Source organism: Dendrobates tinctorius, unplaced genomic scaffold (genome assembly GCF_039654945.1).
Source record: "Dendrobates tinctorius isolate UK_male_01 unplaced genomic scaffold, ASM3965494v1 ptg000370l, whole genome shotgun sequence".
Taxonomy (NCBI): domain Eukaryota; kingdom Metazoa; phylum Chordata; class Amphibia; order Anura; family Dendrobatidae; genus Dendrobates; species Dendrobates tinctorius.
This window is the reverse complement of record NW_027362036.1, coordinates 4,485,006-4,557,094: the sequence shown is the minus strand read 5'-3', so window position 1 is coordinate 4,557,094 and position 72,089 is coordinate 4,485,006.

The window sequence follows — 72,089 nt, the reverse complement described above, 5'->3', positions numbered from 1 at the left end:
GGTCACTGCCACTGTGACATCTTCCATTGAAATAAACGGGCCCGGCACCGAGTACCCTATTGCCTACGGGGCGGGTCACTTGCACAGTAACAGGGGTGGCAACCAATGGTGGTGAAGCCTGCTGCCCCAGGATCCAGCTGATTGGAGAGATAAAAGGTGCAGGAAGAATGGGTTTATAAATAGCTCTGTCAGACAGGTCAGCTGATTGTCTGACAGGAATCAAAGAAGAAACGCCCGCCCACCCTGAATTTTTATTACAGGTTGTTTTCATTGTTTTGCCACGGCCATTTTATTCCAAAGAGGTATCAATGTGTGTTTATCTCAGGTTAATTAAAGTTCAGTAGTTCATGTAGGTTTTGCGCTACCATCACTTTTTCTATAAAAGTTTTTTATTGTGTAAAAAACGCCAAAACATAAAAAAACCTATATAAATGAGGTATCGCTGTAATCATAGTGACCTGAAGAATAAGGCTGCCTTACTAAGTTTACCACATGTGGAACGGACAAAAAAATAAAACAATTCCTGAATTGCTGGTTTTTGTTCATTCTGCCTCCACAAAAATCAGAATAGAAAGCGATCAAAAAATGTCATGTGCCTGAAAATGGTACCAATAAAACGTCAGCTCATCCCGCAACAAACACGACCTCACATGACTGTCAGCTGAAATATGGAAAAATTATAGCTCTCAAAATACGGCGATGCAAAAATTTCTTACAAAAAATTCTGACAAAAAAAGCGTCTTTTAGTGTGTGACAGAAGCTATACAAGAAAAAAAGATACAAATCTGGTATCACTGTAATAGTACCGACCTGAGGAATAAAGTTGCCATATCACTAATACCGCACGAGGAACAGCGTAAAAAATAAAACCAATTGTTCACCTTTTTTGGATTTGTTCATTCTGCCTCCCAAAGATCGCAGTAAGGTGATCACAGTGGTTCCTCCCCACAAATGGGATATCAGCATACTCAGGACAAATTGAACAACAACTTTGGGGGTATAATTTCACCTGTTATCCTTGTGAAAATAAAAAATTTCGGGACAAAAAGATCATTTTTGCGGAAAAAAATGATTTTTTAATTTTCACAGCTCTATGTTATTAACCTCTGTGAAGCACTTGGGGGTTCAAAGTGCTCACCACACATCTAGATAAGCTCCCTGGGGGGTCTAACTTCCAAAATGGGGTCACTTTTGGGGGTGTTTCTACTGTTTAGACACATCAGGGGCTCTGCGAACGCAACATGAAGCCCGCAGACCATTCCATCAAAATCTGCATTCCAAAACGGTGCTCCTTCCTTTCCAAGCTCTGCCATGCACCAAAACAGTGGTTCCACCCCACATATGGGCTTATAAGCATACTTAGGACAAATTGCACAATAACTTTTGTGGTCCTGTTACCCTTGGGAAAATAAAAATTGGGGATGAAAAGAATTTTTGTGGAAAAAATGATTTTTTAATTTTACTGCTCTGTTATAAACTTCTGTGATGCCGTTGAGGGTTCAGAGCTCTCACCACACATCTACATAAGTTCCTTGGGGGGTCTAGTTTCCAAAATGGGGTCACTTGTGGGAGGTTTCCACTGTTTAGACACATCAGGGGCTCTCCAAACACAACATAGCGTTGGATCTCAATTCCAGTTAAAAAAGTCAAATGGCGCTCCTTCCCTTCTGAGCTCTGCCATGCGCCCAAACAGTGGTTTACTCCCACATATGGGGTATCAGCATACTCAGGACAAACTGCACAATAACTTTTGTGGTCCTGTTACCCTTGGGAAAATAAAAATTGGGGGCGAAAAGATCATTTTTGTGGAAAAATTATGATTTTTTAAATTTTACGACTCTACATTATAACCTTCTGTGAAGCCCTTGGGGGCTGAAAGTGTTCACAACACATTTGGATAAGTTCCTTAGGGGGTCTAGTTTCCAAAATGGGGTCACTTATGGGTGTTTCCAAACACAACATGGCCTCCTCTCTCGATTCCAGCCAATTTGACATTCAAAATCTCAAATGATGCTCCTTCCCTTCTGAGCACTACCATGCTCCTACAGATTGGTCTTCCTCCACACATGGGGCATCAGTGTACTCAGGAGAAATTGCACTATATATATTGTGGTTCATTTTCTCCTGATACCCTTGACAAAAAAAAAATTGTGTCTGAAGAAAAATTTTTGGGAAAAAAAGATAAATGTTCATTTTTTTCCTTCCATATTGCTTCAATTCTTGTGAAGTACTTAAAGGGTTAATAAACTTCTTGAATGTGGTTTTGAACACCTTGAGGGGTGCAGTTTTTAGAATGGTGTTACTTTTGGGTATTTTCTGTTATATTGACCCCCCCCAAACTCACTTCAAATGTGAGGTGGTCCCTAAAAAAATGGTTTTGTAAATTTTGTTGTAAAAAGGAGAAATCGCTGGTCAACTTTTAACCCTTATAACTTCCTAACAAAAAAAATGATATTTCAAAAACTCTGCTGATGTAAAGTTGAAATGTTATTTATTAACTATTTTGTGTGAAATCTCTCTGATTTAAGGGTACAAAAAATATAAGTTTGGAAATTACAAAATTTTCAACATTTTTGAAAAATTTCCGTTATTTTCATAAATAAACGCAAGTCCTAACGAAGAAATTTTACCACTAACATGAAGTACAAAATGTCATGAAAAAACAGTCTCCAAATCAGCGGGATCCGTTGAAGCATTCCAGAGTTATAACCACATAAAGTGACAGTGGTCCGATTTAAAAATTTAGGCCTGGTCGTTCACCTACAAAGTGGTTTGGTCCTTAAGGGGTTAAACTGTGTGAAGAGAGGTCATCTTGAAGTTGTCTGGTGAGATAACTGTTTGGAAGTTTATTTAAGTGTTTTCCTTTACCTTATCTTTGGTCTGTCTCATTTTTTCCTTCCCCTTTCTGTAGTCTGGGAGCATGTTGAGTGATTACTGGTTTTGTTATCCCTTTGCATCTTTACGTTAGAGCATGACTAGAATTCCTTCTGTCCTATGCACTAGTCAGGGTCATTCTCAGGGTAAGACAAGGATAAGAACATGATTGCCGCACAGGTGAAAGAACTTGTCTAGGAACGCTAGGGAGCTTAAGGCCAGTTTCACACGTCCAGATAATTCCGGTACCGGAAAAAACGTTATTGGAGCTATCCATGTCCATGTGGACACGTGGTACCTCTGTGTGGCACAGGCGTGCCCCATCAGGACCACACAGTCAACGCCGGGAAGAAGCGCTACTGTAAGCGCTGTTCCCGGCATCTGGTTCTGACCGCGGCTGTGATTCTCCTCTCCTGCTCTGCTGGCAGGAGAGAAGAATGAATGAAAACCCGACGTGGGGTCCCCCTCATTTTCTGAACCAACCAGACAAAATTTACAGCTTGGAGCTGCAACCCTCAGCTATCAGTTTCATCAAGGTTGGTTGTGAAGAATAGAGGGGTCCCCACGCTATTTTTTTAATTATTTAAATAAATTTAAAAAATCTGCATGGGTCCCCCCTATTTTTGACAACCAACCTGACTAAAGCTGACAGCTGAGGGCTGTCTGAAAACAGCAGCCCCCAGCTGCCCAGAAAAGGCGCATCTATTAGATGCCCAGTTCTTCCCACTTGCCCTGTAGCGGTGGCAAGTGCGGTAATAAGGGGTTAATGCCACCTTTCTATTCTAAGGTGACATTAAGCCCGGATTAGTAATGGAGAGGTGTCAATAAGACACTTATCCATTACTAATCCTACAGTAAATGAAGGGTTAAACACACACACAATAAGAATAAATTATTTTAATGAAAGAATACAACACACACATTTTTATAATCTTTATTACAAGGAATCGTAATTCCTTGGCGAAGCCCTCGATTTTCTGTAAAAAAGGTGAAAATAATAAAGCAACTATATACGTTACCTGTCCGGTGCTCAGTCACGCCCCATGGCATAAATCCATCTTGGGGGTTAATACGTTTACAGCCGGAGCACTGCTAATACAGCCGCTCCCGACTGTAAATGACTGGTGAATGGGGCTGCACATTATGGAGCGGGGTGAATGGAGCTGCACATGAAGGAGGAGGGTGTGGTGGCTGTTCATGATGGAGGGGGGTGAATGGGGCTGCACATGATGGTGTGGGGTGTGGGGGCTGCACATGGAGGGGGGGTGCGGGGGCTGCACATGATGAAGGGGTGAATGGGGCTGTACATGATGGAGGGGGTGAGGGGGGCTGTACATGATGGAGGGGGGTGAATGGGGCAGTGCATGATGGAGGGGGGTGCGGGGGCTGCACATGATGAAGGGGGTGAATGGGGCTGTACATGATGGAGAGGGGTGAGTGGGGCTGTACATAATGGAGGGAGGTGCGGGGGCTGAACATGATGGAGGGGGTGAATGGGGCTGCACATGATGGAGTGGGGGGAGTGAGGCTATACATGATGAAGTGGGGGGAGTGGGGCTGCACATGATGTAGTGGGGCTGTACATGATGGAGTGGGGCTACAAATGATGAAGTGGGGTGAGTGCGGCTGCACATGATGGAAGAGGGTGCGGGGGCTGTACATGATGGAGGGGGTGAATGGAGCTGCACATGATGGAGGGGGTGCGGGGGCTGCACATGATGAAGGGGGTGAATGGGGCTGTACATGAAGGAGGGGGGTGTGGGGGCTGTACATGATGGAGAGGGGTGTGGAGGCTGTACATGATGGGGAGGGTAAATGGGGCTGTACATGATGAATGGGGTGAATGGGGCTGTAAATGATGGAGGGGTGAGTGGGGCTGCACATGATGGAGTGGGGGGAGTGGGGCTGCGCATGATGGAGTGGGGCTGTACTTGGAGTGAGGGGAGTGGGGCTGTACATGATGGAGTGGGGCTACGCATGATGAAGTGGGGTGAGTGGGGCTGTACATGATGGAGAGGGGTGCGGGGGCTGTGCATGATGGAGGGGTGAATGGAGCTGCACATGATGGAGGGGGTGCGGGGGCTACACACGATGAAGGGGTGAATGGGGCTGTACATGATGGAGGGGGGTGAGTGGGGCTGTACATGATGGAGGGGGGTGAGTGGAGCGGCTGTACATGATGGAGGGGGGTGCAGGGTCTGTACATGATGGAGGGAGGTGCAGGGGCTACACATGATGGAGGGTGGTGAATGGGGCTGCACATGATGGAGGGGGTGAGTAAGGCTGCACATGATGGAGTGGGGGTGTGAGGCTGTACATGGAGTGGGGGGAATGGGGCTGCACATGATTGAGTTGGGCTATAATTTATGGAGTGGGGCTGTACATGCTGGAGTGGGGCTGCACATGATGGAGGGGGGTGAGGGGGTGAGTGGGGCTGCACATGATGGAGTGGGGCTGTACATGATGGAGTAGGGGGAGTGGGGCTGTACATGATGGAGTGGGGTTACACATGATGAAGTGGGGTGAGTGGGGCTGTACATGATGGAGGGGGGTGTGGGGGCTGTACATGATGGAGGGGGGTGAATGGAGCTGTACATGATGGAGGGAGGTGAATGGAGCTGCACATGATGGAGGGGGTGCGGGGGCTGCACATGATGAAGGGGTGAATGGGGCTGTACATGATGGAGGGGGGTGAGTGGGGCTGTACATGATGGAGGGGGGTGAGTGGAGCGGCTGTACATGATGGAGGGAGGTGCGGGGTCTGTACATGATGGAGGGGGGTGCAGGGGTTACACATGATGGAGGGTGGTGAATGGGACTGCACATGATGGAAGGGGTGAGTAAGGCTGCACATGATGGAGTGGGGGTGTGAGGCTGTACATGGAGTGGGGGGAATGGGGCTGCACATGATTGAGTTGGGCTGTAATTTATGGAGTGGGGCTGTACATGCTGGAGTGGTGCTGCACATGATGGAGGGGGGTGAGGGGGTGAGTGGGGCTGCACATGATGGAGTGGGGCTGCACATGATGGAGTGGGGGAGTGGGGCTGTACATGATGGAGTGGGGTTACACATGATGAAGTGGGGTGAGTGGGGCTGTACATGATGGAGGGGGGTGTGGGGGCTGTAAATGATGGAGGGGGGTGAATGGAGCTGTACATGATGGAGGGGGGTGAATGGAGCTGCACATGATGGAGGGGGTGCAGGGGCAGCACATGATGAAGGGGGTGAGTGGGGCTGTACATGATGGAGGGGGTGCGGGAGTTGTACATGATGGAGGGGGGTGAATGGGGTTGTACTTGATGGAGGGGGGTGAGTGGGGCTTTACATGATGGAGGGGAGTGCGGGATCTGTACATGATGGAGGGGGGTGTAGGGGCTGCACATGATGGAGGGGGGTGAGTGAGGCTACACATGATGGAGTGGAGGGTGTGAGGCTGTACATGCTGGAGTGGGGGAATGGGGCTGCACATGATGGAGTGGGGCTGTACATGATGGAGTGGGGGGAGTGGGGCTGTACATGATAGAGTGGGGCTACACATGATGAAGTAGGGTGAGTGGGACTGTACATGATGGAGTGCGGCTGCACTTGATGATGGAGGGGTAAGGGGGATTGCACATGATGAAGTGGGTGGTAAGGGGGACTGCACATGATGAATTGAGGGGTAAAGGGGACTGCACATGATGTGGGGATAAGAGTGACTGCACATGATGATGGGGGAGTGGGGCTGCACATGATGACGTAGGGGATAAGGGAGACTGCACATGATGAAGTGTAGGGTAAGGGTGACTGCACATGATGTAGTGTAGGGTAAGGGAGACTGAACATGATGAAGGGGAGGGTAAGGGTGACTGCACATGATGAAGTGGGGGGTAAGGGGGACTGCACATGATGAATTCAGTGTAAGTGATGGGGCACAGCAATTTAATTGAAGGGGGTGAGGAGAGCAAATGATGAATTGAAGGTGGGGGCTGGGGAGAGCAAATGATCTATCTGGAGAACAAATAAAAAATTTGAGTGTGGGGGAGTAAGTGATGTATTGAATGTGTGGTAGAGCAGTTGATAATGAATAGAGGGTGGGAGAGAAAGACATGACAATGAATTGAGGCGGGAGGGGCATGTAAATATAATGAATCGGGGTTAGGGTTAGATCGGGAGGTACATAGTTGGGGGCGTTGAGGTTGAAGTGCCTGGTAATGAATTGAGGGAAAGAGTACAGGTGCTAATTAATTTATATATTAAATGGGGAAAGTGACATTTATAATTAGTGGGTGCACAGTGGTGGATTATAATTTATATTTGGAATGGTGGGTTGCATAATAACCAATTATGTATTAATGGTGGGTGCATATCTATATTCAGATGTGTAGTGAAGAAGAAAGGGAGAAAGTGGGGAATGTGCTCAGGAAGTGGTGCTCTAGGTAACTGTGTTATTTTATGCAGAGACAAGTCCTGGCTGGAAGAAGTGATGGCAGTCTGTGCTGGATGAAAAAGAAAATCAAAGAGGAAGGACTTCAGCTAGAGACGTCACTGGTGAGTCAGTGTGTTACCTGTACACTGACAGTAAATACAGAGTTCCTGTATACAATTGCACTTAGTATTGTATTTTTTTTAATTAATGATCAATATTGTAGTATTCAGTCACAATCTGGTGGTAATATGTGGTCTGGTTATGGTGTGGCGCTATTTTTTCCTTGTATGTGGTATTATTCAGTGACTATGTGGTGGTCTGGTCATGGTGTGACAATATTTGTTCCTTGTATGTGGTTTAAATGGTTCTTTAAAAAAATGTAAATTTATGTGACTCTTTCCCTTAAAGAAAACTACATAAATATATTTATTTTTAATAGTTTAGAGTAGAGTAGGGCCCGGCCGAAAGAGTTTACCGTGTCGTGGTATCAGCTTAAAAATTATTTTGGCCAGAACAAAAGCTGCTGGTTATATGTGTGATCTGGTGTTTGATGGGAACTGTTAGTATCAGAATGTAGTGCACAGCCTGGCCAGCTGGTCAGTCAAGTGAGACAGCTGCATAGAAATATATGCTGCTGTCACACTCGGGTCAAGAGAGCCGCTGGCCAGAATGTGCACTGTTTTGATCTCATTTCAATTTATTTTTTTTCAACTGTTTGACTGCGCCCCTACTTGTATATGTTTGAGGAAAAGGTGTGTAAATGGGTGTGGCTTAAAACATGGGTGTGGTTTTCCTACACACAAGCACAGAACCTGTTGTTAAATATTTGAATCCCACCCCTGCTATTGCTAGGTTCTAGTTGGGTGAAAATTCTCTCCTTCTCCTACTTTGATTTTCCCCCATCCTTCACTCCCCCGGGTGAATTCATGAGCTCTGTAAGGTACGTGGCCCTGAAGTCTTCACCACTAGACATAATTCGGGGAACAGAGATAGCTTTGGCACCCCTAGTATTAGGGACAGGGAAACGAGCCCGTGGCCCGAGAAACCCTGCAACAGAGTCGTGACAGCTTCACAGAGTCTCCCTTTCTGAAGCACCTTAATGTCAGTCTAGGATAAGGACAGCTCTTTGGTTTCAAGGACACTGTGTAGTGCTTCATTTATCCTGTGGAGGCACTGTAGGATAATTCAGCACTGTTAAGTCTTTTGAGCATCTTTTAACCACTTCAGATTTCTAAAGACACCAAGCTGTTGAAATAAGAGAATTGATTATTCTTGAGGCATTTTCAGCTAGGAAGACATTCTATTCTTTATAATGTAAGTCAATAGTAAGTTTCAAAAGGTGTCAGGAAAGTACCAGAATATAATTTTTAGTGTTTTTCAAAAAACACAAGAAAGGTTTTTCATTATTGAATGGAGTTATGATGGGAAAATGCTCGAAAAAATACTGGCTGCCAAAATTGTCAAAGGAGTGCCCAGGAAAGGAGCAAAAAAATTAAAAAAATTATGCTTCGGAAAAAAAAATGCTGGTGCACTTACACTTAAGATTGCTTATTTCTATCTGTGGAAATATAAGCCATATTGTCAGAGCAAAAAAATTTTGAAGGCAACTGAGGCAAGGGATAAAAATATAAAATAAAGGGAGAGAGGGAACAGTAGAAGACAAGTACTAAATGCTTGACAGATGGATGTGCATTAATCAAATGCTTGGGTAAACAGATGAATGTTAAGTCTGCTTTTTTTTTTTTTTTTTTATAAAGTATTTCCAGTGAGGACTTTCGGACTGTAGAGAAGAGGTAAATCAGGTGTTCAGTTGTTAGAGAGAGAGGCTCTGGCACATGTGAAAACAACTCATCTTAATTGCAGGAGTCGCTATTATAAGTTAAACATATCATTTCAGAGTTATAAAGGTTGTCCAGTTTCTAAGCAAAATTTACCAGTAGCAGTGGTGTTTTCGAAATGATAAAATCAGGTGTTCTCACTGCTCTAACCTACTGTACATGGAGACAACCCAGGGTGTTCCGGTGGTCTCCATCTGGACACTATTTGAACGTCCCATTCGAGTTGCTATATGGACAGCACCCTTGGGGACTTCTATACATTGCAAAGGAGACCTGGCAAGAGAAGGTAACACTGAAGCATCATTGAACATGTGGCCCAGATGCAGGACAGAATCGTGAGAGTGAAGCCGATTGTGAGGGAGAGCCTACTTCAAGCACAACAGGCCCAAGCAAGGGTCTGCAAATTGGTTAGCGCGACTGAGACAGTTTAGCCATGGAGAACTGGTGTTGCTGTTAATCCCCACTGTGGAAAGTAAGTTCTTGGCCATGTGGCAAGGGCCATAAGAGGTGGTTGAAGTTGATTGACGTCAGCTACAAGGTCCACCAAACAAGGATAAGAAAGCCGTACCAGGTGTACCACATTAACCTGCTCAAACCATGGCGAGACAGGAAATCAGTGTTAGCTATGTGCCTTGAGGCCAGGGATGAGGATGTCACAATATCAGAGACACTGTCCCCGGCCAAGAAGCAACAGTGCCAAGAGCTGCTTCAATGGAAATGGGACCTGATTTCAGAGTTGCCCGGTTGTACGCAGGTTGTGGAGCCATGAAATCCTGATGAAATCGTATGGGAGGGTGAACCTAAAGTCGCATCAGATTCCTGAAGCCCTTGAGATCATGAGGTGATCTCCAAAGAGGTGAGGAGAATGTTGTGCCTGGGTGTCATAGAGAAATCAAAGAGCGGCTGGTCCAGCCCTATTGTCCTTGTGCTGAAGCCAGATGGAGTGACATTTCTGTAATTGTAGAGGGCCAGTTAGAGAGTGAGCTGTAGTGTACAGAAGCCACTCACAGTTCAGTATTACTTAACCCCTTCCCGACCTTTGACGCCAAATAGGCGTCATGAAAAGTCATGCCAATACGACCCATGATACCTATGTGGCGTCATGAATTGATTGCCCTCCTGCGGGTCGGGTGACCGGGGTCCCTGAAAGGTCACCCGACCCCCACACAGAGGACACTTTAGAGTTAACCCCAGGGGGCGTGGCTTAGCTCCCACGTGCCTACAATCGCTCTGATTGGCTGTTAAAAGTGAAACAGCCAATCAGAGTGATTTGTAATATTTCACCAATGAAATTTGGTGAAATATTACAATCCAGCCATGGCCGATGCTGCAATAGCATCGGACATGGCTCGACACCGAGACCCGACCCCCCACATTGACTGGCGGGGGCGATCGGCCCCCGCCACCGACGGACGGCGGCGATCGGTCGCTGCCGTATTCATCTGCTCCCCCTTCCCTCCGCTCCCCCCCACCTTCCGATCCCCCCTCACCCCCGGTACCTCTGATGTCCTGCTGTGGCTCCCGGTGTCCCGCCGTCCCGGATCATGAGCGCCGCCATCTTTGAAAATGGCGGGCGCCTGCCATTTTCCAAGATGGTGGCGCCCATGAATTTGTCGGCTGCCCATTCATTTTTCATTTTGATCACTGTGATAAACTCTCAGTGATCAAAATGAAAAAAAAAATAAATACACCCCCCCGTTTATCACCCTCATAGGTAAGAACAAATAATAAAATAAAAAAACATTTTTTTCTTCCATTAGGGTTAGAATTAGGGTTAGGGTGGGAATTATGGTTAGGGTTGGAGTTAGGATTAGAAATAGGGTTAGAATTAGGGTTGGAATTAGGGTTAGGTTGGAATAAGGGTTAGGGTTGGAATTAGGGTTAGAATTAGGGTTAGGGTTGGAATTAGGGTTAGCGGTGAAATTAGGGTTAGGGTTGGAATTAGGGTTAAGATTAGGGTTAGGGGTGGGTTGGGTGTTATGAATGGGTCACCGAGGAGGATAGCAGGCCCAGGCTAAGCCACAGAAAACCAGAGTGGTTGGTATCTAAGTGGATTGCAGGCCCCTGATCCTATTGACACAACTAGCAGTAGCCATGGAGCGTACCTACGATGATCCTAGATGCCTCGGCACAGCCGGAGACCTAACTAAGCCTAAAGCAAGAAAGGGGAAATCTAAACTGCTCCAGAGCAGACCCTAAAGGAATAGATAGCCCCCAAACATATATTGCCAGTGAGACAAGATGAAAACACAAATGCAGGTAGGAAAATAGACAGAGCAAATTATGGGGCCCACACTGACTAGACAGGACAGGAAAGGAAAGACACAGTCTGCAATCATGCAAAAAACCCTGCAAAAACTCCAACATGTCTGATGCACATAAACGCTGAAGTCGCACGACTTCGCCCCCACTATATCAGCACTCTGGTATATTCTGAAAGCAAAGCAAAAACAGACCAATACAACAGGGGACAAAACAATCTGGCACAAGCAGTAACATATGGGCGGTGATTCAGCACAGCCCCAGCCGGAACTAGCTGACCCGCACAAAGCAGAGATAGACAAAACCAGATCAAATGCAAACAGAAAAGCAAATGAACCACTTAGCTGAATCATGCAGGAACAGAGCAGGAGACATCAGAGCTCTGAAGGCACAGGAAGAAAATCACCAGCAGGGATAGAGGGAGTCAGCTGTCTTAAATCCCAATCTGAAACCCCAGATCTCCAATCGTCATCCTCATTATTAGGTGGCAAGCCTCTGTCAATCTGACCAGCTCCACTACCTTCAGTAATAACCAGAGGGAGGCCAGAAAGAGAATTCACAACAGTTGGGGTTAGGATTAGGGTTAGGCTTGTGGTTAGGGTTAGAGATGGGATTAGGGTTAGGGGTGTGTTGGGGTTAGGGTTATGATTAGGGTTGGGTTAGGGGTGTGTTGGGGTTAAAGTTGGAGATAGAGTTGAGGGGTTTCGATTGTTTAGGCACATCAAGGGGTCTCCGAACGCGACATGGCACCATGATTTATTCCAGCCAATTTTGCTTTCAAAAAGTCAAACAGCGCTCCCTCCGTTCTGAACCCCGACGTGTGCCCAAACAGTGGTTTACCTCCAAATATGCGGTGTCAGCGTACTCAGGAGAAATTAAACCCCCAAAGTTGTTGTGCAATTTTTCCTGTTACCCTTGGGAAAATAAAAAATTGGGGGCTAAAAAAATGATTTTTGTTGAGAAAAAATTGATTTTTTATTTTTACGGCTCTGCGTTATAAATTTTTGTGAAGCACTTGGGGGTTCAAAGTGCTCACAACACATCTATATAAGTTTCTTGGGTGGTCTAGTTTCCAAAATGGGGACACTTGTGGTGGGTTTCCACTGTTTAGGCACATCAAAGGCTCTGCAAACGTAACATGACGCCCGCAGACCATTCCATCAAGTCAGTATTTCAAAACTTCACTACTTCCCTTCCGAGACCCGACGTGTGCCCAAACAGTGGTTCTCCCCCACATATGGGGTACCAGCGTACTCAGGACAAACTGGTCAACAACCTTTGGGGTCCAATTTCTCCTGTTACCATTGTGAAAATAAAGAATAGTGGGCTAAAAAATTATTTTCTGAGGGAAAAAAAATGATTTTTTATTTTCACTGCTATGCGTTATAAACTTCTGTGAAGCACTTGGGGGTTCAAAGTGCTCACTATGCATCTAGATAAGTTCCTTAGGGGGGTCTAGTTTCCAAAATGAGGTCACTTGTGGGGGAGCCCCAATGTTTAGGTACACAGGGGCTCTCCAAATGTGACATGGTGTCCGCTAACGATTGGAGCTAATTTTCCATTCAAAAAGTCAAATGGTGCTCCTTCCCTTCCGGGCCCTGGTGTGCGCCCAAACAGTGGTTTATGACCACATATGAGGTATCTGTGTACTCAGGAGAAATTGCCCAATACATTTTAGGATCCATTTTATCCTGTTGCCCATGTGAAAATGAAAAAACTGAGGCTAAAAGAAAATTTTTGTGAAAGAAAAGTCCTTTTTTTTACGGATTAATTTGTGAAGCACCTGGGGGTTCAAAGTGCTCACTATGCATCTAGATAAGTTCCTTGAAGGGTCTAGTTTCCAAAATGGGTCATTTGTGGGGAAGCTCCAATGTTAAGGCACACAGGGACTCTCCAAATACGACATGGCAACCGCTAAATATTCCAGCATATTTTCCATTCCAAAAGTCAAATGGCTCTCCTTCCCTTCTGAGCCCTGACGTGCGCCCAAACAGTGGTTTATAACCACATATGAGGTATCGGTGTACTCAGGAGAAATTGCCCAACAAATTTAAGGATCCATTTTATCATGGATGAAAAAATTGATGCTAAAAGAAAATTTTTGCTGGAAAAATTAAAATGTCCATTTTTTCCTTCCACGTTGCTTTAGTTCCTTTGAAGCACCTGAAGGGTTAATAATCTTCTTGAATGTAGTTTTGAGTAGCTTGAGAGGTGCAGTTTTTAGAATGGTATCACTTTTGGGTATTTTCTACCATATAGACCCCTCAAAGTGAGGTGGTCCCTAAAAAAAAAAAAAAATGGTTTTGTAAATTTTGTTGTAAAAATGATAAATCGCTAGTCAACTTTTAACCCTTATAACTTCCTAACAAAAAAAATTTGTTTCCAAAATTGTGCTGATGTAAAGTAGATATGTGAGAAATGTTATTTATTAACTATTTTGTGTCACATAACTCTCTGGTTTAACAGAATAAAAATTCAAAATGCGAAAATTGCGAAATTTTCAACATTTTGCCAAGTTTCCATTTTTTTCACAAATAAACACAAAAATTATCTACCTAAGTTTACCACTAACATGAAGCCCAATATGTCACGAAAAAAACACTCTCAGAATCGCTAGGATGCGTTGAAGCGTTCCTGAGTAATTACCTCATAAAGTGACACTGGTCAGAATTGCAAAAAATGGCCAGGTCTTTAAGGTCAAAATAGGCTGGGTCATGAAGGGGTTAAAGGGACGGACACACTCTTGACTGGGTCACTACATACTTCCTCTCTGAAGATAAGCCGTCCTCAGTGACTGCATCAGTGGAGGACTACTAAGGAAGGAAATATACAGGTAATGTAAAGCAACACCAAGACAAGCATACTCAGATACATGGGAGAACAATATGCAATAAACAACTGCAAAACATGAAGGTGGTAGTGCAAGTGTGGAAGAGTCTCTTTCCGCAATATACTATCGTCCATATGAAAGGCTCTGGAAAGGCAATTTAGTGGCAACAAACAGTCCATAATAAGTCCATGGCAGTATATGAAAATAATATGCTTAAGTGCATGGTATTACCCAGGTGCAGAGGCGTAAATATTACTAAACTGACTAGCTAACTAAATATACACATGAAAAATTATGTATTTTTTTTAGTCTCTGTAGCGAGCTGGAAGTGTTCCCTTTTGTGCCTCGCTCTGAACGCCTCAACCTTTGATCTTTCTCTTGAGCAGGAATGAAACAGTGTTCTTGTTCAGGTAAGATTGGCAAAGGAGAAACAACTGGAGCAGGAATTGAGACGGGGACATATTGATAGCACGAGAGGATAAATTGATAGTTGAAAGAAGACTCTTCCACCGTGGGTTGTCTGAATGGTGGCTCCAAGGTAGGAATTGGTGTGTAGACCGGCATGACTTGTGGAGGAGGTGAGGTCATCACCAGCAGATCCTCTTTGGTACATAACTTCATGAGGTTTCTGTGCACCATCTGTGGGGCCATTCCGGGTTTCTTCAATTCATATACATCGTACTCCAGATATTTGATAGCTGTAATTGTGTAGGGCTCGCTTTCCCAGAGTGAATCGAGTTTCCCTGTATGGTGGCACTTCTTTAGCCATACTTGATCTCCAAGGTGGTGGGGAAGCATTAGCTCTTTGAAGCTTTCTTCCTGTCGACGGTGAGCTTCCCCCATGCGGTGATCGATTTGCTGGGCTTCATGTATTCTTTGCTGATGCCCTGAGACCCAGTCAGTTTTAGGCAGGGGATTGATCACATTGGGAACCTGTATTCCCAAATCACGATCTTTTGGGAGTTGACCTTGTCTTCTAAATATCAAGTAATATGGCGAGTAGCCGGTAGAACAGTAGACAGTATTGTTGTAGGTTTCCACTAACTCATCAAGCAGTTGAGGCCATTCAGTTTATTTAGTAACAGATGCTGTTTGCAGCATATTGATGAAGGTCTGGTTGACTTTTTCACAAAGGCCATTCCCTTGTGGATGATAGGCAGTGGTTCTTAGCTTCTTGCACCCATGGAATTGGCAGAGTTCTTGAAATAGTTGGGACTCAAAGGCAGGTCCACGGTCTATGAGGACTGCTTCAGGGCAACCGTATTGTCTCACATATTCATTGTAGAAGGTGATAGCTGTAGTCCGAGCTGTAACGTCTTCACCGGTATAACGGCAACCCACATAGTATAGTGGCCTACCATGGTTAGGGCATATGTGTTGCCCGAACGAGTTGGAGCTAGCTTCACATGATCAAGAGCAACTAGTTTGTTCGGTTTCTGAGAATGGATTAGAAGAAGAGGAGCTCTGGCATCTTTCTTACCAGCTTTAGTGAGATTGCAAGCTGAATATGCGCTACACCAATTCTCTAAATCTGAATGTAACCCAGTCCAATAGAAGCGTTGGTATATGGTGGTTTCAGTTTTGTGTACGCCAAAGTGCCCAGACTGGTTGTGGTAGGCATCGAGAACAATTCTGGCATCTTGCCGGGGAATTAGAATCTGATGGAATCTTTCACCTGAAACAGGGTCCAGGGAATTACGCAAGATCAAGCCCTTTTGAATGAAGAGTCTTTTGCGCTGTCTCCATAGACGATTAAGCTCAACATCAGGACATCGTCTGCGTCGTTGGGCAGGTATTCTCCTCAGATATTCATAGATCTCTCCTAGGACACGAGACTCATTTTGAAGGGTTTGCCATCTCAATGGATCTTGGGACAAATCCGGTTTCGGTTGAGAGACTTCATCAGTTTGTGTAGCAATCCGCATAAACCCTACCAAAAATGTCCCAACACGTCTGATAGGAAAAACGGCCCTGAAGTCACTAGACTTCAAAATCCCTATATCAGCACTCCGATATATTCTGAAGACAGAGCAAAAGAGATTTAACTGGTCAGGGACAAAAATGGAAATTCAGCAGAGCCCCAGCCGGGGCTGGCAGAACACAAAACTAAGCAAATCAGACAAAATCTCATGGAACAATAACAGAGCAAAACTTAGCTTTAGAAGACAGGAACTGAACTGGAGGCCAGAGCTCAGAGCAGAGAAATCACCAGCGACCCTACAGGGCGTCGGCTGCCTTATATCCACTCAGATTCCGGATGTCCAATCACACTCCACCTGTTCAGGTGACAGGTTTCTCCCATTCAAATCAGTTTCACCACCTCCTTTCACCAGCAGAGGGAGTTCATCGGACATCATAGGTGAACGAGAAAATGAGCTCACAACAGTACCTCCCCCTTTAGGAGGGGTCACCGAACCCTCATCCACACCACCAGGCCGATCAGGATGGGCCCGATGAAAAGCACGAACCAATCTTTCGGCATGAATATCAGATGCAGAGACCCAAGAATTATCCTCCTAGCCATAACCCTTCCACTTAACCAAATACTGGAGTCTCCGTCTAGCCAGGCAAGAATCCAGTATCTTCTCAACCTCATATTCCACATTACCTTCAACTAATACAGGGTCAGGAGGTGCCACCACAGGAACTACTGGCTCAACAAACCTCTTCAACAGAGACTTATGAAACACGTTATGGATCTTAAATGTAACAGGATGAGCCAATTGAAAAGAGACCGGATTAAGAATCTCCAAAATCTTGTAAGGTGCAATAAATCTAGGTTAAAACTTTGGAGAAGCCACCTTCATAGAGATATTCTTTGATGACAACCAAACCATATCACCCACCTTAAACCAGGGATCAATGGTCCTATGCCGGTTGGAAAACCGCTGGGCCTTTTCCTGGGAGAGAGACAACTTATCCACCACTTGGTCCCAAATCTGGTGCATTCTCTTCACCACAGTGGCAACACCTGGGCAGGCAGAAGACTCCACTTGCCCTGAAGAGAATCGAGGATGAAACCCAAAGTTACAAAAAAAAGGTGACATCAAAGTAGCAGAACTAGCTCTATTATTTAAAGCAAATTCGGCCATGGGCAAAAATGAGACCCAATCATCCTGATCAGCAGAGATAAAACATCTCATATACGACTCCAAGGTCTGGTTTGTTCTCTCCATCTGCCCATTGGTCTGAGGGTGAAACGCAGAAGAGAAGGACAACTGAATTCCCACCCTGGAACAAAAAGTCCTCCAAAATCTAGAGACAAACTGAACTCTGTCAGATACAATGTTCTCAGGAATCCCATGCAAGCGAACCACCTGTTGCAAAAACAAGGGTACCAACTCTGAGGAAGATGGCAACTTAGAGAGTGGTACAAGATGGACCATCTTAGAGAATCTATCACAAATCACCCAGATAACAGTCATTCTCTGAGAGACAGGCAGATCAGAAATAAAATCCATTGAAATATGGGTCCATGGCCTCCTGGGCACCGGCTAAGGCATCAACAACCCACTAGAGCAAGAACAAGGTTTAGACCGAGAGCAAGTCCCACAGGACTGCACAAAATTCCTGACATCACGATATAAGGCAGGCCACCAAAAAGACCAACTCACTAAATCTCTAGTACCAAAAATACCTGGATGACCAGCCAATGCGGAGCATTGAACTTCAGACATTACTCTCTTCCTCCACTGGTCAGGAACATACAATTTTCCAATGGGACAACGCTCAGGTTTGTCCTCCTGAATCTCTTCCATAGCACGTCTCAAATCGGGCGAGATGGCAGAAAGAACTACCCCCTCACCTAAGATGGTAGCAGGCTTGGTCACAATAGGAGAATCAGGAAAGAAACTCCTAGAGAGTGCATCTGCCTTGACATTCTTAGTGCCCGGAAGAAAAGAGACCACAAAATCAAAATGTGTGAAAAACAAGGGCCACCTAGCCTTTCTAGGATACAAGCGTTTGGCCGACTCAAGGTAAATCAAATTCTTGTGGTCAGTGAGGACCACGACTTGATGTCTAGCTCCCGCCAACCAATGTCTCCACTCCTCTATTGCCCATTTCATGGCTAACAGTTCCCGATTCCCCACATCATAGTTGCGTTCAGATGGGGAGAACTTTCGGGAAAAGAAAGCACAGGGATTCATTTTAGATGTTACCGGATCTTTTTGGGACAAAACAGCTCCTGCACCAATCTCAGAAGCGTCCACCTCTACCTGAAACAGGAGTGAGACATCAGGTGGCCGCAAAACCGGAGCAGAAGTGAACCTCCGCTTCAGCTCCTGAAAGGAAGAAACAGCCTATGGAGACCAATTCAGCACATCAGCATCCTTCTTAGTCAAATCAGTCAATGGTTTGGCAATACCAGAAAAATTAGCTATAAATTTACGATAAAAATTAGCAAAACCCAAAAACTTCTGGAGGGCCTTCAAAGAAGAGGGCTGAACCCAATCATAAATAGCCTGTACCTTGGCCGGGTCCATTTCAATAGTTGACGGAGACAAAATAAATCCCCAAAATGAAATCCTCTCTACACCAAAAAGGCATTTCGACCCCTTAACATACAGGGAATTTTCCCTCAAAATCCGGAACACAGTCCGAACATGTTCCACATGAGTCCCAATCCCTGGAAAAGATCAAAATATCATCCAGATAGATGATCAAAAATGTATCCACAAAGTCCCAGAAAATATCATTCATGAAGCACTGGAAGACAGAAGGGGCATTAGTGAGCCCAAAAGACATCACCAGGTACTCAAAATGTCCCTCCGGAGTATTAAATGCCATCTTCCATTCATCCCCATGCTTAATGCGAATAAGATTATACGCCCCCCTGAGGTCAAGCTTGGTAAACCAGCAAGCACCTTTAACTCTGGAGAATAGATCAGAAATCAGGGGTAACGGATACTGATATTTAACAGTAATTTTGTTGAGGGAACGATAGTCAATACAAGGCCTTAGTGAACCATCTTTCTTGGCCACGAAAAAAATACCACCACCCAAGGGTGAAGAGGATGGTCTAATATGACCCTTCTCCAACGACTCCTTAATATAAGATCGCATAGCCTCATGCTCGGGTACAGATAAATTGAAAAGTCGACCCTTGGGAAATTTACACCCAGGGCTCAACTCAATTGCATAGTCATAACTCCTATGAGGAGGCAAAGACGCAGACTTATTCTCACTAAATACATCATAAAAATCAGCCAAATAGTCAGGAACATCATGCAACTGGGGAGAGGTGGAGAAAACAGGAGCATCACCAAGAGCACACCGACAACCCCAACTCACCACAGACACAGATTTCCAATCCAAAACTGGATTATGGATTTGCAACCAGGGAAATCCCAGAACAATGGTATCATGCAAATTATGCAACACCAAAAATCTGCAATTTTCTTCATGGTCTGGGGCGACCCGCATTACCACCTGGGTCCAAAACTGAGGTTTATTCTTCGCCAAAGGAGTAGCATCAATATCCCTCAAAGGGATAGGCGTCCACAGAGGTGTCAGAGGAAACCCACCACATTTAGCAAAATCCAAGTCCATCAGGTTCAGAGCTGCTCCTGAATCCACAAAAGCCTTAGCGGAAAATGTGGACAGGGAGCAGATCAGAGTAATTGCCAGAAGAAACTTAGGTTGAACACCACCCACAGCAAATGTGTGTGCAAAACGTTTCTCTCGTTTAGGGCAGACAGAAATCATATGAGAGGCATCTCCACTGAAAAAACACAGCTTATTACGCCTTCTGAACTCCTGACGTTGCGCCCTAGACAAAACTCTATCACATTGCATAGGTTCAGACATTTGTTCAACAGGTGGCAACATTTCTCGTGTACTTTTACGTTCACATAAGCGCCGATCAACCTGAATGGCTAATGACATAGAATCGTCAAGACCAGAGGGAACAGGAAATCCCACCATAGTATCTTTTATGGTTTCTGACAAACCCTTCCGAAAGAGAGCTGCCAAGGCACCATCATTCCAGGTAATAAGGACCGCCCACTTTCGGAATTTTTGACAGTATAACTCTGCAGAATCCTGACCCTGGCTTAATGCCAACAGGGCTTTCTCAGCTTGATCAATAGCATTAGGTTCATCATACAACAACCCCAAGGCTTAAAAAAATGCATCCACATTAGTTAGAATAGGATCATCGGGGGTCAAAGAAAACGCCCAATCCTGGGGATCGCCGCGCAGCAAAGAGATGACAATTTCAACCTGCTGCATAGAGCTCCCCAATGAGATAGACCGATCCCCAAAAAACACATCAGGAGTAGGAATCTTTGGTTCAGCAGCATGTGAATGAGCAAGATAGGTGAAATTCCCTGCACTTCAGCAGCCAGCTGCTCTACACAATCAGACAATTGCTTAATCTCCATTAAGAAAATTCCTCCTACGGCCCCAGAGAAAAAGAGGAAAAATATACATAAAAAAAAAAAATTCTGACACTTTTTTTTTTTTAACAATTCTTTCCTGCTATTGAGTACCCTAGAATCTGCGGTATGGCTGGTGATTCTGTTATGAATGAGTCACCGGAGGAGGAAAAAACAAAAATACAAGCTAAGTCCAGAAAACCGGTGAGGTTGGTAGCTAGCGGATTGCAGACCCCTGATCCTATTCACAACAACTAACAGTAGCTGTGGGGTGTTCCTATGGTGGTCCTAGACACCTCAATCACAGCCGGAGAACTAAATAAACCTAAAAGGGGAAATCTAAATTGCCCCAGAGCAGACCCCAAAGCAATAGACAGCCCCCAACATGTATTGACGGTGAAAACAGATGAAAACACAAACACAGACAGAAAGACAGGCTGAGCAAACGATGGGGCCCTCACTAACTAGATAGGACAGGAAAGAAAAGCAACTGTCTGCAATCACGCAAAAACCCTGCCAAAAATAATGTCCAACATGTCTGATAGAAAAGGCCCTGAAGTCACTAGTCTTCAAAATCACTATATCAGCACTCAGGTATATTCTGAAAACAGAGCAAAGAGATCAACTGATCAGAGACAAAAATGAAGTTCAGCCAGTCCCAACCAGGGCAGGCTGAACACAAACACTAAGTAAACCAGACAAAATCTCATGGAACAATAGCAGAGCAAAAACTTAGCTTTAGTAGACAGGACTAAACTGGAGGCCAGAGCTCAGAGCAGAGAGGATCACCAGCAACCCAGCAGGGCGTTGGCGGCCTTATATCCACTCAGAGATTCCGGATGTCCAGTCACACTCCACCTGTTCAGATGACAGGTTTTTCCCATCCAAATCAATTTCACTACCTCCTTTCACCAGCAGAGGGAGTTCATCGGACATCAAAGGTGAAGGAGAAAATGAGCTCATAACACCCATCGTTTGCTCAGTCTATTTTCCTACCTGCGTTTGTGTTTTCATCTTGTCTCACTGACAATATATGTTTGGTGGCTATCTATTCCTTTGGGGTCTGCTCTGGGGCAGTTTAGATTTCCCCTTTCTTGCTTTAGGCTTATTTAGTTCTCCAGCTGTGTCGAGGCGTCTAGGATCATCGTAGGTACGCTCCACGGCTACTGCTAGTTTTGTGGATTGGATCAGGGATCTGCAATCCGCTTAGTTACTAACCTCTCTGGTTTTCTGTGGCTTAGCTTGGTCTTGCTTTCCTCCTCTGTGACCCAATCATAACAATACACCTTTGTGCTCTTTTCAGGCTGACCCTTGGGATATACGATCACCAGACATATCTTCGCACATGACTTGTCCCAGGAGCCTTCTCCGCAAATTTCTGCGCATGAAGATGATACCTTGGTAGGACTCGCTTGTTCTGTTCCCTCCCCGCCATAGCTTGTGGGGGGTACAGAATGTGTGAGCTTTGCAGAGGTAGGTTGGGATGGATGGAATGCTTGCATGTGGTCCTCACCGTCACACTCCAAACACTTAAAAGGAATTTTACAGTCCTTAGAAAAGTGTTCAGTAGAAGTACAACATCTGTAACATACCCCAAACGTTCCTTGCGCTCCTAGAGGAGTTTCTTTTTGAAGCCAATGCACTTCTTTAGGGGATGTGGCTTCTTATGAATGGGACACATGCGATTAGGATTTTCAACCTTTTCACCTGTGCTGCTCTTGTCTGGAGCTGATGTAGGTGTGGGAAGAATGTCGGTCTTTTTCACTGACACTGGACCTCTTCGGCTTTTCAGGATAGAACGTGGGCTCTCATACTTAGGAAGGGTTGGACCGGGTCCACTGGGTTCTTCATAGGAATAGCGTGGGTCGGTCTTACACTCTGCAATATCCTTGATAAACTCACAGAAGTAGGAAAATGGAGGAAAAGAGACTTGATTGGCTGGTTTGCATTTTGACCCAATAGTGGTACACTTCTCTTGTATATTGTATGGCAGTTTAGAAACTACTGGGTTTACGCCCTAAGCGGTATGCAGGTAGCTGAGGCCAGGTAGGTGCGTGTCTGCCTTGGCTAACTGGAGCTCTAAGAGCAGGTCGCTGAGCTCTAGGAATTTTGAACTGTGATTGCTGGATATTTTAGGGAAATCCTGTAGTCACTTGAACAATGCATTCTCTATGGTTTCAGGACTGCCAAAGCTAAGTTCTAGTCATTCCAATGCTGCCATGAGACCAGCTGCTGGATTACTGATGTGGGCAGATCTGAGCCTCTTGACCTGCTCTGTGGATTGAGGTCCGAGCCACCTGATCAGCAGATCCATCTCTTCACAGCAGTGATGCCACTAATTGCGGCTTTAAAGGCACATTTCCAAGCTCTATAGTTCTCTTGTTGATCATCGAACCTTGTGAGACCGGCCTTAGTAAGTTCACGACGAACCATGTACCTTGCAAATTCAAACATGTCAGTTTTCTCTGACAATTGCTGGCTGAGAAGTGCTGTTCATATGGTTTGTAGCGTCTTGACTTAGAAAAGTAGGATAGTATGGTGCCGCATAAGCATTTAGTGCTGTAACCGGTTTACTGAGAATAGTTTCTGCCATAGATGTGACTGGTGTTAGGCGTCAGGTTTCTGCGTCTGCTCCAGACCCTTACATTCTGCGGTCTCTTGCTGTTTATCTACCGCAGAGGAGATTGCCTTACAGCAAATCTCTCCAGGGACTAAGTCCCTCTGTCCTCCTACTGAGCATGCTCATGAGACGATTTCCCATTGGAGATCGACAGTCATGTGCTCAGGTCCTGCTCCAGATCTCATTGGTCCATCTCGGAGATCTGGAAGCTTCCAGAAGGTCCCGGCTGCTATAAAAAGCACGCATGGCTTTTCCGCCATGCGCTAGTATAGTCTCTAGTTGCTACTGTGTGAATGATGATGGATGTATGATTCTGGTGAATGACTCATTTGAAACCCCTTCCCTCTGATATTACGTATGTGGACAGGGACTAAGTTTAGAGTCAGCGCCACCGCGCGACTACTACATCATCCACAGTTGCCAGAGTCCGACATTGCGCTTGCGTACTAGCTTTGTCGTCTAGCGGCAGTGTCCTACGCCGCGCTGCAGTTGCAGCCCTCCTTGGCGTTCGCAGTTGCGACATCGCATGCACGGTAGGTCTAGACGGACGCAGTTCCGCTGTCTTTTGCTCTGCTCCTGTGACCAGATACTGTGTGTGCATTTACTCTGAGTACTGTGACTCCAACAGGCTCAGCCTTATTGTATTTGTCTTTGTTGGCATCTCTGTGACTTAACAGAGATTGCTCTGCGCACATGGGTGACGTTTAACCCACATGCGTGTTTCCGCCATATTGCTTGCCTGCCACCACTTAGCAGCAGTCATATCATCTACTGCACGGTGGACCCCGAGCGGCGAACGCGCTTTATTATTAGTTTTATTTAGTGCGTTACGCCGATCCTAACAACTGGAGCTGTATCTCCATCATATTTTTAATTTCTTGAATAGCCTTTTGCTGTTTGCGACTTAAATTGCCTCTCTGTTTTTGTGATTTAATTGTTGCATCCAATTTTCTAAGTTTCCGCTCCATGACACTTTGAAATCTTACCATGCATTCAGCTCTAGACTGGGGATAACAATTAAAAAGCAGATAAGGGTGGTTTAATTGTAATCATGGATACTGTTCAATATAGAGAGTATATGAATATTTTGCTGAGTGACAGATCTACATAAAGAAAATTGCCCTGTGATCCTACTAAAGATTTTCAAAAGAAAGTCTTTAAACTTATAGAAGAAAGAGCGGCAATAGGTGTTGTAACCAGGGCACAGGTAAATTTTTTTGAAAGTTGATTCTCCTATTATTCCCACAATATATGGGTTACCCAAGATACATAAAGGTCTATTACCACCGCCAATGCGCCCCATTGTATCGGGCATTGGGTCCCTTATAGAAGATCTTAGTCAGCGGGTTGACTCTATATTACAGCCACTGGTCACACGTGTACCAGGATTCTTGAGAGATTCTAAAGATGTCTTATTTCAATTTTCAGATGTGATTTTGGATTGCGGATTTCATTGGATTAGCTGTGATGTCACTACTCTTTACACTTCTATTCCTCAAAATGTCGCAATTAGGGCGCTGGAATTTCATTTGCATAGATATAGTAATTATACTAATGAATTATGTGAATATATCATGCAGGTTATTCATTTTTTGATGCACCACAACTATTTCATCGTGCTATGTAGGGCAATTCTTCTTGCAATGCAGAGGAGTATCAATGCGCAGTAAGCACTCGCCCTCAATGGCTAATATTGTTACAGTATGTCCCATTTGGGAGGAGTTAATTATTTATTCTGACAGCAATCCATTTTTGTCCAGTATTTTTTGGTATGGCAGATACATCGATGATACATCGCCACTCCAAATAAGGAGTGTATCTGCCATACCAAAATTTGTTGATTATTTCAACTCTATCGATTTCAGTCTAAAATTTACATTTGTGACTGATCCGCATATGATTTCATTTTTGGACTTAACATTAAAAGGTGTTGATGGTGCTGTTATTAGCACATCTACATTTTGCAAACCACTTTCTGGTAACAGTATATTAAATGCTTCCAGCAGGCACCCTGGTCACACTGTTAAATCTGTACCTGTGGGTGAGCTTACTAGAATCACCAGAAATTGCAATGATGATAATGTTCTGAAAGGGGAAATTGATTTGTGTTGTGACAAACTGAGGAAGAGAGGTTATGCTAATTGGTGTCTGGAAAGAGCTAAAAAAATTGTGCATAAAAAGAAGCGGCATGATATGTTAGCACCTAGAACACACAATAATGATAATAAAAATCATGATCAAATTGTTTGCTACATTCAATATAGTCCTCAGTTTGTCACCATCAAATCTCTTATTTTAAAACATTTACCAATTTTATTTGAGGACGATATTTTATCTAATATTCTGTCCAATGGTTGTCAGGTGCTAGCAAAAAAAGCTAACACCCTGTCTGATATGCTGTTTCCGAGTTTTTTTGGCTCCAAAGCTGGAGTGCATACCTGGCTACACTACTGAGGTTTTCACCATTGTGGTACACATAAATGTAGAACGTGTGCACATTCAAACAACACACATTTCTTTTGTGATAGTGCTAATCTAAAGGAACACAAAATAAAACAATACGTTAACTGTAACAGTAAAAATGTAATTTATTTAATCACATGTTTGAAATGTAATTTAAAATATATGGGCTGCACGTCTCGCATGCTCAAAATCCGCATATCTGAGCATATAACCGACATCTTGTCTCCTTCCAGTATAAATCGATATATTTCTTCTGCATCCAGACACTTCATCTCTCAGCATCAAAGAAGCACTGAATTTTTTCAAGTTACTGGCATTGAAAGATTGACGCAAAATGTGAGAGGTGGAGATTCTAAAAAATGTCTCATGAGACATGACACGTGAAGCGTACTGGATATTTTACTTGAATACATGTTTTCCCAATGGACTAAATGCCAGAAAAGCGATTGTTTCACTAATAATGTTTAATATATGTACATATATCTATTATATAAAGCTCAAGTGTGTGTATGTAGGTATGTATGTGTGTGTGTGCGTCCGGGATTGGCATCCGCACCGTCGCAGCTGCAGCCACAAAATTTGGCACAGTCACACGTCTGGACCCCGAGACCGTCCTAGGCTATGTTATTAGATGAAATTTTAACCCCGCGCGTTCCAATTCACCAAACAATTTTGCCCCTATCTACATAATGGGGGAAAAAGTGTGTGTGTGTCAAGCCCCGACCCTCATTATGATGTCATAATGGTTGCCATGGCAACGCTGATGTCCTCATAGGTTGCAAGCCCCACCGCTTATTATGATGTCATGATGGAGGATGTGTGATGGGTATATGGGCACTGGACTATAGGATGGAGGATATGTATGACGGGTATATGGGCACGGGACTATGGGATGGAGGATGTGTGATGGGTATGTGGGCACTGGACTATGGGATGGAGGATATGTATGATGGGTATATGGGCATGGGACTATGAGATAAAGGATGTGTGATGGGTTTATGGGCACTCGACTATGGGATGGCGAATATGTATGATGGGTATATGGGCATGGGACTATGGGATGGAGGATGTGTGATGGGTATATGGGCATGGGACTATGGGATGGAGGATGTGTGATGGGTATATGGGCACTCGACTATGGGATGGAGGATATGTATGATGGGTATATGGGCGCGGGCCTATGGGATTGTGGATATGTATGATGGGTATATGGGCACGGGACTATGGGATGGAGGATATGTATGATGGGTATATGGGCATGGGACTATGAGATGAAGGATGTGTGATGGGTATATCGGCACTCGACTATGGGATGGCGAATATGTATGATGGGTATATGGGCATGGGACTATGGGATGGAGAATATGTATGATGGGTATATGGGCATGGGACTATGGGATGGAGGATGTGTGATGGGTATATGGGCACTCGACTATGGGATGGAGGATAGGTATGTTGGGTATATGGGCACGGGACTATGAGATGGAGGATAATTATAATTTGTTATAACTATCCACAGTTAGTTACTGTGCCCAGGCAGCGCCGGGCTCTTCAGCTAGTTTATATATAATTTTGTATTTCTGTGATTTTGGTTTTGTTTGCCTCTTTTTGTATTTTGTTTTTTCCTTTTTATTTATATTTTATCTTCCTTTTCCCCATCTCCCTCCCTTTTTTTTCTTTTCACACACCATGTGATTTGTATTTGATCTTATTGGGTGTAATGGGTATAAATTGTAGTAACATTCATAGGAAGTAGCTTTGAAAAAGAACAAGCTACTGTTCGAAACGCGTTGCCTATATGTTACTCGTGAGCTTTAATTTTTCTGGATTACATTTCATACAATAAATCGGACTTTTTGTGAAGCTGGACCTTTTTCCTTCTATTTTGTTCTGACTACTACGTGATGACTGCATGTGGTCCGTGCTTCCCACAACACATGCCTATAGGTGACCTGGCTTTTTTCTTTTTTCTTATTGATATATTAGTACAGCACATTTAAGTAATGGTCGGTGCTACTATGATGTTATTTATTAATTATTTTTACACCATATTTGTATATATATTTATATATGTATTTATTATTAGTAGTATATTTGTATTTAGTTCACTATATTGTTTTACTTTTAAATTGTGTATTTGCATCTTGAGGTATCATGCACCGGTGTATACCTGATACGTCTATATACTGGCTCATGAATAGCGTGTGTCACTGTTATATTTTTTTTATTTGTTCTATTATTTTACTTTATATGCGTGCTTTTATGATTATATGTTTTACCATTGCTTACATGCGCTTTTATACTGGTCTATTAGTGACATGCTCCCATTTTACATCTACACACCAAGTTGCGCTATATATTTTTAATCAAAGATACGTGTTCGCATAATTTTATTCTATGTTCCCTTGTTATATCCAACATTGAGTGGTGCGCATGCGCTGCCTGACGCATCGGTTGTTCTCATGGTGATGGCGTCTCCATGTGACTGACATGTCGGGCTTCGACCCAGCGGTGGTTGGTCACATGATGCATGTCGTACTGTGACTTCCGGGTCACGCTGGCGGCGCATGCCCCGTATTGACTACACTATAAATGCCCCATTAGCTGAGCATTACACCAACCCCCTGACGAAGGAGACTAATTCTGAAACGCACGTCGGGGCGTGTTCTTGTGGCACACCGCGCTTTATCTATTTACGGCTTACAGGTACATTTGCCCTTATTTTTGCAGTTTTACACTTTTTGTGTGTGGCATTCATTTTAGCCATATCTGCCCTCACTCTTACACAATTTGATGTGCACAGCTGCATACTTATTGTGATTATATACTTTTGCACTTTATTAGCACATTGTGGGTATTTTTTTTGTTTTTATTGGCTATTTTATTGGTTTCATTAATTAAGCCTATTCTTTTGATGGGTTTCCATGATTTTAACATTTTAATATTAAGTAGATTTTCTATATTCATGGCATCCCATGTACATTTATTAGCGGTTATGTGCCTTTTTATTGTATTATGCACTGTTACTATGTGTTTTGTGCCATTATCTAATAAAGGCTATTTGTAAAATATTGTTTTCATAATATTATTTTATGTACTATTGAATATATTTTTTTTACCACGGACTCCTGCTTGTTTTCTCCGCCATTCTCAGTGGTCTTTTTGTTTTTATTATTATCCGGATGGTCTGCCATCTAGTTTCCAAGAGGGGGTATACTAATTTATGAAACATTTAGTGATATATAAGTAAATTATAATTTTATATTGTAATTGATGGTATCACGCCCTCTTGGTTAATTCTCTTATTTAAAGAGGAGGATTCCTTCTACAACATTTATTCTATTAGGCTGTATGAATAGTTGTTGTCTGCTGTATGAATAGTTATTGTCTTGACATCACAATCCCTTTAAAAACATTTATTTTATAGAGTATATGCAAATAATATCTCTTTTGTTCAGTATGCACAATCTCCAACATAAGCTAAGCATGCAGTATAAATAATAAGATACTGTCCTTAGAAAGAGATAATAGAACCATTGTGTGCAGCACAGAGGCGCGCACAAAAGGTAACCACAAAGCAAATGACCCACAGACGAAAACACAGGAGTATAATATAGATAAAGCGTTAATTAGACCCGCTGTTAAATTGACTTAATTTGATTTAATTACAGGAAGGAAACTAAAGGCCCCGTCTCACTAAGCGATCTCGGTAGCGAGATCGCTGCCGAGTTACAACTTTTGTGACGTAACAGCGATCTCACCAGCGAGATGGCTGTGTGTGACAGCGATCAGCGAGCGGCCCCCCTGCCGGTATCGCTGATCGCTGGAAGAAACCTCTGGACATTTCTTTGGTCACTGGTCTCCCGCTGGCCAGCACACATCGCTGTGTATGACAGGCGGGAGACCAGCGATCAGCTGTAAAAAATAATAAAAAAAATAAAAAATAGTTATTCTCACCTTCCGACGTCCTGTTCAGTCATCTTGCCTCTCTCCACGCTCCGGCCCTAGTGATCCTTTGCATGAATGACCACGAGATGTCACGGTCTCGAGGGATAACAAAGTCTCGCGGTCATTCATGCAAAGGATCACTGGGGCCGGAGCGTGGAGAGAGGCAAGATGACTGAACAGGACGTCGGAAGGTGAGAATAACTATATTTTTTATTTTTTTTATTTTTTACAGGGATGGCCAGCGATGCCGGGCGCTCGGCAACGCTGTGCTGATCGCTGGTGAAGCTGTCTGTGTGACAGCTCACCAGCGATCACATAGCGACTTACCAGCGATCCTGACACCTTGATATCGGTGTCGGGATCGCTGGTAAGTCGCTTAGTGTGACGGGGCCTTAAGCAGCATACATGATTAAATAAGAGATATAAAATAGAAACACCTAGTGCAAACAACAAAGTGCTGGAAATCCGATAAGATGGGAGATACATTTATGAAATCAACAAATTTTCTTGCATTTAACAAAATAGGTCAAGCTGCAGAGACAGTATTTTTAGCATTACAGTTAGTCTTTTTTATCTACATCTACTATAATTTTTTTTAAGCAAATTAAAGTATGTGTAACCTTTTTTTCTATATTAAAAGATTGTCCTGAAAATGTGATAAAAGATATTCAAAATCGCATGTACTGTATCTATATTTAATGTGCCAAAGATCTAAGCTCATCCATCTGCTAGTGTGTTGAGAGCAGATTATAGCATGTCACTAGTATTCAACAGTTCACTCGTTGGAAAGAATAATTCAGTTTTAGTTGTCTCAGACTGCGGCGTGTTGTAATAGCATGAGTCTGAATATGTTAATACTACATCTTAAACAAATATGGTACACATGTTCTGTATTCCTGGGCCATACTGTATATGCATTTGTCTAACTATGGCTGGCAGTCAATACAATCCTTTTTACAGGAGACCATGATAAACAACAGTTATCAGTAGTGAACAATGCGTTAGTGACTGGTTGCAGCGGTCACATGTCCATACAATCTAAAAAGGATGTAAAGAGCTGGTCTATATGCTTGGAAACTGGAAAGGGAAAGGGACAGTGCCATAAGAGGAACAGCGAGCAATCTCTGGGTGACATTAGCGTAGATACTGGGAAGGGGGGGCAGAGGGTTCAGCCGCACCAGGCTCCACACTCTGAAGGGCCCACCCTGAGCTACACTAATTTTAAGTGTAGCAGCTTGCGCAGCGCTCTGACACAGTTAAAGCCCACGGCAGGGCGGGGAGACACTAACTTCCTGCACTTCCTCGTGGCTGCTATGGGGTCTGTGAGCCGTGGGGGCCCGTTGCCAGTGCCGGAACTGGCGCCACCCCGCAAGTTCAACTGTATCGGCATCTGTTGATGCAGTTGAAAGCAATAATTGAGGAAGGAGCATAAGCTGACGCTTCCTCTCTCATCATTCTGCCTTGGGTCTGATGTCTAAGCACGATAACTTCACTACATAGCATCCTCTACGCTGAGATGTACAATGCTTCAGAAGACAAGCAGTGTAGACCAGAGCAGCAGAGGAACCAAGAAGAGAGGTGAATATTGTATTATATTTTATTTTTAGAACATTAGGTTTGCCATAAAACTGTATTGAGGACTATGGGGTGCATTATACTGTTTGGACTATAGGGTGCATTATTCTGTATGAACTATAAAGTGCATTATACTGTATAGACTATGGGGTGCATTGTACTGTATGGACTAAGGGTGTATTATACTGTATGGACTATTGGGTGCATTATAGTTTATAGACTACGAGGTGCATTATACTGTATGGACTATGAGATACATTAATGTATACTCTATATACTATGGGGTGCATTATTCTGTATGGACTAGGGGTGCATTATAGTTGATGGACTATGAGGTGCATAATACTGTATGGTCTATGGTGTGCATTATACTGTATGAGCTATTGGGTGCATTATACTGTATGGACTATGGTGTGCATTACACTGTATGGGCTATAGAGTACATTATACATTACAAGCTGTTGGGTGCATTATAATGTATGGGCTATGGGGTACATTATACTGTACAGGCTATAGGATGCATTATGCTGTATGGACTGTAGCGGCATTATGCAGTATGGACTATTTGGTGCATTATGCTGTATGAACTATGGAGTGCATTATGCTGTATGGAGGACTATGTAGTGGTTATAATATTTGGAAGCCTATTTGGGAGCCTTTTAAACTGTATTCAATCAATTATACAGTGTGAAGGTTTTTTTGAGGCCCATTATACTGTGTAGGGGCCATTATACAGTGTGGAGAGATGTGGGGCCACAATATTGTATGTAGGCCCATTATGCTGCATGTAGGGCTGTGTGGGGGTCACAGTTAGGGGATCATACTGTGTTGAGGTCATCATACTTTTCTGGGGCAGTTGAGGGGTGGGGTACAGTAGGGTCATTATACTGTGTGTGTAGAGACTACTGTGGAGGAATTCATTCTAGGGGTATCTTAGAGTTTGTGGGGCAGTTTTGCTTACATCAAACTTTGCAAGTGCAATGAAAGGGGAATCTAGGGCTCCAGTAGGAGGAAAATTAGTGTGCACACAGTTGGTGCAGTAATAGGGACTCCCTAGTGATGAGCAAGCAGTAAAATGCTCGGGTCGAACGTTTTTTAATGCTCGGGTGCTCGACCCGAGCAATGAGCCAAATGTAAGTCTGTGGGAGACCCGAACTTTTTTGCCATGACCTCTCGGAGTTCTTTTGAGGGTCTAAAACTGCAGAAATCTATGGGAAAAGTCCTCAAATGACATGGGAACAGCATGGGGAAGACCCCTGGAAGCATTTCTGACTCCCAGGTCACTGCTGTCAACAATGTTGCGTTTGAAATTTAGCTGAGAATATGTGTGTCTGGCTGTAGCTGTCTGTGTGTGTGCGGTTGTCTGTGGGTGTCTGTGTGTGTGTTCAGGTGTCTGCGTGTGAGTGAGGCTGTGTGCGGGTGTCTGTGTGTGTGTCTGCAGGTGTGTGTGGGTGTCTGTGTGTGGTAAAGCTACCGCCGGTAATGTCGGTCACAGCGCTGCAGGATCATGCTATCAGATGTCAGCGTGATTCCGCAGCTGACTGTAACCTGCAGCGGTGAAGCAGGCTTAGCCCGTTGAGACTACTGCTCCCATCGGGCTTTCTCTGGAGTCGCTGATAAAAGTGACAACAGATGCCGCTAATGGGAGAGTAGTATCATCTGCCAGCACCTGTGCTCGCTGTTAAAAAAAAAAATAAAAAAAAAAAAGTAAAATTACGTACATATTCATTATGGAGAACAGGAGAAGTCCCACAAGACTGGAGAAGAGCAAATGTTGTTCCTATCTTCAAAAAGGGGAAGAAGGTGGACCCAGGGAACTATAGGCCAGTGAGTCTGACTTCTATACCAGGAAAGATCTTTGAACAAATTATTAAGCAACATGTATGTAAGTACCTGGATTAAACAGTCAGCATGGGTTTGTAACTAATAAGTTATGTCAGACTAACTTAATTTCCTTCTATGACAGAATCACTGACTGGGTGGATCAGGGAAATGTTGTAGATATGGTATATCTTGACTTCAGCAAAGCATTTGACAAAGTATCTCACACCATCCTTATTGAAAAAATGACTAAGTATGGAATGGACAAGGCAACTGTTAGGTGGATTCATAACTGGTTTAGTGATCGGACCCAAAGAGTGGTCGTAAATGGCTGCACATCCAGTTGGAAGAATGTCTCAAGTGGGGTACCACAGGGCTCTGTCCTGGGCCTTGTATTGTTCAACATCTTTATCAATGATTTAGTTGAAGGAATTGAGGGTAAACTGATTAAATTTGCTGATTACACAAAGCTAGGAGGGATAGCTAACACTAGAGAAGAGAGAGGATTCAAAAAGATATAAATAAACTGGATCAGTGGGAAGCAACTAACAGAATGGTTATTAACAGGGAAAAATGAAAAGCACTACATCTGGGCAATAAAAATGAAAAAAGCATGAACAGAATGGGAGGAATAGGGCTAAGCAACAGCACATGTGAAAAAGACTTGGGTATACTAATAGATCACAAACTGAATATGAGTCAACAGTGTGATGCAGCAGCAAAAAAGGCAAATGCAATTCTAGGATGTATTAACAGAAGAATATAGTCTAGATCACGTGAAGTCATTATTGTCCTCTACTCCTCTTTGGTCAGACCTCATCTGGAATACTGTGTCCAGTTTTGGGCGCCACATTTTAAAAAAGACATCAACAAACTGGAGCAAATTCAGAAAGAGCAACCAGAATGGTGACCGGTCTGCAAACCATGTCTTATGAGGAAAGGTTGCAGGATTTGGGAATGATTAACTTGCAATAGAGAAGACTGAGAGAAGACTTAATAGCTGTCTACAAATATCTCAAGGGCTGTCACATTGTAAAAAGATCATCTTTATTCCCATTTACACAAGGAAAGACTAGAAGCAATGGGATGAAACTGTATCGGAGGAGACACAGATTAGATATTAGAAAAAACTTTTTGACAGAGTGATCAATGAGTGGAACAGGCTGCCACGAGAGGTGGTGAGCTCTTCCTTCAATAGAAGTCTTCAAACAAAGGTTGGACAGACATCTGTCTGGGATGATTTAGTAAATCCTGCTTTGAGCAGGGGGTTGGACCAGATGGCCCAGGGGGTCCCTTCCAACTCTGCGTTTCTATTATTCACATAATACATGCATATTCTTACATATGTGGTGTAATAACCACTGAGTCCGCTAGGGGGCGCTGTGTGGATGTCCCAGGAGAAAGGATGAATGGCAGAATACTGAATGGCCGTTATGTATCTCAAAGTGAGTGGCTTTGGGATGGAGACTTATGTGTTAATCAGCAGCGATACTGCTGAGGTGTTGTTTCAATGTGTAAGGGAGAAGTCTCCAGGTAACTAGAGAGATGGGCTGGCCTGGTTACCTACAAACCCACCCAGGGGGTGTGTTTAAAGCACTATTGTAAAGAGTGTGTAAAGGCTTGAAGGACCTGTGATGAGGTCAGAGTCATGTAACCCGGTGGGCGTGGCTATGGACCATATAATGTGGCCAGGGTAGGTCACATGAATGGTGAATGCTGGGACCCGAATGGTCCAGTGTGGAAGGTCCCGCTCAGATGGAGCTTCCTGGCTAACAGCCTGTGAAGTGGCTGTGGTGAATGGCTGCAAGTGCCTGAGAATTCCCTGGAGTGAATGAATGTCTGCAGTATGGAGAAGCAGCCATGAGAGAACCCTGACGGGGTGAGATATAACTGTGAGGCTGAAAAGCCTGCGTATTGGACATTGCTAACAGAGTGAAGCTCTGTCATGGACGCTATGCCGTTTATATATTGCTGGTCATGGTTTATGATGTTTAATAATAATAATAATAATAATAATAATAATAATAATAATAAATTTTATTTTTATAGCGCCGACATATTCCGCAGCACTTTACATTTCAGAGGGGATTTGTACAGACAATAGACATTACAGCATAACAATAATCACATACAGTAGATTATAACAAATACCAAGAGGAAAGAGGGCCCTGCTCGCAAGCTTACAGTCTATGAGGAAAGAGGTAGACACGAAAGGTGGGTGGTAACAGTTGCCCTGATTGTATGGACCAGCCATAATGTTAGGTGTGTGACAGTACGGACACAGAGGGCTAATGGATGCATAAAGCATGTGGGAGAATGATGCGGGGAACCTGGTTATGGTAAAACTTTTGGCTCTGCCACACAGGGATAGATTAGGCTAATGTGTTGAGGTGGTAGGCCAGTCTGAATAAATGCGTTTTCAGGACACGCTTAAAATTGTGGGGATTGGGGACTAATCGTATTGACCTGGGAAGTGCATTCCAAAGAATTGGCGCGGCACGTGTAAAGTCTTGGAGACGGGAGTGGGAGGTTCTGACTATTGAGGATGCTAGCCTCAGGTCATCAGCAGAACGGAGGGCGTGGGTAGGGTGGTATACTGAAACAAGGGAGGAGATGTAGGGTGGTGCTGAGCCATGGAGGGCTTTGTGAGTGAGGGTAATAAGTTTATACTGAATTCTGGAGTGGATGGGTAGCCAGTGTAATGACTGGCACAAGGTAGAGGCATCGGTGTAACGATTGGTGAGGAATATGATCCTGGCTGCAGCATTCAAGACAGATTGGAGAGGGGAGAGTTTGGTAAGAGGGAGACCGATTAGAAGAGAGTTACAATAGTCGAGACGAGAATGAATAAGAGAAACAGTAAGAGTTTTTGCAGAGTCAAAGGTAAGAAAAGGTCGAATTCTAGAAATGTTTTTGAGGTGCAGATGACAAGAGCGAGCCAGTGATCGAATGTGGGGGGCAAAGGAAAGCTCGGAATCAAGTATGACCCCAAGACAGCGGGCCTGTTGCTGGGGAGTAATAGTGGAACCACACACAGAAATGGCAATGTCGGGTATAGGTACATTAGTAGAGGGAGGAAACACCAGGAGTTCAGTCTTTGACAGGTTCAGTTTCAGATATAGTGAGGACATGATATTAGACACAGCGTTTAGACAATCGCCGGTGTTTTCTAGAAAGGCTGGCGTGATGTCAGGAGAAGAAGCGTATAATTGGGTGTCATCAGCATAGAGATGGTACTGGAAACCAAATCTACTGATTGTTTGACCAATAGGGGCAGTGTACAAGGAGAAGAGGAGGGGGCCTAGAACCGATCCTTGGGGGACCCCAACAGTAAGGGGAAGATGAGAGGAGGAGGAACTGGCAAAAGATACAGTAAAGGAGCGGTCGGAGAGATAGGAGGAGAACCAGGAGAGAACGGTATCCTTGAGGCCAATGGAACGGAGCATAGTGAGGAGGAGCTGATGATCCACAGTGTCGAATGCTGCAGAGAGATCCAAGAGAATTAGCATGGAGTAGTGACCATTTGATTTAGCTGTTAGCAGATCATTAGAGACTTTAGTGAGGGCAGTTTCGGTGGAGTGTAAAGAGCGGAAACCGGATTGGAGAGGGTCGAGAAGAGAGTTTTCTGAGAGATAGCGGATAAGACGGGAGTGGACCAGGCGTTCCAGGAGTTTAGAGATGAAGGGAAGATTAGAGACAGGTCTATAGTTAGCGGCACAGTTTTGGTCGAGGGATGGTTTTTTAAGTAGTGGATGTATGATGGCATGCTTAAATGAGGAGGGAAAAATACCAGAAGAGAGAGAGAGGTTAAATATTTTAGTTAGGTAAGGGGTGACAGCAGGGGAAAGGGACTGGAGGAGCTGTGACGGAAATGGGTCACTGGTGCAAGTAGTTGGGCGAGAAGATGCAAGGAGCCTGCTTACTTCTTCTTCTGTGACTGGTTCAAAATCAGAGAGTGAGTTAGATGCAGTGGGGGAGGGAGGACAGTGCATGGTATGAGGTGATTGGGAGATCATTTCCTGTCGGATCTGGTCAATTTTTTCTTTGAAGTAATTGGCCAGATCGTCAGCTCGGAGCTCTGTGTTTGGGGCCTGTACTCTTGGATTGAGTAGAGAATGAAAAGTGTCAAAGAGACGTTTCGGGTTATTGGACAGTGAGGTGATGAGGGTGTTGAAATAGGTTTGTTTGGAAAGGTGAAGGGCAGTGTTGTATGCTCTAAGCATAAACTTAAAATGGATGAAATCTTCGGGTAGATTGGATTTTCTCCACAGACGTTCGGCGCACCTGGATCACCGCTGCAGGAAACGTGTTTGCACCGTGTGCCAGGGTTGTAATAAACCACATGGACCGTTCTGAGTTTATGGAAAACCTGTGCCGGATCTGATTTTGTGGCTGCCAAGCGAGTGATCCCCTTCTTAAATGACAGCGCTACCTCACACATAATATATACATATTCACATAGAAATAAAAACACATTATGCTCACTGCACACCAAATTCCTGATGCACTACTCTCCTTTAAATAACTTAAAATAAGAAATCAATATACACTCTCTGCTAGAGATGAGCGACTTTGCCTTTTTTTAGGGTCGAGTCGGGTTTCATGAAACCCGACTTTCGCAAAAGTTGGGTCGAACGAAATCGGACGACTCTAGGGAAAAACCGGAGGCCGACTCAAACACGAAACCCAATGCAAGTCAATGGGGAAGCAAAGTCGGCAGGGATTGGAGGATAGTAAACACACCTACAGTGCCCATTTCAATGCCAAAAACATCAATTCTTATTACTGAAGCTTGTCAACCTTAATTTACTTCATAATAATAGTTACGCATTGAAAACTGGGGGTTATTTGGCTAAAGTTGTGGGGGGGTAGGGCTGGCTCCAGGTTTTCATGTGCCCTGCGCCAAAGAGTGTCAGTGCATCCCTTTAACACATACCACAACTCATGATGATCCGATACGACACAGAAATATAGGTATAGTACAATGACAAATACTTCACTGCTTACATGACATGACTAATCTATGTTAAATTGTACAATAGCTCAAAAAAGGACAGTATATTACTCCATACAGTATTATGGCCACCGCATTGTGCGCCATACAGAATAATGAGCCCCATATATTTCTCCATACAGATTAATTGGTCACATATAATGTTCAATACAGTATATGATGAGCTCCACATAATGCTACAGTATATGATGGTCCCTATGGACGATGCTCCAGAGTGTTAGGTGCCCAAATAATGCTCCATATGTGATGGGCCCCATTTCTAATGCTCCAGTGTCTGATGTGCCCCATTTAGAATGCTCCAGTATATGATGGGCTCCATGGATGATGCTCCAGTGTATGATGGGCCCAAATAATGCTCCATATGTAATGGGCCCATTTCTAATGCTCCAGTGTATAATGAGCCCCGTAAATGCTGCTCCAGTGTCTGATGTCCCCCATTTGGAATGCTTCAGTATATGATGGGCCTCACAGATGATGCTCCAGTGTATGATGGGCCCAAATAATGCTCCATATATAATGGACTCCATTTCTAATGCTCCAGTGTATAATGTGCCCCATAGATGCTGCTCCAGTGTCTGATCTACCCTATTTATAATGCTCCAGTATATGATGGACCTCATGGATGATGCTCCAGTGTATGATGGGCCCTAATAATGCTCCATATATAATGGGCCCCATTTCTAATGCTCCAGTGTATAATAAGCCCCGTAAATCCTGCTCCAGTGTCTGATGTCCCCCATTTGGAATGCTCCAGTAAATGATGGGCCTCATGGATGATGCTCCAGTGTATGATAGGCCCTAATAATGCTCCATATTTAATGGGCCCCATTTCTAATGCTCCAGTGTATAATGAGCCCCGTAAATCCTGCTCCAGTGTCTGATGTCCCCATTTGGAATGCTCCAGTATATGATGGGCCCCATTTTTAATTAACCCAGGCATGGTATGTGAAAAGAGCTCCATGGAGTAATCTGAAGTGTGTGCTGCCGCATCCTTCACTTTTAGTGTGGGTGAAGGACACAAGGAAAGGCGTTGCTTTTGACCAGAATCCTGCGCTGAAGACTCAGTGCTTGCATTTCTTGAAACTTCAGAAGAGGAGGCGATAGAGCTGGAGGCTGTTTCAGCAATGTAAGCCAAAAACAGTTCCTTATGCTCCGGCTTTAAAAGCAGTCTACCTACTCCCAGAAAAGGGAAAAAACAAACCACACAGAAAAGAAGCGACCACAAGTCCAGAATTATTATAAAGTATCCATAAAAAATTCTTTATTGTAAAAGACATACAGATGAAGGAACAAATCACCACAATATGAAGATTGGCTAAAAGCCCAAGTCGCTGACACATGCTGCGAACATCTCAAATGGAATGTGGATCATGACTAAGAGGTATAATATTTAAGCCCACATAAAGGCACCCCATGTCATAAATAAATAAATCATAATAATAAAGTAGCACAAATGAATGCTAACATATAGAAACACTCCATAAACTCTCAATATATATAAATAAACATACCTAGTAAAGCAAAAACAGTAATGCAGAGAGGAGATGAAGGCAGGGATTGTGCCAGCGTACACCCGACGCGCGTTTCGGAGCTCTGTGCTCCTTCCTCAGGGGGCGTGGCCAGAAAGCGCCATGTGTCAGTTTATATAGCGCGCTAATAGGAAGTCCCGCAGACGCGTCAATTGTCAATCAGATCAGGACCACGCCTCCGCTCCGATGTACACCGGAAACACGCTGGCCCCACGTGATCCGGCGTCACAAGGAACCAGAGAGTGCAGGATATGACGACCAACAATGCGCGTGCGCAGAACAGAGAAATATAATCGGCCATTATAGAAAAGGGCAGGAGTGAGGGAAAACAATAACGAAAAGAAAAAATAAAAAACATATAGAAAACATGGATAGGTACAGAGCGTAGGCATACATTAGATATAACACAGCATGGCCAGAAAAATCTTTATATTTCAGTACATATATAATGGAACAAAGTTAACATTATAGTACTATCGGATAGAAATATATCTAAATAAGACCTCAAAGTGATAAATTATTAATATAACCTACAAAGACATTCCACATAGGCGTAAATTAGAGATACAAAATAACAACAGATAAGAATAATAAATTTCATCCTCATAGAGGTGAGTTGCCATATAATATAGTTAATAAAATTAAAGCGACCCGCCACAATAACACCAAAAGTAGAATAAATTGGTCAATGGTCATACCAATACATAAAGAAACATAAATATATTTCCAACAAAATCACTTCATATATCTAAACAGACAAGAATGCCTACGAAATGTAAATTACAATGTTTATTGAAAAAAACAGACATCCCACACGTCCATTGCTTGCAGAATCTACAAAATAATTATAGATTAATCAAAACCCACACAGCAGAAAAAACGAGAAAAAACAAATAATTTTTATATATCATAGATTGATTGAAGCCAGTCTCCCAACTTTATAGTGTAGAATATTGATCTCCGCCGATGTCATGATGCAAACAATTCGACCTCCCCAAAACAATTGGTGACCACGAAGGAAAAGGATCAAAGGGAACATCACACCTAAAAAAACACGAATAAAAAACAAAATAAAATTAAAGCCAAAATTCACTAAACGTAATATGACTCAGAAACCGGCAACCAATCTCACAAAAATGGGACAAAACTATTATATTCATTCAGTCCGTGAGGGTGAAGTGTATTAAGAGTCCAGATCCAATGGGATTCTAGCTGGGCTAACCTCTGCGATGTCCTACCCCCAGCTGAGAAGCATCAATGCAATCGATGCCTCTAACATGGAGAAGGGAGGCATCACAAGAGTGACGCAGCCAGAAATGCCTTGGTAAAGTCTTTAGGGAGGATGTATCCTTGTGGTCGGCGGCAGCTAGAATGCCTAAAATATGTTCTCTCACGCGAACCTTGAAGGGACGCGTGGTCAAACCAACATAGATCAATCCGCAGGGACACATAGCAAAGTAAATGACATTACGAGTATCACAAGTGATCCTCTTCCTAATGTCATCGATTGCATTGATGCTTCTCAGAGGGGGGTAGGACATCGCAGAGGTTAGCCCAGCTAGAATCCCGTTGGATCTGGACTCTTAATACACTTCACCCTCACGGACTGAATGAATATAATAGTTTTGTCCCATTTTTGTGAGATTGGTTGCCGGTTTCTGAGTCATATTACGTTTAGTGAATTTTGGCTTTAATTTTATTTTGTTTTTTATTCGTGTTTTTTTAGGTGTGATGTTGCCTTTGATCCTTTTCCTTCGTGGTCACCAATTGTTTTGGGGAGGTCCAATTGTTTGCATCATGACATCGGCGGAGATCAATATTCTACACTATAAAGTTGGGAGACTGGCTTCAATCAATCTATGAGATATATTAAAAATTATTTGTTTTTTCTCGTTTTTTCTGCTGTGTGGGTTTTGATTAATCTATAATTATTTTGTAGATTCTGCAAGCAATGGACGTGTGGGATGTCTGTTTTTTCAATAAACATTGTAATTTACATTTCATAGGCATTCTTGTCTGTTTAGATATATGAAGTGATTTTGTTGGAAATATATTTATGTTTCTTTATGTATTGGTATGACCATTGACCGATTTATTCTACTTTTGGTGTTATTGTGGCGGGTCGCTTTAATTTTATTAACTATATTATATGGCAACGCACCTCTATGAGGATGAAATTTATTATTCTTATTTGTTGTTATTTTGTATCTCTAATTTACGCCTATGTGGAATGTCTTTGTAGGTTATATTAATAATTTATCACTTTGAGGTCTTATTTAGATATATTTCTATCCGATAGTACTATAATGTTAACTTTGTTCCATTATATATGTACTGAAATATAAAGATTTTTCTGGCCATGCTGTGTTATATCTAATGTATGCCTACGCTCTGTACCTATCCATGTTTTCTATATGTTTTTTATTTTTTCTTTTCGTTATTGTTTTCCCTCACTCCTGCCCTTTTCTATAATGGCCGATTATATTTCTCTGTTCTGCGCACGCGCATTGTTGGTCATCATGTCCTGCTCTCTCTGGTTCCTTGTGACGCCGGATCACATGGGGCCAGCGTGTTTCCGGTGTACATCAGAGCGGAGGCGTGGTCCTGATCTGATTGACAATTGACGCGTCTGCGGGACATCCTATTAGCGCGCTATATAAACTGACACATGGCGCTTTCTGGCCACGCCCCCTGAGGAAGGAGCACAGAGCTCCGAAACGCGCGTCGGGTGTACGCTGGCACAATCCCTGCCTTCATCTCCTCTCTGCATTACTGTTTTTGCTTTACTAGGTATGTTTATTTATATATATTGAGAGTTTATGGAGTGTTTCTCTATGTTAGCATTCATTTGTGCTACTTTATTTATTATTATGATTTATTTATTTATGACATGGGGTGCCTTTATGTGGGCTTAAATATTATACCTCTTAGTCATGATCCACATTCCATTTGAGATGTTCGCAGCATGTGTCAGCGACTTGGGCTTTTAGCCAATCTTCATATTGTGGTGATTTGTTCCTTCATCTGTATGTCTTTTACAATAAAGAATTTTTTATGGATACTTTATAATAATTCTGGACTTGTGGTCGCGTCTTTTCTGTGTGGCTTGTGTGTATAATTGCGATTAGTCCATATTTTGGTCCATCATTCCGGCATCATATTTATTTAGCATTGGCTTTATGCATTTATATATTATGATATTGATGCGTTTGTTGAATTGTTCTTTCCCAGAAAAGGGAGCCTTACAGGCCTTCCAGAGCTACACCATGATGCAAGCTCAACACCTCCTGCCTTAGCTGCTTTTGTTTTTTTGGCACTACCAGCAGATGCACCACCACCACCATCAGTACCAGGTGACCCCCCCATGCCCACGTCCGCGTCCTCTTCCACCATACTTCCTCGTGTTTTGGAAAATGGACCCAAAATACCCGCAGATAAATGGTACTGTATCAGAAGCATACAGCTCTATACAGTCTAGGGATAACAGTAAATCTCCGTATATATTTCATGAGTCATACACAGACGCTCACAGGCTCAGTATGGATTACACAACAAAATAAAAAGTTGAAAAAGGGTACAGTATCACCAGATACAAGATATATATAGTATAGTGTAAACATTCTGAATGTCCGTATATATTTCTGGAGGCAGACACAAATGCTCTCAGGCCCAGTATCGATTACACAAGAATATGAAAAGCTGTAAATGGGTAATGTAACACAAGCGTACAGCTGTATACAGTGTTGGGGTAATCTTAAAGCTCCAAATATATTTCCGGAGTAACAGACAGACGTTCACAGGCTCATTATGGATTACACCAGAATCTAAATAGCAAAAAAGGTTACTGTATCAGAAGCGTACAGCTGTATAGAGTGTTGGCCAAATTTGAAATCTCGGTATATATTTCCGGAGTCACCCTCAGACGCTCACTCAGTCTGGGTTTGACCATAATAAAAAATGTAAAAAAGGTACTGGATAACAAGATAGCAAGTATATATATCTTATAGGGTACAATTGAAATCTCCGTAAACATAGTCCCGTAGTCACTCTCAGACGCTGACTCAGTATGGATTTGACCGTAATACTAAATGTCGAACAAAGGTAGTGTATAACAAGATACAAGCTGTATTGAGTATACGGTAAAAATTGGTATCTCCGATTCACTGTATATATATATATATATATATATATATATATACACTCACTGGCCACTTTATTAGGTACACCATGCTAGTAACGGGTTGGACCCCCTTTTGCCTTCAGAACTGCCTCAATTCTTCGTGGCAGAGATTCAACAAGGTGCTGGAAGCATTCCTCAGAGATTTTGGACCATATTGACATGATGGCATCACACAGTTGGCGCAGATTTGTCGGCTGCACATCCCTGATGCGAATCTCCCGTTCCACCACATCCCAAAGATGCTCTGTTGGATTGAGATCTGGTGACTGAGGAGGCCATTTGAGTACAGTGAACTCATTGTCATGTTCAAGAAACCAATCTGAGATGATTCGAGCTTTATGACATGGCGCATTATCCTGCTGAAAGTAGCCATCAGATGTTGGGTACATTGTGGTCATAAAGGGATGGACATGGTCAGCAACAATACTCAGGTAGGCTGTGGCGTTGCAACGATGCTCAATTGGTACCAAGGGGCCCAAAGAGTGCCAAGAAAAAATTCCCCACACCATGACACCACCACCACCAGCCTGAACCGTTGATACAAGGCAGGATGGATCCATGCTTTCATGTTGTTTACGCCAAATTCTGACCCTACCATCCGAATGTCGCAGCAGAAATCGAGACTCATCAGACCAGGCAACGTTTTTCCAATCTTCTACTGTCCAATTTCGATGAGCTTGTGCAAATTGTAGCCTCAGTTTCCTGTTCTTAGCTGAGAGGAGTGGTACCCGGTGTGGTCTTCTGCTGCTGTAGCCCATCTGCCTCAAAGTTCGACGCACTGTGCGTTCAGAGATGCTCTTCTGCCTACCTTGGTTGTAACGGGTGGCAATTTGAGTCACTGTTGCCTTTCTATCAGCTCGAACCAGTCTGCCCATTCTCCTCTGACCTCTGGCATCAACAAGGCATTTCCGGCCACAGAACTGCCGCTCACTGGATTTTTTTTCTTTTTCGGACCATTCTCTGTAAACCCTAGAGATGGTTGTGCGTGAAAATCCCAGTAGATCAGCAGTTTCTGAAATACTCAGACCAGCCCTTCTGGCACCAACAATCATGCCACGTTCAAAGGCACTCAAATCACCTTTCTTCCCCATACTGATGCTCGGTTTGAACTGCAAGAGATTGTCTTGACCATGTCTACATGCCTAAATGCACTGAGTTGCCGCCATGTGATTGGCAGATTAGAAATTAAGTCTTAACACACAGTTGGACAGGTGTACCTAATAAAGTGGCCAGTGAGTGTATATATATATATATATGGCGTAAACCACAGACGCTCACTCACTATGGATGATACCGTAATAAAAAATTTTGAACAAAGGTACTGTATCAGCACATACCAGGTGTATCCAGTCTAGGGGTAATTGTAAATTTCCATCTATACTTCCGGAGTCAGACACAGACACTCACAGGCTCACTATGTATTACACCAGAATTTAAAAAGTAGAAAAAGGGAAAGGTATTCGAAGCGTACAACAGTATACAGTGTTGTGGTACTTTTAAATCTTCGTATATATTTCAATCTCAGTAAGCCAGTCCAGACTCTCCGCTACTGGAAACTACATGGATACAAGTACAGACGGAAAGTCGAGCGGTAGCAGAAATTTGGGAATTACTCATTGCGGGAAAACCTCCTGGTAGATGTTGCAGAGGCAATGCAGACCCTCAATTACTGTCTGTGGAGACAGCGAAAATGGTTCTTTTTGAAGAAAGGATTGCTTTATTGCAGTAACGTGGATCACATCACCGTTACTCGTCTCCATCAAATTGTGATTACAGGGAGAGATGTAGACGTGGTCCTCACTGCCTATCATGATGTGTCTGGTCATTTTGGAGTGTAAAAGACAGAAGCCACAGGCCGTAGGCGATTCTATTGGATTGGCATGAGAGGAGACATTGAAAAATAGTGGCAGGAATGTCACACGTCTGTGACTATCACAACTGTGAAAGGTGATTATAAAGCACCACTGCATCCGCTTGTAAGTTGACATCCATTACAAATGGTAGCCATTGATCATCTGAAGGTAGAGGCCAGCAGGACTGGCCATAGCTACATCTTAACCATCATCGATCAATACACTAAATTTCTAGTGGCCGTCCCTGTGAAGGATTTAACTGTCCAGACTACACAGCAGTGGATCAGGGAGAGGTAAGTATTGCAACTTGCAAGTGCTGTGGCCATGACCAAGCAGGGGGGACACACTCGTGGTTGACGGTACTGGCACAGGGTCCCTCATAGTACGCTGGTGTGTCTGACGGTGAGTGGGCCCCCCCACCGTCAGAGACATTGTATTGTTCTATGAGGGGCCCTGTGCCAGAGCCGCCTGCCATCAATGGGCCTATCCACCTGTTCAGAGCAACGGCACTTGCCTAGGTGCACCAGGTGTTGACCCCAGACCTTGGGGGGGTGGGCAGCCCAGTTAGGGAGGTTTAAAAAATGGCATATGTTGATGTGTAGGCTGGACATTCAGCAGCTGCAAATGGCGGAATTGGGCAAGTCTGAGGAAGAGGAGGACAAAAGCGAGGCAGTTTTCTGGCAACCTATGTGTCATCAGGGGAAGGTGGGACAAAACTCTTTGAAACCCATGCATGGTTCATTTTAATGAAGGTTAGATCATCAACATTTTGGGTCGACAGACGGTTCCTTTTTTCTGTCAGGATTGATCCAGCAGCACTGAAGACTCTTTCAGATAACACACTAGCAGCAGGGCAAGTGAGCTCCTGTAAGGCATAGTGTGCCAATTCAGGCCAGGTGTCCAGTTTAGAGGTCCAATAGTAAAAGGGGAATGACCTGTGAGGGAGAACATCGATATGGGACGAGAAGTAGTTTGTAACCATAGTTGACAACTGCTGTCCCCTGTCACTTTCAATCGATGCAGTATTACCAGTCGTGTGAGCGGGACTTGAAAAATCAGTCCACAACATGGTCATGAAACCCCTGTCTCCAACGCCACTTCTGATGTGTGCACCTCGAACACCTCTTCCATGTTGCCCCCTACGGCTCGTTGGAGAAGCATCACCGCTGCTGTGTGCTGGGAATGCCTCAAACAAACGGTTTACCAGAGTTGCTTGTTTGTTAGCCAATATTAGGTCAAGGTTCTCCTGTGGCATGATGTTTTGGAATTTGCCTTTATAGTGTGGATCCAGGATGCTGGCCAACCAGTAGACGTCATCATTCATCATTTTGGCAATGCGGGGGTCCCTTTTTAGGATCTGCAAGGCATAATCTGACATGTGGGCCAATATTCCAGTTGTCAATGATGCACTGCCACTGCTGGGTGGAGGAGCGCTCTCTGGCAAATCCACATCCCTACAGTCATGCACAAACACTGTACCTGACCTTGGAACGCCAAAATTTTTTCTTGCCCCCTGAGAAGCATCCTCCTCCCCAAAATAATCATCCCCATCATCCTCATCCTCTTCATCTTCTTCCTGCACGTTGTTCAGTTCCCTGACCAGACAATGGCTGACTGTCAGCAAGGCTTCCCTCCTCCTCCTCCTGTTCCTCCTCCACTGCAGATGCCAGATCCTTAATGTGCTTCAAACTTTGCATGAGCAGACGCATAAGTGGGATATTCATGCTTATGATGGCGTCGCCTGCACTTACCAGCCGTGTGCATTCCTCAAAACACTGAAGGACTTTACAGAGGTCTTTTAGCTTTGACCACTGCACACCCGACAATTCCATGTCTTCCCTCAAACTGCCTGCCCGTGTATCCTCCCACAAATGCATTACAGCCTGCCTCTGTTCGCACAGCCTCTCAACCATGTGCAGGGTGGAGTTCCACCTTGTTGCAACGTCTATGATTAAGCAGTTCTTGGGGAAGTGGTGCAATCGCTGCAGCTTCTGCATATGACTGGAGTGGACGTTTGAGCGACGGATGTGCGAGTACAGTCTTCGCACCTTATGGAGCAGGGATGTTAACGCTGGATAATTATTAAGGAAGCACTGCACCACCAGGTTCAAAGAGTGAGGCAGGCAAGGTATGTGTGTGAGTTTTGCACAGGCTATGGCTGCCACAAAATTACGGCCGTTATCACTGACTACCTTGCCTGGCTCAAGATGTAGACTGCCCAGCCATGACTCAGTTTGTCGCTGCAAGTAGTCGGCCAGTACTTCCGTGATGTGTCTGTTGTCGCCCAAAGACATCATCTTTAACACAGCCTGCTGACGCTTACCACTAGCTGTTCGATAGTGGGACACCTCGTGTGCAAGACTGCCTGCTGCGGATGGAGTGCTTGTGTGACTGTGCTCTGTGGACGAGCTTTCGCTTATGGAGGAGGAGGGTCGAAAGCCTCCTACAGCCAACTGTTTCCTATACCTTGGGCTAGGCCGCACTGCTCCACAGCCTCTGTCCCCTGTGGAGCCTGCATTCACCACATTAACCCACGTAACGGCCCTGGCCATGCCTACTGGACCATGCATCTGTTGTGAGGTGCACCTTTCCACTCACTGATTGCTTGAGTGCATGGACATTGTGGTCTTTCACATGCAGGTGGAGGGCTGGGATGGCTTTTTGAGAAAAGAAGTGCCGACTGGGTAGGACATAGCATGGGACTGCGTAGGCCATGAGCTCGCGGAAAGCTTCGCTTTCAACCAAACAGTAGGGCATCATCTCTAATGAGATTAGTTTGGCAATGTAGGCATTCAAACACAGTGTACGCGGATGAGAGGATGAGTACTTTCTTGTCCTACTCAGAGTGTCTGGTAGGGTGAGCTAGACTGGAGAGCTGCATATGGGGGAAGTAGCGGTGGACCAGATGGAGTGAGAGGGGGTTGGTGATGGTATTGGTGGTGATGGCCTAGATTCAGTGTTGTGTTGCAAAACCATTGTGATTCCCTGAGTGCTTTGGCCTTGTGACGACACCTCAACATTTAGTGCTGGTGGTGTGCTTAACGGTGGCGGTGGTCTTACAGTGGGGTAAGCGATGGAGCGTTGCTGGCTACCTTCAGTCGGAGCAGGTGCACATGTGCTACCTGAGGTTTTGTAGTCCGTCCACACTTGCAAGTGCATGTTGATTAAATGTCTAGGCATGCAACTGGTATTCAAATTTCTGAGTTGTTTACCTCGGCTAAAGGTCCTTCCGCACTTCTTACAGGTAACCTTTTCCTCATCAGTAGGATTTTGGACAAAGAAGTACCACACTGCACTCTTCCTACTATGGTATACATTTTCTGGCCTTGCACGCTGTGCTAAGCTGGCCGTCTGGCCAAGCTGTCCTGCAACTCTTTTAGTTTTTGGTCCGCGTTTTTGGACAGCTACGGGCCTGCTAGATAACTGCTGCTGCGATGTCAATGCCTGCTGTGGATCCTTCTCCTTATCTGAACTATTGCCAGGGCCACCCTCCTCCCCCAATGGATGCCAATCCGGGTCAAGAACTGGGTCATCCATCACCTCCTCTTCAAAGTCATCTGCACCTTCCTCTTTACCTTCCTCTGTGTCACCATGTAAGGTGGTATAGTATGCGGGAAGGGGCACCTGAGTTTCATCAGGGTCAGATTCTGGCTCAGTAGACTGCGAGGGCAATGTAGTGCTCTGGGTCAATGTACCAGCACAATCATCTAGCAGTGGCTGTGAATCAGTGCACTCCATGTCAGATTCATCTTTGACTGGGGAATTCAGGATTTGACTGGATAACCCAGGCATGGTATGTGAAAAGAGCTCAATAGAGTAATCTGAAGTGTGGGCTGCTGCATCCTTAACTTTTGGTGGGGGTGAAGGACACAAGGAAAGGTGTTTTTCCTGACCAGATCCCTGCACTGATAACTCCATGCTTGCAGGTTTCAAACGTTCAGAAGAGGAGGCAATAGAGCTGGTGGCTGTTTCGGCAATGTACGCCAAAACCTGTTCCTGATGCTCCGGCTTTAAAAGCGGTTTTCCTACTCCAAGAAAAGGGAACCTTACTGACCTTCTTGGGCCAGATGATGATGCAGGCTCCAAACCTCCTGCCTTAGCTGCTATTGTGCCTTTGCCAGAACCAGCCGGTGCACCACCACCATCAGTACCAGCTGCGTCCCCCTGCCCATGTCCGTGGCCTCTTCCACCATACTTCCTCATGTTTGGGAAAATGTACCAAAAATACCAGCAGAGAGATGGTACTGTATGAGGAGCGTCCAGCTGTTAGGTGTATTAAAAAATTAAATCTACGTATATATTTTGTTAGTCACTGACGCTCTCCCAGTATGTATTTGCCCATAATCCAGCAAGCAGATATACGGAACTGTATAAGAAGTGTACAGCTGTATATGTTTTTTGTGTAACTAACAATCTCCATATATGTATTTACTGAGTGTCACACACAGACGCTGACTATGTATAGATGTGACTGTAATGCGAATGGCAGATATACAATACTGTTTGAGAATCGGGCAGCTCTATATGGTGTCTGTATGGAAAATTGTCAGTCTCCTTTTTTTTTTATACGGAGTGTGAGGTAGCACTGTCTTCGTGTAGGGGATACTCCCTTAGCAGCCACAAAATCAGATCCAGCAAAGGTTTTCCATAAACTCAAAACATAGTCCTTGCGGTTTATTCACCATCATAGAGCCACAGCATCACCATATCCGTAGCATAATCCAAAGCAATCAACATAAAGTTCATCACAGCATAGCGTCCTTGACAGAGCTTCTCTCTGTCCTCCCTGTGGTCACACATGTTGGCATACACAGGCTCTTCAGCCTCATAATTATCTCACCCACATCAGGGTTTACTCATGGCTGTTGCTCATGCTGCAGACATCCACTCTCTCCTCTGGGACTCTCAGACTCTGGCAACCATGACACACAGCCACACACAGGCTGTTAGCCAGGAGACAACTCTCCTCACGGGGCCTTCCGCTCTGGACCAACCAGGTCCCTGCAGTCACTTCATGTGACCTACCCTGGTCACATTATATGGTCCATAGCCATGCCCACCGGGTCACATGACTATGACCTCATCACAGGTCCTTCACACACTCACATAGTCTTTTACAATAGGGTTCTTAAACACACCCCCTGGGTGGGTTTGTAGGTAACCAGGGCCCCCCATCTCTCTAGTTACCTGGAGACTTCTCCCTGTGGCCTTGAAGCATCACCTCAGCAATGTCCTTGCTGATCAACAAACATACATAAGTCTCCATCTCAAGGCCACCGACCTTGAGATACATAACCGTCCTTCAGGATTCTGCCCCTCACCCTCGCTCTTGGGACATCCACACAGCACCCCCTAGTGGACACAGTGGTTGCTACACCACAGGAGTGACACACGCTGTCTCTGTATAGTTTTGACTGTAATCAAACTGCAGATATACGAAACTGTTTGAAAAGCGGACAGCTCTATAAGGTGTAGGTCTGGAATAATGGAAAATCTCCTTGGTTTGTTTTTCCAGAGTCACACAGAGATAGCTTGTATGTGTCCGTGATACCAGCCTGTACACGGTAGTGTGTGAGGAGCATACACCGCTATACGGTGTCTGTATGGAAAATCGTCAATCTCTGTCTATTTTTATACGGAGTGACACACACTGTCTCTGTATAGTTTTGACCGTTATCAAACAGCAGATATACGAAACTGTTTGAAAAGCGGACAGCTCGAGAAAATGTAGGTCTGGAAAAATAGAAATTCTCCTCGGCTTGTTTTTCCAGAGTCACACACGGATAGCTTGTATTTGTCCATGATACCAGCCAGTACACGGTAGTGTGTGAGGAGTGTACACCGCTATACGGTGTGTGAAAAAATGAACGCTCGGTAACTCACCAGAACAAAATAATAAAAGTTGGAGTGCTTTGAAAAAAGCAGTTTGAACAGCAGTGTGCACACAGCAATGCAGCTATCAGGTAGCCTTAAAAGGCAGCCTAATCACCACCAGCGCTGCTGCACACAACAAAAATCCTCCCCTTTCACTGCACACTAACTGTACAGTGAAAAGCGCTATCAGCAGAAGCAATTTTTTTTTCTTCTTCCCTACCTAACGCACTCCCTTATTCAGAATCAGCAGCAGCACCTCTTCCTATTCTAAGATCGGCAGAAGTAAGATGGCGGTCGGTGGTCACGGCCTTTTATAGCCACTGTGACGCCCCACGAAGCCAGCCAATCTCTTCAATATCCTTCTCTAAGATGGTGGTGGCCGCTGCCCATGTCATCGCGTTGTCCACAGAGTGAGTCCTCCATCACTGGCTGAGAAAAGGCGCTGGAAGCATTATTTGAAATGTGACTTTGGCGCTCGGCTTGGCGACCTCATGGCCGACCTCATGCTATGGTCCGGTTTCGATCGGCGAAACCTGACTTTAGCTAAAGTCAGCGATTTTTGAATTTGACCGACCCGTTTCGCTCAAATCTACTCCCTGCCTTCTGTAGTCCAAGGTAATCCAGATTGTCTGGAGATGTGACCGCTCTACCTGACCGGCGATACACTGACAGGAGATAATCACCCCTGCAGTGTATCAGCTGATCGCCTCCGTGCTGTCTCTTACGGCACTGCTGCGTGGTAAAGTTCTCACACAGCAGTACTGCCGTAAAGTAAGAGCACCGGAGTGATGAATCCAGTGAACTCTGACTGTGGTGTAGTGATACACTTCCGGAGATATTACCTCCTGTTAGTGTATCACCGGAGCCATGTATAGTAGTCACATCTCCAGATGTGACTGTTCTACACGTGAGATCATCATGGGACACTCAGTAAATGGACTACGGCAGACAGGATAGTATTATTGCTTGTTTATTATTTTATTTTTGTTGCAGGAGACGAGGCAGTCAGGGATTAGGCGATGCAGTAAGTATGGTTAATTAAGATTAAGGACTTTATTCTGGCTGTGTCTTTATTGACCATATAACTTTAGGATTAGTAATGGATTGGTGTCTTATAGACGCTTCTCCATTACTAAGTCATGGGCTTGATGTCACCTGACAATACAAAGGTCACATCAACTCCACAAATATTACCCCACTAGCCACCGCTATAGGGCAAGTGGAAAGAGTGAGGCTAAATGCCTGAATTGGTGCATTGATGCACCATTTCCGGGGCAGCTGAGAGCTGATGTTTTTAGCCTGGGGGGCCAATATCCTTGGCCCATTCACAGGCTTCTAATATCAGCCCGCTGCTGTCTGCTTAGTCTATGCTGGTTCGATATTATAGGGGTACCCCGTGTCAATTTTTTTCTGGGGTTCCCTTGTAAAATAGTCAGTAAAGGCTAAATAAACATCTGTGAGCTGATATTAATAGGCTGGGAAATTTTATGGCTATTGGCTCCTTCCTAGAATATTAACATCAGCCTTCAGCCGCCGGCTTTCCCTCTGCTGGTTATGAAAATTATGCTGGAGCCCACGCAATTTTTTAAAAAAATTTAAATAAATAAATAGATATTGCATTTCACGCACTATAAGGTGGTATGTGAGCACTATATGGCAGTATGTGAGCCTCACCATCACTGGAGCTGCTGCAAACCCCCAACCTACTGTTTCCTTCCCCACCATCCTGTAGAATGTAGGCCTGAAAGGGCAGGGTCATCTCTCCCCTCTATATCAGTCTGTGATTGTTAGTTTGTTTACTGTAAGTGATATCTGTACTTTGTATTTTACTCCTTCTCATGTACAGCACCATGGAATCAATGGTGCTATATAAATAAATAATAATAATACTGCCACCACCATGTTGCAATTTTGGGATTCTATTGAGCAGGTGATGTGTAGTGCCTGGTTTTCTCCACACATACTGCTTAGAATTATCACCACAAAGTTCTATTTTCCTTTCATCGGACCAGAGAATCTTATTTCTCATAGACTGGGAGTCCATCATGTGATTTTTAGCAAACTTTATTTTCTGTCATGCCACTCTGCCTTAAAGGGAATCTGTCACCCTTTTTTTCGGCTTGCAGCTGCCAGCATAGACATCGGGGGCTTATCTACAGCATTCTGTAATGCTGTAGATAAGCCTCCGATGTAACCTGAAAGAGAAGAAAAACATATTATATTATACTCACCGAGGTAGGCGGTCTGGTGGGCGTTGCGGTCCGGTCCGACGCCTCCCTTCTTCATGCAATGACGTCCTCTTCTCCCATCCTGTAATGGCAGCGGCGCAAGCGCCCTGCTCTGCCCTGTTGAGGGCAGAGCAGAGTCTTGCAGTGCGCAGGCGTCTGGAGAGGTCCGGCGCCTGCGCACTGCAGAATTCTGCTCTGCCCTCAATAGGGCAGAGCAGTGCGCTTGCGCCGCAGCCATTACAGGACTGGAGAAGAGGACGTCATCGCATGAAGAAGGGAGGCTTCGGACCGGACCGCAACGCCCACCGGACCGGACCGCCCACCTCGGTGAGTATAATATGACATGTTTTTCTTATCTCTCAGGTTACATCGGAGGCTTATCTACAGCATTACAGAATGCTGTAGATAAGCCCCCGATGTCTATGCCGGCAGCTGCAAGCCGAAAAAACGGGTGACAGGTTCCCTTTAAAGGCCCAACTGGTGGAGGGCTGCAGTGATTTTGTGGAACTTTCTTCCATCTCCTGACTGCACCTGTTGAGCTCAGCCACAGTAATCTTGGGGTTCTTTACCTTTCTCTCCAAGGTTCTTCTCCTACGATTGCTCAGTTTGGCTGGACAGCCAGGTCTAGGAAGACTTTTGGTGGTCCCAAACTTCTTCCATTTAAGGATTATGGAGGCCACTTGAGTGGAGGCCACGTGAGTACTGCAGAAATTCTTTCGTGACCTTGGCCCGATCTGTGACTTGCCACAGTTCTGATTCTCTGAGCTCCTTGGCCAGTTCCTTTGACCTCATGATTCTCATTTGGTCTGACATGCACTTTGAGCTCTGAGCTCTAATATAGACAGGTGTGTGCCTTTACAAATCAAGTCCCATCAGTTTAATTAAACACAGCTGAATTCCAATGAAGGAGTAGAACCATCTCAAAAATAATCACAAGGAAATGGACAGCATGTGACTTAAATATGAGTGTCTGAGCAAAGGGTCTGAATACTTATGACCATGTGATATTTCAGTTTTTCTTTTTTAATAAATTTACAAAAATTTCTACATTTCTGTTTTTTCAGTCAAGATGGGGTGCAGAGTGTACATTAATGAGAAAAAAATGAACTTTTTTGAATTTACCAAATGGCTGCAATGAAACGAATAGTGAAAAACTTAAAGGGGTCTGAACACTTTCCGTATCCACTGTACTAAACAACAGTGGCTGTAGAGCTAAACTACTAAACAGCGAGGGTTGTAGAGCTAAACCACTACACACCATACGATGGATAACTAAACTAATAGACAATAGGGATTGGAGAACTAAACTAGTAAACAGCTATGATTGCAGAATTAAACAAATACCGTATATATTCGAGTATAAGATGAGTTTTTCAGCCCCCTTTTTGGGCTGAAAAAGACCCCCTCGGATTATAATCAAGTCTCGGTCCCTGCGATTGAAAAAAAATGACATACCCGTATTTTTCGCTTTATAAGACGCACCTGATTATAAGACGCACCCCCAAATGTGGTGAAGGAATAGAGAATTTTTTAATAAATGGGGTCCGTCTTATAATGCCAGTGTCCGTCTAACAAATCATATAGGGTATATGTCCCTCATAGCCCCCCCACCCTAAAATTAGCCCCCTTAATCTGGATATGGCCACCTTATATTGAATATAGCCCCCTTGTGCTGGCACACGGGCCCCCTGTGGCTGGCACACATCACCCTGTGGCTGGCACACTGGCCCCTGTGGCTGGCACACATCACCCTGTGGCTGGCACACTGGCCCCCTGTGGCTGGCACACATCACCCTGTGGCTGGCACACTGGCCCCCCTGTGGCTGGCACACTGGCCCCCCTGTGGCTGGCACACATCACCCTGTGGCTGGCACATGGCCCCCAGTGGCTGGCACACATCACCCTGTGGCTGGCACACTGGCCCCCCTGTGGCTGGCACACTGGCCCCCCTGTGGCTGGCACACTGGCCCCCCTGTGGCTGGCACACATCACCCTGTGGCTGGCACACTGGCCCCTGTGGCTGGCACACATCACCCTGTGGCTGGCACACTGGCCCCTGTGGCTGGCACACATCACCCTGTGGCTGGCACACTGGCCCCCTGTGGCTGGCACACATCACCCTGTGGCTGGCACACATCACCCTGTGGCTGGCACACTGGCCCCTGTGGCTGGCACACATCACTCTGTGGCTGGCACACTGGCCCCCTGTGGCTGGCACACATCACCCTGTGGCTGGCACACTGGCCCCCCTGTGGCTGGCACACTGGCCCCCCTGTGGCTGGCACACATCACCCTGTGTTAGATATCGCCTCCATGCTGCTGCTTTTAGTAAAATAAACTCTTTCCTTACCTTCTCAGCACTGTCCCTCCTCTGTCTCCCTCAGTGTGGTTGAGCTCCTCCTCCACTTCCTGGTTCTCAGAGCCGGTCATGTGATCAGCACAGCAGAGTGCTGATGACAGCAGCAGCAGAAACACCGGGAGATCAGCGCTGGAGGAGGTAAGGAAAGAGTTTTTTATTTTACTATGGGCAGCAGCATGGGGGCGATATCTAACACAGGGGATCATGTGCGATCAAAGGAGGGCGCAGGCAGCTATAATATGCACCGCTCCCCCAGCCAGTCACCGTGGTGCGGTTTCAGCACCATGGTGATGGACAGCGGCAGTGCATATTATATGAGCGGGAGCAGGAGATCAAAGGCTCCCTTCGGCAGCTTTTACCAGCTCACAGCACCGCTCCAAAGCTGCCCCCACCTCCCCTGGACCCTGCAGTACATATATATATATACACCCCCTCCCCCGTATATTCGGATTATAAGACGCATCCCCTACTTTCCCCCAAAATTTGGGGGAACAAAAGTGCGTCTTATAAAGCGAAAAATACGGTACTCGCCTCTGGTCGCTGGGGCTGGTGTCCTGAGCAGGCGGGGACACCGGCACGCTATGGGGGTCAGGTGCCGGTTTAGACGCTGGCTCAATCCCCCAGCACTGTCGATATTTACCAGTCCCCGCTCCATCGCTGCGCGCCGCTCTGTATTTCGGGTCCCTCTGCAGTGACATTCAGGTCAGAGGGCGCGATGACATAGTTTTCCCCCTCCTCCATGAACATCATGCGGGCACTGAGTTGTTCATTATGGTTTTTGTGAGGACTCATCTTATTCTGGTTTGCAGTGCATAGGCTTTTTTGCTGCATTATAGAATCCCCTTGAGATTAATGCAAGTATTGTTATGGGAGTATTCTATGGGTTTTCTTATTGTATTTATCAGGCACTAAGTGCTCTTTGTTGGTCCATCTATCATGCAATTCTGAAACTTAGTGGCTTGCAGCAATACTATGGGGTATATGTTTCACAGTTTGTACTATTGGCATAGCTTCATTATTTAGCACTTTATTGCTTATTTGCACAAAATGCCTCATTGTGTATGATAGAAATTCTGTCTTATGCATTTTTCTATTAAGAATTGATACATGGTTCATAAATTGTGTTATCTATAAACTTGGGTAATTATAACTTGAAATTATTTTTACATAGTCCTTTTGGAGGAGGTGAGCATTAGGTCTTTATTATGAAAACTTCTTTGGTGTTGTCATGAGGCCTAAGTGCCTTAGTCTTTTTAAATATTTTTAACCCCTTCCTGACATCTGACGTACTAGCCCGTCCACGGGACCCGGGCCCCTATGCCCATTGACGGGATAGTACGTCATAGCGATCAGCGGCGCTCACGGGGGGAGCGACACTGATCGCGGCTGGGTGTCAGCTGATTATGACAGCTGACACCCGTCACTATTTGTCAGGGGCAGTCATGGACCGCCCCCAGCACGTTAACCCCAGATCCAATATGGCCACGGGGGCCTTCGGGGGCCTGCAGGGAGGCGGCCTCCTCAGTGCCTGCAGAGTGCAGGCATGAGGAAGCCTTGTGTAGTGCCTCTCAGATCGCTGATCTGTCACAGCGCTGTGAGATGTGTCAAATCAGTGATCTGACACATGACAGTGATGTCCCCCCTGGGACAATGTAATAAAGTAAAAAAAAAAAAAAAGTGTAAAAATAATTTATAAAAATATCGCGAAATAAATTAAAAAAAAATATTCCCTAATAAATTCATTTTTTGTAAATAAAAAAAACAATAAAAGTAAACATATTTAGTATCGCCGCGTCTGTAATGACCCGCCCTATAAAACTGTCCCATTAGTTAACCCCTTTAGTGAACCCCTTAAAAAATAAAAATAAAAACAAAGCAAAAAACAATGCTTTATTATCATACTGCAAAACAAAAAGTGCAATAACGTGTGATAAAAAAGACGCATATAAATAACCATGGTATTGCTGAAAATGTCATCTTGTCCCGCAAAAAACAAGCCACCATACAGCATCATCAGTAAAAAAATAAAAAAGTTATCGTATATACTCGTGTATAAGTCGAGATTTTCAGCCCATTTTTTGGGGCTGAAAGTCCCCCTCTCGACTTATACACGAGTCATATACCGGGGGGGATCGGCGGGGGAAGGGGAGCTGGGGTGTCAGATCATACTCACCCTTCTTTGCAGCTCCCCTGCTTGTTACATGTTGTCGGCACTGCTCTCTTCCTGCTTCAGCTGTCAAACGGTACCCGCTCATTAAATATGCGCATATTTAATGAGCGGGTACCACGTGACCGCTGAACCAGGAAGAGAGCAGCGCCGACAACATGGAACAAGCAGAGGAGCTGCAGAGACAAGCGCCAGGACCCGGTGAGTATGAAGGGGGGGTTGGGAGGCATATTCACCTGTCCCTGCGCTCTGCTGTCTTGCGTCCTCTGCAGTGACATTCAGGTCAGAGAGCGCTATCGCTCTCTGCCTGCACAGTCACTGCAGAGCGCAACGCTGATGAGCAGGGGGCAGCGACTGAGGTGAGCATACAGGTTTTTGTTTTTTTTTGTAAGGGAGGCAGCAGCAACATGATGGGGCCACTCACTGTGCAAATAACTGGGGCCACTCACTGTGCAAATAACTGGGGCCACTCACTGTGCAAATAACTGGGGCCACTCACTGTGCAGAAAAGCTGGGGCCACTCACTGTGCAGAAAAGCTGGGGCCACTCACTGTGCAGAAAAGCTGGGGCCACTCACTGTGCATGATAACTGGGGCCACTCACTGTGCATGATAACTGGGGTCACATACTATGCATCATAACTGGGGCCACTCACTGTGCATCATAACTGGGGCCACATACTGTGCATCATAACTGGGGCCACACACTGTGCATCATAACTGGGGCCACACACTGTGCATCATAACTGGGGCCACTCACTGTGCATCATAACTGGGGCCACTCACTGTGCATCATAACTGGGGCCACACACTGTGCATCATAACTGGGGCCACATACTGTGCATCATAACTGGGGCCACATACTGTGCATCATAACTGGGGCCACACACAGTGCATCATAACTGGGGCCACTCACTGTGCATCATAACTGGGGCCACTCACTGTGCATCATAACTGGGGCCACTCACTGTGCATCATAACTGGGGCCACACACTGTGCATCATAACTGGGGCCACATACTGTGCATCATAACTGGGGCCACATACTGTGCATCATAACTGGGGCCACACACTGTGCATCATAACTGGGGCCACATACTGTGCATCATAACTGGGGCCACTCACAGTGCATCATAACTGGGGCCACTCACTGTGCATCATAACTGGGGCCACATACTGTGCATCATAACTGGGGCCACACACTGTGCATCATAACTGGGGCCACATACTGTGCATCATAACTGGGGCCACATACTATGCAGATAACTGAGGCCACTCACTGTGCACCCTCGACTTATATGCGAGTCAATACATTTTTCCCAGTTTTTTTAGGTAAAATTAGGGGGGTCGACTTATACACGGGTCGACTTATACACTTATATATACGGTATAGCTCACAGAATAAAGCGATGCAAAAATAATTATTTTTTATACAAAATAGTTTTCATTGCATAAAACCACCAAAACATAAAAAAAACAACATAAATGAGGTATCGCTGTAATCGTACTGACCCCAAGAATAAAACCGTCTTATCAATTTTACCACACACGGAACGGTGTAAATGCATCCCCCAAGAGAAATTCATAAAATGCTGTTTTTTGTTCATTCTGCGTCGCAAAAATTGGATTAAAAAGCGATCAAAAAATGTCACGTGCCCGAAAACAGTAGCAATAAAAACGTCAACTCGTTCTGCAAAAAATAAAACCTCACATGACTCGGTGGGTCAAAATATGGAAAAATTATGGCTCTCAAAATGTGATGATGCAAAAACTATTTTTACAATAAAAAGCATCTTTTAGCGAATGACAGCTGACAAACATAAAACCCACCATAAATAGTAAATTAAACCCCCCGTTATCACCCCCTGAGTTAGGGAAAAATAATAAAATTACAAAAATGTATTTATTTCCATTTTCCCATAAGGGTTAGGGCTAGGGTTAGGGCTCAGGATTTCGCTAGGGCTAGGGCTGAGATTAGGGTTAGGGGTGTGTTGTGGTTAGGGTTGGAGTTAGAATTGGGGGGTTTCCACTGTTTAGGCACATAAGGTGCTCTCCAAACGCAACATGGCATCTGATCTCAATTCCAGCCAATTCTGCATTGAAAAAGTCCAACAGCGCTCCTTCCCTTCCAAGCTCTGCCATGTGTCCAAACAGTGGTTTACCCCCACATATGGGGTATCAGCCTACTCAGGGCAAATTGCAAAACAACTTTTGGGGTCCAATTTCTCCTGTTACCCTTAGGAAAATAAAAAATTGGGGGCAAAAATATCATTTTTGTGGAAAAAAATATGATTTTTTTATTTTTACTCCCGGGCGTTATAATCTTCTGTGAAGAACATGGGGGTTCCAAGTGCTCACCACACATCTAGATAAGTTCCTTGGGGGGTCTAGTTTCCAAAATGGGGTCACTTGTTGGGAGTTTCAACAGTTTAGGCACATCAGAGGCTCTCCAAACGCGACATGACACACGCAGACCATTCCATCAAAGTCTGCATTCCAAAACGTCACTACTTCCCTTCCAAGCCCTGACGTGTGCCCATACTGTAATTTTCTCCCACATATGGGATATCAGCGTACTCAACAAATTGGACAACAACTTCTGGGGTCCAATTTCTCCTGTTACCCTTGGGAAACTAAAAAAATTGGGGACTAAAAGATCATGTTTGTGGAACAAAATATGACTTTGTACTTTTCATGCCCGGGCGTTATGAACTTCTGTGAAGCACTGGGGGGGTTCAAAGTGCTCACCACACATCTAGATAAGTTCTTTGGGAGGTCTAGTTTCCAAAATGGGATAAATTGTGGGGGGTTTCAACAGCTTAGGCACATCAGAGGCTCTCCAAGCGCGACATGACACCCGCAGACCATTCCGTCAAAATCTGAATTCCCAAATGTCACTACTTCCCTTCCAAGCTCCGACGTGTGCCATACAATAGTTTTCTCCCACATATGGGGTATCAGTGTACTCAGGACAAATTGGACAACAACTTTTGGGGTGCCAATTTCTCCTGTTACCCTTGGGAAAATAAAAAAATTGGAGACTAAAAGAACATGTTTGTGGAAAAAATATGATTTTTTTATTTTCACACCAGGGCTTTATAGACTTCTGTGAAGCACTGGGGTTTCAAAGTGCTCACCACACATCTAGATAAGTTCCTTGGGCGGTCCAGTTTCCAAAATGGGGTCACTTGTGGAGGGTTTCCACAATTTAGGTACATCAGGGGCTCTCCAAAAGCAACATGACACCCGCAGACCATTCCATAAAAGTCTGCATTCCGAAACGTCACTACTTCCCTTCCGAGCCCCGACGTGTGCCATACAGTAGTTTTCTCCCACATATGGGGTATCAGTGTACTCAGGACAAATTGGACAACAATTTTTGGGGTCCAGTTTCTCCTGTTACCCTTGGCAAAATAAAACAATTGGGGACTAAAAGATCATGTTTGTGGAAAAAATATGATTTTTTTATTTTCACGCCCGGGTGTTATAAACTTCTGTGAAGCCCTTGGGGGTTCAAAGTGCTCATCACTCATCTAGATAAGTTCCTTGGGGGGGCCTAGTTTCCAAAATGGTGTCATTTGTGGGGGGTTTCCACTATTTTGGTACATCAGGGGCTCTCCAAATGCGGCATGGCGTCCGATCTCAATTCCAGCCAAAAAAGTCAAATGGCGCTGCTTCCCTTCTGAGCTCTGCTATGCACCCAAATAGTGGTTTACCAACATATATGGGGTATCAGCATGCTCAGAACAAATTGCACAATAACTTTTGGGGTCATGTCATCTTGGAAAAATAAAAATTGAGGGTGAAAAGATTTTTTTGTGGAAAAAATATGATTTTTTAATTGTACGGCTGTACGTTATAAACTTCTGTGAAGCCCTTGGAGGTTCAAAGTTCTCACCACACATCTAGATAAGTTCCCTGGGGGGACTAGTTTCCCACGTGGTGTCATTTGTGGGGGTTTTCCACTGTTTTAGCACATCAGGGGCTTTCCAAACGCGACATGGCGTCCAAAATCCATTCCAGCCAAAAAAGTCAAATGGCGCTGCTTTCCTTCCGAGCTCTGCCATGCACCCAAATAGTCATTTACCCTCACATATGGGGTATCAGCGTACTCAGGGAAAATTGCACAATAACTTTTGGGGTCCTGTTACCCTTGGGAAAATAAAAATTGAGGGTGAAAAGATCATTTTTTTGGAAAAAATATGATTTTTTAATTGTACGGCTGTACGTTATAAACTTCTGTGAAGCCCTTGGAGGTTCAAAGTTCTCACCACACATCTAGATAAGTTCCCTGGGGGGTCTAGTTTCCCAAGTGGTGTCATTTGTGGGGGTTTTCCACTGTTTTAGCACATCAGGGGCTTTCCAAATGCGACATGGCGTCCGATCTCCATTCCAGCCAAAAAAGTCAAATGGCGCTGCTTTCCTTCCGAGCTCTGCCATGCACCCAAATAGTCATTTACCCTTACATATGGGGTATCAGCGTACTCAGGGAAAATTGCACAATAACTTTTGGGGTCCTGTTACCCTTGGGAAAATAAAAATTGAGGGTGAAAAGATCATTTTTTTGGAAAAAATATCATTTTTTAATTGTACGGCTGTACGTTATAAACTTCTGTGAAGCCCTTGGGGGTTTAAAGTTCTCACCACATATCTAGATAAGTTCCTTGGGGGGTCTAGTTTCCAAAATGGGGTCACTTGTGGGAGGTTTCCACTGTTTAAGCACATCAGGGGCTCTCCAAACGTGACACGGCATCCGATCTGAATTCCAGCGCTCCTTCCCTTCTGAGCTCTGCCATGCGCCGAAACAGTGGTTCCCCCCACATATCAGGTATCAGCTTACTCAGGGCATATTGCACAATAACTTTTGCATCCAATTTCTCCTGTTACCCTTGGTAAAACAAAAAAATTTGGACCTGAAGTAATTTTTTTGTGAAAAAAAGTTAAATGTTCATTTTTTTTTAAACATTCAAAAAATTCCTGTGACGCACCTGAGGGGTTAATAAACTTCTTGAATGTGGTTTTGAGCACCTTCAGGGGTGCAGTTTTTAGAATGGTATCACTTTTGGGTATTTTCTATCATATAGACCCCTCAAAATTACTTCAAATGTGACGTGGTCCGTAAAAATAAAATGGTTTTGCAAAAATGAGAAATCGCTGGTCACTGTCACATGCCCCGTCCTGTATGACATGGCCCGCAGGCTGGTAACTAATACAAGACACAGGGGATAGGGAAACATTTACAACGATGGGCCCTGCGATAGGGAAAAAACACACCTGTTAGTGATTCCCGTGCAATTACATTAACCACCACCGGGGGCAAAACTATCTCTAAAAACACCAGTGCAATGACCATACTGGCCACCGGGGAAAAACTTTCTCTAAGCACAAAGCTTAGAGAGAGGAAAATAAAAAGGTTACCAGCACTCTCATCTGACATGATCCAGCATGGATCATGACAGTCAGCTTTTAACCCTTATAACTTCCTAACCAAAAAAAATTTTGGTTCCAAAATTGTGCTGATGTAAAGTAAACAAGGGAAATGTTATTTATTAAGCTTTTTGTGTGCCATATCTCTGTGATTTAAGGGCATAAAAATTCAAAGTTGGAAAATTGCAAAATTTTAAAATTTTTTGCCAAATTTCCATTTTTTTCACAAATAAACGCAAGATATATCAAAGAAATTTTACCACTAACATGAAGTACAATATGTCACGAGAAAACATTGTCAGAATCACTGGGATCCATGGAAGCGTTTCAGAGTTATTTCCTCATAATGGGACAGTGGTCAGAAGTGTAAAAATAGTTCCGGTCATGAACGTGCAAACCACCCTTGGGGGTAAAGGGGTTAATGGGTTACGTTATTTTTTGTATTCTTTTCGGTCTAATAAAATTTATCTTTACATTTACATGTATTTTTTTAGATATTCTGGTTATCATTATTGGTTTGATCGCACCTTTATACACACGTCTTTCTCAAGCTTTTGGGGTTTACATGTATATGTGTGTGGTTGACGATCCCCATTGAAAAATCTAATAGTGCCTTCAAGTTTTTGCTTTTTTCATGATGTAGTTAGTGCGCGCCGTGACTTCTGCTGCTGAACGTCACTGGAGAGAGACCCGGAAGACAGAGCGGCTCACAGCGATAGAGCGGGGACCAGTAAATATCGCCAGTGCTGGGGGCCAGATCCAGCAGCGACACCGGCACCTGACCCCCATAGCGCGCCGGTGTCCTCGCCTGCTCAGGACAATGGCACCTGGCCTCCAGTGACGAGAGGTGGGTATGTCATTATTTTATTTGCAACAGCAGCTTCAGCATCATATGGGGCATATACATCAATGGAGCATCTTATAGGGCCACCATTATCTTTTGTGCAGCATTATATGGGGCATATTTTGTATGGAGCATCTTATGGGGCCATCATGAACTGTATGGAGCATTATATGGGGCATATTTTGTATGGAGCATCTTATGGGGCCATCATGAACTGTAAGGAGCATTATATGGGGCTTCTGATTCAATATGGATATTCAAAAACATTTAACCTACTGATGTCTCAATTAATTTTACTTTTATGGTATCTATTTTTATTTTTTAAATTTACCTGTAGCTGCTGCATTTCCCACCCTCGGCTTATACTCGAGTCAATAAGTTTTCCCAGGTTTTTGCAGCAAAATTAGGGGCCTCAGCTTATACTCAGGTTGGCTTATACTCGAGTATAGATGGTAGATACCAAAAGGGAGAAAAAAAGGTAGCGTGTATAAGGAAGGATCACCAAAATCAGTATAGCTAAAACATATATGTAAATTAATTGAGACATATCAGTAAAAGGGAAGCAACCAAACAATTGAAAACAATTAAAAAACCATAAGGTTAACAATCGTAGGGGGCCTTGTAGGTGCCCTCCAAGGAAAACACCTACCTCCACTAAACGTACCCGAAGTATATTATGGTAAACCGCACTGAACAGCTGAGGTCTTTAAATACTGGACAAGATGATCTTACATATAAATCTTAAAAAGACTCAACAGGATGCAACATGCCCAAATGGGCAAATATAATATGTGCACAAGATATATAATATCAGAGACAAATAGAGTTTAAGCAGGACGAAGAACTGCAAGCTGCCGATAAATGACAAAGAGTATGATAGTGCACAAAACTTAAAACTCTCCCTAAGAATAGTTCAATAAGGAAGGACAAATTAGCCAAAAATCAAAAAAGAGAGAGGGAGGAATGGGGCTGCAGAGAACCTGTTAGATCCTGTGATAAGAGTCACCTGGACAAAGTAGTGGAGGAGGGGGAGAAGCCCCACGGTTATCGCCACACAGTGATGGAGAGCTAAACTACTAAACAGCTTGAGTTGGAGAACTAAACTACTACACATCAGGGGATGGAGACTTAAAGCACTAGACAGCAAGGTGTCACTAGACACAAAGTCTTGGAATCTCTAAACCTCTGTATCTAATAATTCCTCCATTGCTTCTGCCTCCTCCACCTCCTTTAAGGTCTCCCCCTGTGCCCTCAACCTCTGCCTTAATGAAACAGATGTTACAACACTGCATAGGGAAACCCCCCACCTCTGTACTGCTCAGCCATGGCTCATCGCAATCAGGCAGTGTTTAAATTACTATGCCTTGGAGATCGCAGTCATACAAATCCACAGTTGTGCCGAGGTTGAGCCATGGCAGCCTACACTCAACCTGGAGCCAGGGAAGGTCATGTACGATAACTGTGCAAACTTGGCGGCGGCCCTACCTTAAACACGTGCCTTGCATGGCTCGCATCCTCAACCTGATGGTACAGCAATAGTGGAAACTTCACACTAGACACTAGACCTCAAGCAGCTTGGATTATCTGTCTCTCCACTTTTTCTCCAGACTCTGGAACCTTGATTTCCAAGGTCTAGTGTGAAGTATCCACAATCAATGATGGTTTCGGGAGCCATCTCATCTCCTGGTGTAGGTCCACTGTATTTTATCAAGACCAAAGTCTGAGCAGCCATCTACCAGGCAATTTTACAGCACTTCATGCTTCCCTTTGCCGACAAGGTTTTTGGAGATGGACATTTCATTCTCCAGCAGGAATTGACACCTGTCCACATTGCCAAAAGTACCAATACCTGGTTTAGAAACAACAGTATCACTGTGCTTGATTGGCCAGCAAACTTGACTGACCTTAACCCCATAGAAAATCTATGGGGTATTGTCTATAGGAAGATGAGACACCAGACACAGCAATGCACACGAGCTGAAGGCTGCTATCAAAGCAACCTGGCTTCCATAAGACCTCAGTAGAGCCACAGGCTGATCACCTCCAAGCCATGCCGCATTGATGTAGTAATTGAAGCAAAAGGAGCCCTGACCAAGTATTGAGTGCATTTACTGAACATATATTTCAGTAGGCTAACTTTGCGGATTTTAAAATCATTTTTTCAAGCTGGTGTTATAAAGTATTCTAATTTACTGAGATAATGACTTTTGGGTTTTTATTGTCTGTAAGCCATAATCATCAACATTAACAGAAATAAACACTTGAAATAGATCACTTTGTAATGACTCTATATAATACAGTTGTGGCCAAAAGTATTGACACCCCTGCAATTCTGTCAGACAATACTCAGTTTCTTCCTGAAAATGATTGCAAACACAAATTCTTTGGTATTATTATCTTCATTTAATTTGTCTTAAATGAAAAAACACAAAAAGAATTGTCCTAAAGCCAAATTGGATATAATTCCACACCAAACATAAAAAAGAGGGTGGACAAAAGTATTGGCACTGTTCGAAAAATCATGTGATGCTTCTCTAATTTGTGTAATTAACAGCACCTGTAACTTACCTGTGGCACCTAACAGGTGTTGGCAATAACTAAATCACACTTGCAGCCGGTTGACATGGATTAAAGTTGACTCAACCTCTGTCCTGTGTCCTTGTGTGTACCACATTGAGCATGGAGAAAAGAAAGAAGACCAAAGAACTGTCTGAGGACTTGAGAAACCAAATTGTGAGGAAGCATGAGCAATCTCAAGGCTACAAGTCCATCTCCAAAGACCTGAATGTTCCTGTGTCTACCGTGCGCAGTGTCATCAAGAAGTTTAATGGCACTGTGGCTAACCTCCCTAGATGTGGACGGAAAAGAAAAATTGACAAGAGATTTCAACGCAAGATTGTGTGGATGTTGCATAAAGAACCTCGACTAACATCCAAACAAGTTCAAGCTGCCCTGCAGTCCGAGGGTACAACAGTGTCAACCCGTACTATCCGTCGGCATCTGAATGAAAAGGGACTGTAAGGTAGGAGACCCAGAAAGACCCCACTTCTAACCCCGAGACATAAAAAAAGCCAGGCTGGAGTTTGCCAAAACTTACCCGAAAAAGCCTAAAACGTTTTGGAAGAAAGTTCTCTGGTCAGATGAGACAAAAGTAGAGCTTTTTGGGCAAAGGCATCAACATAGAGTTTACAGGAGAAAAAAAGAGGCATTCAAAGAAAAGAACACGGTCCCTACAGTCAAACATGGCAGAGGTTCCCTGATGTTTTGGGGTTGCTTTGCTGCCTATGGCACTGGACTGCTTGATCGTGTGCATGGCATTATGAAGTCTGAAGACTACCAACAAATTTTGCAGCATAGTGTAGGGCCCAGTGTGAGAAAGCTGTGTCTCCCTCAGAGGTCATGGGTCTTCCAGCAGGACAATGACCCAAAACACACTTCAAAAAGCACTAGAAAATGGTTTGAGAGAAAGCACTGGAGACTTCTAAGGTGGCCAGCAATGAGTCCAGACCTGAATCCCATAGAATACCTGTGGAGAGATCTAAAAATGGCAGTTTGGAGAAGGCACCCTTCAAATATCAGGGACCTGGAGTAGTTTGCCAGAGAAGAATGGTCTAAAATTCCAGCAGAGCATTGTAAGAAACTCATTGATGGTTACCAGAAGCGGTTGGTCACTGTTATTTTGGTTAAAGGTTGTGCAACCAAGTATTAGGCTGAGGGTGCCAATACTTTGGTCTGGCCCATTTTTGGAGTTTTGTGTGAAATGATCAATGTTTTGCTTTTTGCTTCATTCTCTTCTGTGTTTTTTCATTTAAGACAAATTAAATGAAGATAATAATACCAAAGAATTTGTGTTTGCAATCATTTTCAGGAAGAAACTGAGTATTATCTGACAGAATTGCAGGGGTGTCAATACTTTTGGCCACAACTGTATATGAGTTTCACTTTTTGTATTGAAGAACTGAAATAAATTAACTTTTTGATGAAATTCTAATTTTGTGAGATGCTACTGTATGTAATTGGTGTCTTGCATATGGAGCTTACTGTACATGGCTTCACGTAAAAAATAAGTACCGTATATACTCGTGTATAAGCTGACCCGAGTATAAGCCAACCCTAATTTTGCCACAAAAAAATGGGAAAACTTATTGACTCGAGTATAAGCCTAGGGTGGAAAATGCAGCAGCTAGTGGTAAATTTCAAAAATAAAAATAGATACCAATAAAAGTAAAATTAATTGAGACATCAGTAGGTTAAATGTTTTTGAATATTCAAATTGAAGCATGAGCCCCATATAATGCTCCATACACTTCATGATGGCCCCATAAGATGCTCCATACAAAATACACCCCATATAATGCTGCACAAAGGTTAATAATGGCCCCATAAAATGCTCCAAAGAATAATATGCCCCATGTGCTGCTCCATAAAAGTTATGGCCCCATAAAATTCTCCATAGATTATGCCCCCATAAGATGCCCCATAGATTATGCCCCATAAGATGCTCCATAGATTATGCCCCCATAAATTGCCCCATAAGATGCTCCATAGATTATGCCCGCATAAGATGTTCCATAGATTATGCCCCCATAAAATGCACCATAAGATGCTCTATAGATTATGCCCCCATAAGATGCTCCATAGATTATTCCCCCATAAGATGCCCCATAGATTATGCCACCATAAGATGCTCCATAGATTATGCCCCGATAAGATGCACCATAGATTATGCCCCCATAAATTGCCCCATAAGATGCTCCATAGATTATGCCCCATAAGATGCTCCATAGATTATGCCCCCATAAAATGCGCCATAAGATGCTCCATAGATTATGCCCCATAAGATGCACCATAGATTATTCCACCATAATATGCCCCATAGATTATGACCCCATAAGATACTCCATAGATTATGCCCCCATAAAATGCCCCATAGATTATGCCCCCATAAAATGCCCCATAGATTATTCTCCCATAAGATGCCCCATAGATTATGCCCCCATAAGATGCTCCATAGATTATGCCCCCATATGATGCTCCATAGATTATGCCCCCATAAAATGCCCCATAGATTATGCCCCCATAAAATGCCCCATAGATTATGTCCCGATAAGATGCTCCATAGATTATGCCCCCATAAAATGCCTCATATAAGGCCCATAGATTATGCCCCCATAAAATGCCCCATAGACTATGCCCCCATAAGATGACCTATAGATTACTCCCCCAAAAGATGCTCCATAGATTATGCCCCATATGCTGCTGCTCATCAGCATTGCCGGCTCTGCAGTGACTGTTCAGGCAGAGGGTGCATACTAACTACGTCTTCGTGCCCTCTGACCTGAACATCACTGCCAGAGGATGCAAGACAGCAGAGCGATGCGCAGCTGTGGAATGGGAACAGCTGAATATGGCTCCCCCTGTCATATTCACCCCCTCCTGGCGCAGGTCTCTGCAGCCCCCCTGCTTGTTCCATGTTCTCGGTGCTGCTGCTCTTCCTGTGTTCAGCAGCCACGTGGTACCGCTCATTAAAGTCTTTTATATGCGCATATTCATGACTTTAATGAGCAATACCACGTGACCGCTGAACGCAGGAAGAACAGTGGCGCCGAGAACATGGAACAAGCAGGGGGGCTGCAGAGACCGCGACAGGGGGTCAGTATGATATTGAGGTGATTCTATAGCTGCTACTGCACAGGCGCAGAGGGTGTCATCTTGGAGGAAGAAATTATTTTTTTCTTCTATAGCAAGATGGCGCCTGAGTAATAGCAGCTATCGGATTACCTCTATATACACTGATAACTGCTACTACGCAGGCGTGGCGGGCGCTATTTTCAAATATATCTATTTTTTCATATATACTATCAGGATAATCTCAAGCACATTTATTATTAACACAGTAAACATGCGATTATGCTGCAGCACAGGTGCCACGGCTGGCACCTGCCTGCAGAAGATTTTTTTCTTTTCCCAGTATGTACATATAATATTCATTATGTAAACTAGGGGGCAGGTCAGTGAGGGATCAGTGACCTATCAGCAGAATACTTAAACAGATCACCACATGAAGGCCCCCCACAGGCCGCCCCGGAGCATGAGTATATCATTAACTCAAAACTGAAAATAAAGATTACACAACAACCACAAGACGGATTTCATCACCAGATATCATTGTAATCAGTATAACGGCGCCGACCTGACACTGTCAGTAGGTTACTGTGCACAATCCTGCTGACAGGTTCCCTTTAAATAAATTCTCCTCGACACATTTTCTGGTTCCCCAATTTATTTAAAAAAAAAAACCCTTTGCAGGTCCTACATAGTCCAGAGAATCCGATGTATTCCACAAAAGGAAACCAGAAAAACATAAAAAATAGAAATAAAAAAAAAAGACAGTATCCCTCGCTCACCAATTTATTATAAAAAAAAATTCCCATGCAGGCCCGATGTTGTCCAGAGCTTCCCACGACCCATATGTGCCCTAAATAGGTACATATGGAGAAGATAGCTCTATCTCTGTATGCCTGTATAGAGAATTGAGAATATTATTTTCACCACTTCTATATTTCATGCAACACCAAAGCTCTTTGGTACCAGAACATAAAGAATACATTTTTACCCATCGAAGACTATTAATGGAATGCAATTATGGAGGATTTGTAATCTTTGATTTCTAGGAATACTTAGTTATTAATTAGAGAATCCAGATGGAGTTCGGTATGTCACATATTAATCATACTCTGGAATTTATATGTCAGTGTCAGCACGGTGTGAATGTACAGGAAAACAGTCAGGCTGAGTTTCTGTAAGATTGGCTTGTCAACAATTTGGTTTATATTGGGTGACTGAGATGCAGCTGAGCTGTGGATGTCATATGGAGGAACGTATAATGATATGACAATGTGGGCTCTATGGCTTTACATAGGATTGCAGGAAACCCTGCTCTGTTATGCGATGGCAATGAAATGAAGCTTCACTGAATCTTTATATCCCAGTTCACAGTTCAAGTGCCTTCTCACATGTCCCTTGTTTTCTCACCATGCATTGATCTAGTTTGGAATGTATATCAATGGCAGGACTAGAATTTTGAATTCACATTATATATACATCAGAATTTATAACCTCGTAAAGTCGTTTTCACATTATCTAGAGAAAACTTATTGCCTTCAGTTTACGGGCGCCTATGGAGCCCTTGTCTTATCCCACTACAAACCAAATATGACACTTTAATTAAGATAAGTCAGATTAGTACGGTTGCCCCTGCTTGTACTGTATTCTTTGGGTTTGATAGCTCTGATGATATATGAGAGTCCAAGGATTTCCTTCCTATTGTGCCTTCCTTGTGAAGGGAAAAGCTGGCAACGTTTCAACTGTGTTTCACAATGGCAATATTTCAAAGCAGGAAATTTGGAAAGCAAAGAGAGAAAATAAAAATACCTTGGAAAATCTGCTAAAGAGAAACTGTTCTCTCTACATTCAGGATATGTAGAACAAAAATGAAAACTATGACTTGATGGGAAACTGCCAACATAGCTGTATAAATATTGGACATTTTCCTATAATTTCTTTAAGAGATCAATTACAACTAGGTCAATATTGACT